The sequence below is a fragment of the Lactuca serriola genome, chromosome 1, assembly GCF_051521515.1.
Source record: "Lactuca serriola cultivar US96UC23 chromosome 1, Lser_US96UC23_V15, whole genome shotgun sequence".
Taxonomy (NCBI): Eukaryota; Viridiplantae; Streptophyta; class Magnoliopsida; order Asterales; family Asteraceae; genus Lactuca; species Lactuca serriola.
This window is the reverse complement of record NC_136408.1, coordinates 65,055,767-65,127,855: the sequence shown is the minus strand read 5'-3', so window position 1 is coordinate 65,127,855 and position 72,089 is coordinate 65,055,767. Positions and strand designations below refer to the sequence as shown.

General features: G+C 37.3%; 2 protein-coding genes across 3 annotated transcripts; one reads left to right on the top strand and one right to left on the bottom strand.

The window, feature by feature from the left end:
• Positions 1–276: 276 nt before the first annotated feature.
• Positions 277–2,406, bottom strand: LOC145090024 (protein NUCLEAR FUSION DEFECTIVE 4-like). The gene has a single exon (XM_079028382.1). The coding sequence runs from the start codon at positions 2,353–2,355 to the stop codon at positions 589–591; it is 1,767 nt and encodes a 588-aa protein (XP_078884508.1). The 5' UTR covers positions 2,356–2,406; the 3' UTR covers positions 277–588.
• Positions 2,407–56,182: 53,776 nt separating this feature from the next.
• On the top strand, positions 56,183–58,340 carry LOC145090012 (serine/threonine protein phosphatase 2A 57 kDa regulatory subunit B' beta isoform-like). 2 transcript variants are annotated; one of them, XM_079028376.1, is made up of 3 exons: positions 56,183–56,399; positions 56,509–57,760; positions 57,843–58,340. In XM_079028376.1, exons 2-3 carry the CDS (start codon positions 56,579–56,581, stop codon positions 58,155–58,157), a joined length of 1,497 nt encoding a protein of 498 aa, XP_078884502.1. In that variant the 5' UTR covers positions 56,183–56,399; positions 56,509–56,578; the 3' UTR covers positions 58,158–58,340. The 2 variants fall into 2 exon arrangements, with proteins under 2 accessions (XP_078884502.1, XP_078884499.1); XM_079028373.1 differs by having other exon boundaries at positions 56,183–57,760.
• The last annotated feature ends 13,749 nt before the right edge of the window (positions 58,341–72,089 follow it).

The window sequence follows — 72,089 nt, the reverse complement described above, 5'->3', positions numbered from 1 at the left end:
CGTGGGTGGCGTATTTCCTGAGGTTTGGGAGGGTGAAGATTAATTGGTGAAAGTGAGTCATTGGAAACAATAAATAGCATTGTAAGATCCAATGTCATCCCATGTGCATTTTTTCTATTTATATGTTTAATAATGACTGATTAAGTAAGTTATTATGGTTTACTTTCTTTATACTTTATGTTTTTATGCTATTTTTCTGACAATTTATGTACTACGTAAAACAATCTCTTCTTTAATATATTTAACAAACCATAATTTTTATTTTACTAGCGTAGCTAGTCTTCATTTACACGTTCTATGAACATATATATTATAGCCTTGCATGTATTTTTCATTTACTAATATTACATGGCATTGACCAACAATTGATTTGTCTATTCACAAGTCGAATCTAATGAATGTACTTTGGAAACATTAGAAACTTCACATGATCTTGTAAAGCGAGAGCTTTAATTTCTCTTTAACAAATTTAACATGTGGCCCATTTCCATATATTAATTATCTACCAAACGAAAACGTGACAAAAAGATTTAAGAGCTTTGTCTAGTACGTTACCTAATTAAACTATGATGATTGATGACATCTACCTCATTTATTATCTTCCTCCATCATGTTTCTTTCCGGTGGTGGTGGTGTGGTGGTTGAAGGCGGCACCACCATCTCCGACACTTCTGTGGCCTCACGAAACTTCTTGTAGATATCACTGCGGTAGAACTTTTTTGTACGAATCACTAAAACAAGTGAAATCAAACATCCAAACAGTGTTGTTGCAGTGATAATCAGAAAAGACATTTTATAACATTCGATGCCATTACAAACCAGATCTTCCCCGTGTTTTCTGATTATTCCTTTTGCTTTCAATTGACGTGTAGCTTCTTTGTCATAAAGACGACCGGCGACCACCACGTTGAGGATATATGATCCAACCGGACTTGCTCCGGCGCCTAGATTGTACAAAGTGGAGTAGTATTTTAATCCGAATAGTTCAGATATGATCGCAAAAATCAACGGCCATTGTGCTCCGAAGGAAAAACCCATTATGACTGAAGAAATGTAGAGGGAATTGGGTACACCGAAGGCGATTAAAAGATGGCCCACGCATGAGAGAAAAAGCACCAAAGTGAGCATCAATGGACGAGGGAATTTGTATCTGGTTAGCAAGATTTCTGAGAGAAAACCCGAACTGACCCGACCCAGATAGTTCCAGATACTCACGAGTGAAACGAAGGTGGTGATGCTGGTGGTTGGGTAGCCTAGTGACCTCCCAATTTGGCCAAGGTTGTCGATTGCGGTTAGGGTTCCGCCTATGCCAAAGGTGGTGGTGGTGAAGAGAATCAACATGTCAATGCTGAAAAGTGCTTGTAGTATGGTGAAGTCATCACCTCTCCTCGGAGGTGTAAACACAGTCCTCCAGCAAGAAACCTCCTTTTCCGACGGTGGTGGAAGGTGGTTTGTGTTCGGAGCCTCCGTGACTATTTTGACCGGAGAAATCTTGATGTTGTTAACCACTTCTTGGTTAGCTTTCCATAGGTTCAGCTCTTCTTTAAACACAATTAAAAATGGTGCAAAAAGCAGAATCACAACGACAGAAGCACTTCCGATAAACTCAGGCTTAGAAAACTTGAAACTATTTTGGATTATTATAATAACCATAAGAAACCCTGCAAGCCCAAGTGATATATAAAGAAACTTGTAAAACATTCTGAGTTCATTCGTTTGACGAACAATCTTCATAATCCGAACTGTTCGAAGAAACACCATGGAAACGGCAGCTGGAAGCCATCCTATGAACAAGATTAAAGACCTTGAATCAAGCCCATAAATCGCATGATACAACTGTGTAATAATCGCACCACTTAAACCCACATAACCCTTCAAAAGCCCCAATACAACGCCTCTACTTTCAGGAAAGTTTTTGACACAAGTAACCAATGCCCCGGTGTTAGCAAAAGTCTGCGAATTTGCACCGATGCAAATGTACAAACACATTTGCCAGAGGCTCGGTTTTTTAATTTTTCCGGTGACGGCGAGCCATATCATGAAGTAGCCGGAGAAGTTCATGGTGGCGCCAATGAGGAGCACCACCCATGGAGGGGAGATTTCGTTGATTAGACCTGATATGACCCCGACGTTGGTACCCAAGTCCTTGAAGGTGCTAAGCAGGTTGAGGGTGGTTTGGTCATATCCGAGGGAAGATTTTACGTCACCGGAGTATGAACCGAACATGTAGGTGGCTCCAGAGACAGACATGATGAGAAGAGAAGCGAACACCATGAACCACCGACCGGTGATGACTTGGCGACCTATGCTCCTAATTTCTTTCATATCAACTCCACTAAATTGAGTCTTTACCATGTGTCTGTATATTTATGGTGACAAGAAAGCTTCTTGAGTCTAATTAAGAGATCCTCTCTCTCTCTCTCTCTCTCTCTCTCTCTCTCTCTCTCTCTCTCTCTCTCTCTCTCTCTCTCTCTCTCTCTCTCTCTCTCTCTCTCTCTCTCTCTCTCTCTCTCTCTCTCTCTCTCTCTCTCACATATATATATATATATATATATATATATATATATATATATATGAGAGAGAGAGAGAGAGAGAGAGATATATGGAAAGAAAGAAAGAGTGTGTGTATTTGTTCATGACGTCTTGGATTTTGTATATAGTTTTGAAACAATTTCATGCATTTAGTTAGGAGTAAACAAGAATAAATCAAATATAAAGATTTGTGGTTTGATTATTGTGGCCTACCATTCACAACTAGGTGGGGAGCCCCCGCGTTGTGGGGGTCGGATGAGACAATTTTTTCCGTCGGTGTTCTTTGTAAATGTTATTTGATCAACTATTTGTTTATAGTTTGAGTATTGTTAATTGTTATGGGACAGTAATATTGTTTGGTTATGGATAATTTTTTTTTTGTTGTCGGATAAGCTATTTATCGAAATATATGTTTCATGGGTTTTCCCTCATTAAGTGTTGTTTAAGTATAACATTAGCTAGCTCAAAAAACATTTGATAAAATGACAACACACGTATCTGATAAAAGCAAAGTCACCACAAAAAAACAAGAATCAATTTGTTGATCAATGTGTGTTATAGTATGCTAATAAGTTCAATCATCGGCTTTGTTAGATTCCATAAGCCCTGAGAAAAGAAAAGAAAAAAAAAACATATCAGGACTTTGAAAAACTAATAAATACAGTCAAGACTTCTTAGTTATCTACAATCCTAAAGAAAACTTGATGGGCTCCAAAAAGTGAAAAAAATTAGCTACGGACTTACCGGTTTATGTACAGTTTAACAAAAGTTTGCAGGCGAAAGAGAGGCTAAAAGGCCTGAATAATCTGGTGTGATGAATGAGGTTTTGCATTTCAGTGTAGTTATATAGACAAAAGGAGCAATGCACTCTCAAAAAATGAAATTTGAAAAATGTCAACACATATAATCTATAATGAATACTTACCAACATTATCTTTCAAAAGCAAAATCAACATACCCTTCCATGATTCTTGATTAGCCTTTGAAACCTTTGCACCTCCTAAATAGCAATGCCCTAAAATCAATGAAAAAAAAGCACAACATAAAGATACTAATGCTTTTATTTTTTTCCTTTAACCCAAGAAGATAAATGAAACCCGAAAAAAAAACATGAACATAAAAAGAACGTAAATACACACTATTCTTATCCAAATTCACAACTTTAAGAATCAAATGACATATAATCAATAAACTCACCTGAGAAGTTGGAGTCTCTTTTGGTGAGTGTTTCGCCTCCTTTACAAGTTTATCTAATCACCCTATTTCTCATTACTTAGGTTTTAACCTGTAATGTTGCTATCACTATATTTCAAGATATCATCATATTGATAGGAAGTTAAAAATTGTACATAGAAACACATTGAGGGCTTACAGATCGAATAAGGAAATACTTGTTGCCATGAACTTTGGGGTTCACAGTTGGACTTGAAGCCCTATCAGTTCAAATTATAAAAAATGAGTTTTTTATACTATTTGAAATAATTTCGATGCAAATGTGTAATGTATTTGTTTAAAAGTAGCAAATATGAAAATCTTGAAACAAAAAAGCAAAGGATTGAGAACAAAGATTATTGAAAATCTTGAAATGAAAAAGCCAAGGGTTTGCATTTCCTTACCACATACCAGCATCATCTAACCCACGGTATACTTACAAAATATATGTAGCAACAACAAAGATGTCAAACTCCACCAAAGCACAACAGGGGCAAAATAGTCAAAAGTTGAATTGAAAGGAAGGAAGCCATGTCACAGTAAGACACTCCAAGCATAAATTGCCAAATCTAAAACAATAAAGCTTACAATAACTTACATTAATACAATAAAAGCTGTATAATTCTTTGAATTCGACCCATTTTCATTAAAAAGAAGATATAATTAAATAAAATTTTAATTCTTACCAATAAAAGCAATCTTGATAACCCAAACCAACAATAACAGTCATACAAATCTACCTTTAAGCATTTGGAAGATGACGAATATCAGCAAAAGTTTTCATTTGTTTTTTTTCAATATATATATATATATATATATATATATATATATATATATATATATATATATATATATATATACACACACACCTTATCATGTAACTCGGTTATTCTTTGTATAACTCTGGCCATTTTTTGAGCTGAATCTTCATCTTCTTCTTTTGCCTTAAATTTTTCATCACTTAATTGTTCCTGCCAACAATTTATAACATAAATTTTAAAAAGTTGTGACATCCATTTTGTATTTCGCACCACGCAACCCTACATATCTTCAACTGGCTCACAAAAAGTTCATATCCTTAGTTAGCGAAGATTGGAGGTCTTGACCATGTCTCCTTAAGTGGGAAAGCGAAAAAGCAATCATTTTAACAATATAATTAGTTGACTTTGACCGCAATTTTATCTGCCAAAAAATGTGAAATAAGGCATACATTTAGATGATGAAAAAAAACATGAATTAAGGGTTAATTTTATTGTCAGTTGTATTTAAGTTTAATTCCAGAAAAAAAAAGGGTAAAATGGTCATTAATTGTTTCGACATTCAAATGCTGCAATTAAGTATCTACTTTCAATTAATAATGAACAAAAAAACATCAACTTTTGAGTTATAAAACTGCAGAACCTGAAATGTTTGTTTAGCTGCTAATACAGGTACGGTCACCTTTCATAGGCTTTGAGTTTTCGGTTTAATTCCTGCACAACCCAACCAACAATAAATTAGATTAATTACCAGCTATAGAAATCATTTCCTCCTACTAACTACTAAAATCATAATACCTATAATTAGAAAAGTATATAAGAAATTCATAGAAGCCGATAATGAAAATATTTTCCTCAAAACCGGAGAAGCAGAAATCAGAGCCAAGAATAACAGTTACACTTCTGATTTGGGAGAGGCTTTAGTATCCGAGGGTAGTTTCGGGATTTGAGATTCTTCCGGTTGACTTTGCCAAATCAAATGAAATTTCATCAAGTGTTGACTCGAGTCTGTGTACACGAGACTCCAATGATCATATCCCATTCTGTGAGCTCCGAATATATTTCTGTAATTTAGGTTAGAGCAATAGAGATATGAGAAAGAGTTTATTGGTTGGGTTAATCTAAATTCTAAAGAAACAATGAAACTGAAATTACCTTGAGGAGATCGAATAAATTGGACTGTTGGGTTTTGATTTGAAGAAGCTGATTGCGGATCACATATAAGTCCTCGGATTCTTGTTGGATTAAGTTGATACTGTAGCTGTCAATGATCTCTGCAACTTTGGAGCTTGACCTTTCTTCATGATATAGTGATTCGTGCATTTTTTCAACTGAAATTTCATTGAAGATGACGTGTTTCGTCACTGGTTTAAGCTTGAGATGATCTTCATTGTTAGAGACAAGAATTGGAGGCAGAGAAACTGCAATGTTTAGTTTCTGATCATTTGGCTTCTTGCGATCCAGCTTACGAAACATTGCAGGATCATTTTTCCTGTTGCTGTTCTCGATTGAATTTCTACGAGTAGTACTGCTGGTGGAAGAACCAGTTGACTTATGAACAGTTTGAGGTGTTCTTAGTGGATATCGTACATAACTGACAGCTTCTTCTGTCGTATCACAGATCAGAAATTACATCATTTTGGGAATTCGGATAATTATTATCATCAACAAACAATCACATACATAAACACAAGTATATAGATTACAAGTGAGTAGGAACTAAGATTAAACAAAGTTTTTACTAACTGATCAGAGTTTTTTCAATTAATTTTATGCTAAGTTAAGAATTTATGTGGAAAAAACTGCGATTTGGAACGCAATTTTAATTTAACAAAATATATGACTGAGATGCGGTGATCTGATCTTATTGCTAAGTATTAGTTTTTCAGGAACCATGCATATATGTATTTCAAATTTTAGAGGAATAGTTCTTCATACCTTTAGAAGATTGTGATTAACGGGGTGGTGATACCTACTCAAGTACATCTGGAATTAAATTCCAAGCTTCCATCATCTGATTCATCGTCTCCCTTACAGCTTTCAGCTACAAAATAATATTATTACTCCACGAAAATCCACATAATTACCACTTAATTTTGATTCATAGATTAGTATTAAACCTTATCGAAAATCCACATAATTACCACTTAATATTATTACTCAAATGTTTTCAAGCACGAAGCCTTGAACTCCGGCAACTAATTTGTCTCCACTAAAGCCAACTTCACCACCGCCTCTGCTGCCGCCTTCCTCGCAGTCCAATCCTCAGTTTTGACCACGAAATGAATCATATTTTTAGGGGAAAAAACAATCGATCTATTTATGAGAATCTATTTTCAGGAAGAAAAAAAAAAGCTTACCTGCTGCAACCGGAGGTCGATGTCGTTGTCGGAGGCGGCGAAGTTTCTGATGGCATCGTCAATCGTGAAGATAGCAGGCGACTACAGATCGAAGAGGTGGAAGGAGAACAAATTTTATTTAAGGCTTCAATCAGTCTAGGGATAAAATTAGTAGTAGAAGATGGACCTTACCTGAAGTACATGACTTCTAACCACAGATTAAGACAGACTAATACACGGTGGAGGTTTCGACTCCAAATTCACAGATAAAAAGAATACATGGGCGATGTCTGTTGGAGCGCGTAATCTCATCTAAAGAAACGGGATGCAGGAGAAAGTGAGCATATGTTTTAAAGCTTCGTGTACATACCAGATTTCTTTCGTTCCTTTGGTTCCTGAAAGTCATGTATCGAGTTTGTGGTTGTGGCTGATGGCTGTTATAGAGTCCGAAAGAAGGTCAGGGCAGAGAGGCGTGGAACTGGAGAGTGATCGTCTCCAAAAGACTGAAACAAATACAAAGCGGGGGAAGCAAGCTTATGTGATTGGGCGAGGGAACGGGATAAGGGATAGAGCTGGAATCGGAAGAGATCGGATAAGGAGGCGGTGGGAAGGATCCGGAAATGGATAAACCAAACGATGATCAACACGTGCATACAAAAATGTAAATATTTCATAAAATACTCAGATACAAAAATAAAACGGAAACAACACATCCATGGGCTATTCTTGCCAAAAAACACACAGGTTCACTATTCATAAAAAGTGTCCACCTTTAATATATATATATATATAAGAATGCATGAGGAAATTTTCTGTGATCTAGAAAATAATAGTTTGATTGAAACCATAGCTGTTAGTCGTATTATATATAAGATAAAATACAAAATGTAACACTAACTAAAATAAGGTAGGCCCCAACTACTTAGACAAATTTATTCGTAACCTAGACTAGACTAGACTTAGACCGGACTGATTGAGCTTGAAGTGTTGATTTGGGGCCGAAAATAAATTATATATAAAAATTGAAGAATAAGGGGGCAAAGTCAAAATTTATAATTTTAGGCTTAATATGTAACAAATTTAATAGTTAAAGGTTAATTATGAAAAAAAAAAAAAAAAAAAAACAGGGGCCACAGCCCCTCCTGGCCGTACATAAGTTTCGTCCCTGCTACACACACCTTCTAATAATTACAAACCTACCGACATTTTATTACAGTATATTACAAATAATTACAATTCCTTCCATACGGAAAGGACACGCGTCTTCAATAATATATTTGTTCTTCATGATTTACGTCAATGGAAAGAATTGTAATTATTTGTAATGTAATAAAGTGTCGGTAGGTTTGTAATTATTAAAAAGTGTCGGTAGTTTACGAATTATATTCATAACAATGTGTTGTAACATAAAATTAATACAGTGTGTAAGACCTATTTTTGCTCTGATACCAAAATTGACAAAACATATAAAACTAATAAGATTTAGGATGGATACTCGCAACCACAAAGGAAGGATAAATGTTCGTCATGTACAATCTTGAATCTACTCTAAACACTTATATCGTCCCTATTGGATGTCAGGTTTCATTATCTTGATTGAACACATCAATATCTATTAAGATCGTTAATTCTCAAGTCACATTTAATAATTTTAATGTTTGTATTTTCTTTTAAGAAATGTCGAAAAGTATAGAACATAGGAAGGTCATTTAAGTATTATCTCTTCCAAATGATACGCTTTGTAACTTCATTTTTAGCATGCAAGAATAAATCATACTCAATGGGCCAATAATACTTTTGAAAATTTATAATCCAGAGTTCTAAGTTACGAGATGATGTGGTTCCTATTTTTTGATTTTGGTATTAAATATGCAAAAGGGTTCATGGAGTATTGATTTTGCTTCACTAGAAATTAGTAAGATCGTTAAGCGTTTAATTGTTATTTGTGTAATATCATTAGGGATTAACAAAAAATAGAAAATTATGATATACTTTCATCTTTTTATTAGTCGATTGGCTGTCTTAAAATTTGAATTTAGCTCTCCTTGCTAACGGTGGTAAAGATTAAAATTGGAGTCGAGTTGTTTATGGTCTTTTTGTATCAAAGTCATATTTAAATTTACACTTACTAAGAACATATGGTATGAGCAACAAGAAATGATATTATTGTTGATGTGACACCTCATAACCTAGTCATAACAAGATAAACACCCCCCTCCCCTCTTGTTGTATCTAGCTGTGTTGCTTCTTGTTGTGATCATGACTAGATGAAACAAGATCATCTATTGGCTGCACACATTATCTATCTCTATCTCTCTCCTCTTAACGGGTGTTATAATATCATGAACACTACCCCCTCTTCTTGTTGCTTCTTGTTATAACACAACTTCAAGTTGTCCCTATTATATGCTCTAATGAGAAGTCGCTTGCTAAAAAAGTACATTACAGGAGCTTGGCTTTGTGTCTCCCATATTGGAGTTGACTTTGAGGATTTTGGTATTTCTTTAAATTTATTTTTTGTGAGAATATTGGTCTGAAAACATTTTTTTTGGAAGGATAAGTGGTGTGCGGACGAACGTTTCAAATTCAGAATATCATTTTTAAAAAATATTATTGCGAAATTTGTTCCAAAAAACATGATAATAATATTATCAAAGCATTTCCGAATAAATTTATTTTATTTATATTAAAAGCATTGAGATGCCATTGTCAATACACTACGTAAGTATAAACGGAAATAATACAAGCCCTACAAACATCTATTATTCTATCGGCCTATAATCCATAAATCCCTCATCATTCATCACATATGTGCTCTCGTGTCACTACCTGTAATGCAAAAAGCTGAGTGAGTCATGCTTGGGAACCTGATGAGCAAATATGGTTTTCAACCCATAATAATTAAATTCATTTAATTATATACTTTTATCAAATCATTCTACTTGATTACCCATTCTCATTATCTCCACTCTTTGTCTCTAAAGCATCTTATCGAAGAACATATCCTAAGGATTATCTTCGGGATAGACAATAATGTTCAGGAGATTCCTTAGCACTATATATATATATATATATATATATATATATATATATATATATATATATATATATATATATATATATATATATATATATATAAGGCAATCGGGGGAGGGGGGAGTACACTTGGTGAACACTTAGTTCAAAAACACCTACAGGTTGCAAGCCTATTAGCGTTCTACTGGACTGTCTATAATAATTTGTAGTCGTCATCTATACTTCGTTAGACGACTATATCATCTTTAAGTCAAGGCCTCGCATCATCTATTTCATCTTTCATCTCTCATCATATATATCATCCTGTATCTACCCATCTCTACCCAATATATTTATAGGTATAACAATACATATACAGTTTAAATAAAATAAAACATGTATAAATCGTTCATCTAGCATAGATATCAGGAACACAGATAATAGCCACATATAACATGTATTTATTGTAAATATTCTATATCTATATGTAAGATAAAAGTAACTATGCACTCACAAACTAAAGTGATGACTCGAAAGTCGGACAACGCTTCGCTTCTAACAACTAACTTTTCCTTTGAGGTAACCTAGTATCATTACCATTACGTCTTAGTCTAATATTATACGTGATTGAAAATAGTCTAGAACTATCAATCATTCCAATGAATACCGATAGTTCTATCAGATAAGGATCGACCAGGAAGGACAGTTGGGAGGTAGGACCATTTGGCATAATAGCTTTTCTGAAATCCAACAACCAAGCCAACTTAACCATTCTAGTCACCTCTCCTGTAAGTAGGTCAATCAGTGTAACGACATGGAATTACTAATAAATTTATAAATTCATAACAACAACTATGAATTTAAATATAAATCACTCTAAGATAAGATAGAGTGTAATTTAACTTACAAAGGTTCCTTAGACAAAAGTCTGGAAATTGCATTGACCGAACATGGGATTGATAGCTACTGAAGGTCGGGCTCCTAAGGACCTCAAAAATTGCCAAAATACAATAAAATCTATGAAGAATTTGGACCAAAGAAGTAGAATTTGAGAGAGAGTCGTAGAGGAGATGTGGGGAATGGAAGGAGCACAAATGAGCTATTTATAGGCAAATTTGGGGTGCATAGCGTGAAAAAGGGGTGCATGTCGTGAATTTTATGGCTACGTATCCCTAGCCACTTTGTGCTACGTGTCGGCCTCTCCGTGGTTTGTGTTTTCACCTTTTAGAAGCGCGCGTCGCGCACCTGTACCGCACCAAGTGGGGCGCAAAACGCATATTTTGTAAATTCTGTAACTTCTTCATATAGACCCCGTTTTTGACGTTATTTTTTTCCACGCGTAGCTATTAACGAGTATTGCAATTTTACTTTAGACTCCATCGGCTAATTTTGACTTTATGTTTAGCCCTTATTTTTATATGATTTAATGATTTTGCAAAAATCATAACTCTTTCGTACGGACTCTGATTTTGGTGATCCGTTTACCAAAATGCCTATCTTAAAAAGTACTATGACTTTCATTTTGGTGACTTTTCCCAAAATTCAACCATTCTCTTTGTAGCTTTTTACGGCACACATTTCTTGTACGCGACTGACTTTTATATATTATAAAAATCATATATAATTCATACGGAGTCGGATTTCTACGAAATTTATATTTTCGGGATCGAAACAATGTGTACTTTCTAAATATTTAATATATATATATATATATATATATATATATATATATATATATGCGTGTGTGTGTGTTTTGGTGCACTTATTTCTACGATTTACAGACGATTCAGCCGATTTCCTATTTATTACATAAAATAGGTTACAACTGTTGACCTTAACTATTACATCACCTTATTAATGTTTGGCGGGAAACGCGAATGTTACCATCCAGTTTTGGGATGTTTCTTATTTCAGGATTTTGGACCGTAATTAGATCAAGTAAGGATCTTGGGCTTCAAGGGATGACGTTTGGACCTTATTAGATGTTGATAATATTGGTTAAGTAATTTAATCCCTTGAATCGTGCTTTTGAGCTAAAAGGGTAAAATAGAAAAAATGATATTTCAGACTCTTTGCATGTATTAATGAATTAAGTTCGGTATTTATTATGTCAAAAGTAATTGGATAGAATTATGAGGGTTGTTAATACCTTCGCATGCATATAAAGATCACTGAAAACGGATTTTAAATGAAAAAAGTTATTATTGTTTAAAGTTAGAATGAAATTAGTGAAACCCATCACCATGGTGTGGTGAGAAGACCACCACATCGTGGTGAGCTATACAATCCAAGTAGGGGTGATAATTGATGACACGACATGAAAAAAATGCATGACACGAAATGAAACGAAATTGGGACGAGATTGAAATTTGAATTCGTGTTTGTGTCAAGTGTAAAAAACACGATGTCGTGTCATGTTCGTGTTTAGAATTCGACACAAAATTGACACGATTTATCATTTGTTTGTTGTGTTATGTATGATTAATTATTAATTAAATAAACTAATTGTTATATTATGTTATCTTTGTTGTGTCATGCCGTGTTTGTCGTTTTTTAATTGGTTCGTTTTTGTGTTAGTAAAAAAAACACGAAATTGTGTCGTGTTACATAAAACCTTGTCATATTGTGTTGTTTCTTGTTAGAAAAAGATATGACATGATGTTCCGATTTTCCACCCTTAAGCCTAAGCTATAAAATTAGGGTTTCTCTCGTATTTAAATACCTTACCAACACTTTTTGCCATTTCGCAGTCTCCATCACATCATACGCTCCTTAGGAGATAACCTTAGCCTCCCTTTTCATAGATTGAGCTCATCACCTATCTTCTCATCCATTTTGGTGCTCATTTTTGGTGCTTTAAAGTGATGGTATCAAGAAAGTTTAATGTTTGAAGCCTTACAACCGAAGTATTTGTTAGGCGTGTCAAACCCAACAAATAAAGGGTACAAATGACTCCTTAAACATTACTACTATACACTAATAATGTAGTACAAGGTAAGTAGGGTCGATCCACAGAGACACGTGACAAGTGTTTATACCTTTTTGCGTAAGGTACAAAAATGGTCACAGAATGGGGGGAATTTATAAGCAATGATTTAAACTATAGAATAAAGAAACAAGTAAATGATTGATTTAATGAAGTAGATTCAAGATTTGTAAGGACTCCAACTCCATGCAAGACAAATTAGCAATGTGATTCCAAGGATGAAATGATATTTGTTCAATTAAATCTAAATTGGTACATGGAAATGCTAAAAAGATCTAGCACCTCCCATTCACCACATTGATTAACCAAAATATGCTCTTTGATTAATCCTAACCTTACCAATCTAATCTAAACAAGGTCTTAGAATTAGGTTGAAAGATTGCATTAAACTTTATGTGAATGTTCCCAATAACACTCAATACTCCTCATAAGCCCGGGAGCATAAGAATGTGTGAATAAGATTTACACTAAATTCATTCAACAGAAATCAGTTTGGTGCTTGTTACCTAGTCCAATTTACAAAAAAATTACGGATTTTGCAATTAGATAACTTGAATGATCTAACCCTAATTCAAATGGACAATAAGAATCACAATTAGAATCAAAACATTCGATTGAAACAAAATCAAATTCACTAGATAGAAAATTGAAAGAAAACATCAAGTCATATGATTGAAATCACAACTAGAAGTCAAGACATAAAGTTGGAGAATCTAGGGTTCTAGCCACTCATGACTAGAACAAGATCACAAATCTAGAAAATGAAATTAAAGTTCTTACAAAATGAAATCAAATGTTCCCAAGTGTTAATCAACTTCAAAATCCTCAAGAAAATCGCCTTCTCTACTCCAAAAGTAGACCCCTTAGTAAAAAGCCGGTTCCCCCCTTTAAGAAAGATGAAAAAATGCTTTAAAACTCACGTTTACGTTTACACGGCCCGCGTAAATTAACACTGTCATTTACACGGCCCGCGTAAACGCTAAAATATACTGCGCAGAAATCTACGTTTACACGGCCCGTGTAAACGCAAGGCTTGCCTTTACATGGCTGTGTGAATCTCTGTAAAGCCAAAATCTTCATTTCTTTGATATCTTGCTCCTCGGTGCCCCGCAAGTCCCGAAATTTTGTCCGCAAATCTTATTTACCGCCTCCAACAAGATCCTACCTCCAAAAGTCCCTGAAATATCACAAAAGTATGTGAATGAAATTGCCTCATGAAAAATCCTGAAAAACATGCAAAATGCATGAGTTTAAGCCTATATGCAATGTACTTTTATGAAATAAAGCTACAAAATGGGTACATGAAATGCACCCAACAAATCTCCCCAAACTTAAACCTTTCTTGTCCTCAAGAAAGAACAAGAAAATTTAAATCGGAGAATATAAAATAAAAGAGAAGAAAAGAAAATCAAAGTTAAAACTTTTTTGAAACTTGATGCAAGAAATCAAAACAAACATAAAAAAAATATATCCAACCCAATTAACCCTGTTTTGTACCATAATTGAGAATGTACTTGTCGTGCCTTGAGTCAACTTGGCTTTAGTCTCTAAATATTATATAACAATAGAAATAAGACCTTAGCCACTCCCTAATACAACTCAACAGAATCAAAGATCACCACACTTATTCCCTCTCAATATCAACAAGTCAATTAATGGAACAAATTATGGTCTTACTCTCGTGAAATTGTATGTGACAAAACATGCTCAATCATCTTTGTTTCACAAATTATAACAATGACCGACACCAGCTATTTGTTGATCAACAACAATCTTTTTCTGAAAAAAAATCTTTTCTAAAAATTCCCTAATATTTACCCAACTTGGTTACAAGTTTCAAACCACTTACTCCAGTCAAAGTAATTAACATTCAATCCCAATGTCATAAATTGAAATCCAAGTCCAAGGGAATCTTTTGGCAGCCAAATATTTTTCCTAAACATACTATACAATTAACTATAAACACAAATATGTACAAACTTCCTAATTACATTTTCCTACAAATAAAGCTCATGACTTTTTTTGAAATCTGTGTAACGGGTTTTCAACCAACACATCCAAATCAAATGACCTTAGTGTGTTAGATTTAAAAATATCCCACGGGTTTACTTGCCCGAACCTCAAATGCCACAAATTAGCTTTATTTGTTATTATGAAGTACATGACTTTCTATGGAACCCGTGTAGCGAACTTTCAACCCAATCAGTCCCAAACAATTTAGCTTTAGGCGATTAAGTGTAGAACACCCCTTAGAGTTTACTTGTTTGAGTCCCAAAGGTCACAGATTAACTTAATAAATATATATATTTTTTAATTATTTTTTTTATTATTTATTTATTTATTTATTTATATCTAACTAAGATAACACATCACACTCTTATTAATTTTTTATTTGGCTTATTTCTTTATATTTTTTGTCCTTGACTTTTCTAATGCGGGACATCTCACGGTCTATTACCGTGAGAGATTTCTAGACATTTTTTGGGGGATTGAAGTCAACATGCAAAGACCCGTAGGTCTAGTTGGAAACTATGTCCCCAAGCAGGGTATATAAAAGGGAATGAGTAGAAAGGACTTTTTAGAGTGCTGGAAGGCTCGGGACACTGAAATTTGTATTCTTTTTATGATTTTTTTTGAATTTGACATTTTAAGTTCAATTGAGCATTTACTACTTATAAGACCAATCATATCTCCCAAAGAATTGACTCATACCTACTATTTTGCTCAAATGTTGACAATCTTCTCACTTTCTGTTTTGCACAAGTAGCTTCGGGAGATGTGTTGTTCGTGTGCGATTAACTTGCTTTTAGATTTTTCAATAAAAAGAGCAAGCCAATCTCAAGGCACATGACTCACTTACCAGCTCAACTTTTTTGAAAATATTCGGTTGCTTGGGATTGGATCGTTTTTTTTTATTGTGCAATGAATGCAATGCAAAAATTTAGATGCAAAGAAAATAATAAAAATTAGAATAGAAAGAAAATCTTTTGGTTTTTGAATAATTTTCTATGCAGAAAAAAAGTGAAAAAGAAAATGAAATGAAAATTAATGCAATATGTACAAAACTACATGCAACGAGATTTATGCATGGATGGATGCCCCTCCCCAAGCTTAAAATAAGCATCGTCCTCGATGCTTGGAGAGAGGCATAGCCGACCTATTGAGAGTCGGATGGTGGAGGATGGTAGCTGAGTTGGGAATGGGTCCAAAACAGTCACAAATGCACACCAATTGAATTTTAAGTAAAATATGAACGATTAAAGATATGGAAAGAATTTATTGAATCGTTCTTGGAGCCTCGCAATTATGGTGTGAACCTCCTCTTCATTGTCCCCAAGCTATCTGTGAAGTATTTTTGGAGCCATAGATTCATTTTCTAGGCATAAAAAATAAGTTAAAACCATTTGGGACATAAAAAAAATTGAAATTTACCAAAGACTAAAAAGTTTTAAAAGAAAGGACAAAAATAACCCCGGGTTGCCTCCCGGTTAGCTGCCCTTGTTTTAAGTCGTTGGCTCTACTTGGCCCCTGAATGTGCTTTGTTCTAAGTAGGTGGGCCTTTACAACACATTAACCTTCTCTCCACTTCCTTCAATTGAAAACTTATCTTCTACTTGACTTTTTTTTAAAGCACCTTCTCACAAAATGCTTGGCATAAACAATTAGTAACACCGTGTCCCCGACAACGGCGCCAATTTGTTAGGCGTGTCAAACCTAACAAATAAAGGGTACAAATGACTCCTTAAACACTACTACTATGCACTAATAATGTATTACAAGGTAAGTAGGGTCGATCCACAGAGACACGGGACAAGTGTTTATACATTTTTGCATAAGGTACAAAAATGGTCACACAATGGGGGGAATTTACAAGCAATGATTTAAACTATAGAATAAAGAAACAAGTAAATGATTGATTTAATGAAGTAGATTCAAGATTTGTAAGGACTCCAACTCCATGCAAGACAAATTAGCAATGTGATTCCAAGGATGAAATGATATTTGTTCAATTCAATCTAAATTGGTACATGGAAACGCTAAAAATATCTAGCACCTCCCATTCACCACATTGATTAACCAAAATATGCTCTTTGATTAATCATAACCTTACCAATCTAATCTAAACAAGGTCTTAGAATTAGGTTGAAAGATTGCATTAAACTTTATGTGAATGTTCCCAACAACACTCAATACTCCTCATAAGCCTGGGAGCATAAGAATGTGTGAATAAGATTTACACTAAATTCATTCAATAGAAATCAGTTTAGTGCTTGTTACCTAGTCCAATTTACAAAACAATTACGGATTTTGCAATTAGATAACTTGAATGATCTAACCCTAATTCAAATGGACAATAAGAATCACAATTAGAATCAAAACATTCGATTGAAACAAAATCAAATTCACTAGATAGAAAATTGAAAGAAAACATCAAGTCATATGATTGAAATCACAACTAGAAGTCAAGACATAAAGTTGGAGAATCTAGGGTTCTAGCCACTCATGACTAGAACAAGATCACAAATTTAGAAAATGAAATTAAAGTTCTTACAAAATGAAATCAAATGTTCCCAAGTGTTAATCAACTTCAAAATCCTCAAGAAAATCGCCTTCTCTACTCCAAAAGTAGACCCCTTAGTAAAAAGTCGGTTCCCCCCTTTAAGAAAGATGAAAAAATGCTTTAAAACTCACGTTTACGTTTACACGGCCCGCGTAAATTAACACTGTCATTTACACGGCCCGCGTAAACGCTAAAATATACTGCGCAGAAATCTACGTTTACACGGACCGTGTAAACGCAAGGCTTGCCTTTACATGGCTGTGTGAATCTCTGTAAAGCCAAAATCTTCATTTCTTTGATATCTTGCTCCTCGGTGCCCCGCAAGTCCCGAAATTTTGTCCGCAAATCTTATTTACCGCCTCCAACAAGATCCTACCTCCAAAAGTCCCTGAAATATCACAAAAGTATGTGAATGAAATTGCCTCATGAAAAATCCCGAAAAACATGCAAAATGCATGAGTTTAAGCCTATATGCAATGTACTTTTATGAAATAAAGCTACAAAATGGGTACATGAAATGCACCCAACAGTATTCAATTCTCATTCTACTTCTGGTCCCTTATAAGTATTAAAGATTCAAGCTTTATGGTGTTTCATCATTACATCTATGAGTATTTGGTGTGTTGGTCCATTTTATCGAGCTTTGGTCCCTTTGAGGCTTGTTCCATAGAGTTTGAAAAACTCTTGAGTCTTGGATTGTTGTATGGGTTTGTATTTGGTCATTTGATGGAGTAAGGAGTGCGTGCAAGATCTCTCTTTACTCCATGATTGAAGAGAAGTGAGTTATGGGACATTTTATGGACTTATGGTTTTATATCTTGGCTTATTGTGGTGTCATAATGGATAAAGTTAGAAGCTTTATCCATTAAGACCTTTAAAAGAATCAAATATGAGCTCTTGAGCTCTTGAGGTTAAGAGTTAAGTGCTTAATCCATTAAGTTATTTTGGATGCTCACCACGCTGAGGTGAGTGGGTGGTCGTGGCATGGTGGCGAGGTTTAGCCACGTTTGTTTTGTCGTTTAGTTACCACAACGCGGCTATGGGGTTGGCCACGGCATGGTGGGTCTACCGTTGACTTTTTTTTTACCAATTTGACTTTTGGTTAAACTTGGGAGGCTATGAGCTAAAGTTTGAGGTTTAGCTTGTGATTGGTTTAGGCGGTTCATATAGCTGATTCTTTGGAATTTCTAGCGGTCGGATTCAACTCTTGATTCAGGTGAGTCTTCTCACTATACAATGTAAGATGTTAAACTGTCTTTGGGACACTTGCATGTTTGTTATGTATGTTAGCGAGGCCCATTGGGTAAGACCCGTTATGCATATTGGGCGAGGCCCATTGGGTGAGACCAGTTATATTATTAGGCGATGCCTATGGGTAAGGCTCATTATGCATGTATGTTAAGAGATACTTGTATTGGTATGTGGTATCTTGGGGAAATCATTAAACTTTGTGCTTACGATTTTAAGTTTAAATGTTGTAGGTCTTTTGACAGTATGAGGATGAGCACGACTTGATTGCATCGAATTCGTTTTATGATTTTGAACTGTTCCGCACTATTGATTTATAACGTCCCAAAAATTCAGAGTAAAATTTTTGAAAACAATAATCCATACAATTAAGTTGTTAAAAAGACCAATCAAGTGATTACATCATGTAAACATCATAGTAAAAATCATAAGTAGTGAATAAGGAAACTGTGGGCGATGCAGTGCACTCGTGTCGGGTTATTCCCTTTAGAATCGAAAGGACCTGAAACCGTAAGCACAAAGCTTAGTGAGTTCCCCAAAATATCACATACAACCTATATGTATATAACAGTACGTAGTCGTGCCGAGTCCGTATCAACCCCGTCCATAATGACTTTATATAACAACATGTAGCTTTGGCGGGTTTGTATCAACCTCGGGTCCATGATGTCTCTATATAACAACATGTAGCTTTGTCAGGTTTGAATCAACCCTACACACATAAAATGTATAGTCATATCAGCAATAGCCACAAAACAATCAAGCACATACAAACATATCAACAAGTGTGACATCCCCAAAATCACGGCCAGAAAAGACTGATTTAATTTATGCTTTTAAAATAATTTTCAGAGTAATCCTTTGATTAAAAGAGTTGCGGAATTTGTTCCCAAAACAAAATATGATAAATAAAAGGTTTATCAAAGCATTCCTTAAAGAAATTTATTTTTATATATAACAAAACTCGGGATGTCATGTTCCGATACAGACCAAAAGCATAAACGACACATTATAAGCCTTACAACTATTATATACAACTACGGACCTATAAACATAATATCTTCACAAGTTGTCCAACTTATGCTCTCGCGCCACTACCTGTAATACAAAGAACCTGAGTGGGTCAGGCTTGGAAGCCTGGTGAGCATATAGGGTTTTCAACCCACAATAAATAATTATATTTAATTTTCACCGTCCAACAATAACCCGATTACCCATTCCCGTTATCCTCACTTTACGTCCCTATGACAACAGCTATTACAAGGGACCTAATCTAGGATTTTAATCGGGACGGACATTACTGCAAAGGGGTTTCCTCGACAATAGATGTCCTAAAGGCAACCATGAGGGGGATAGAGTACACCGGTGAACACATCGTTCACAATACATACAGGTTATGAACCTGTCAGCGTTCCACTGGACTGTCTAGAAAGAGTCTGTGGTCGTCATCTATACTCTACTAGATGACTAGATCAATAACAACATCGAGGTCTTTCATCAATTTTATTTCATCACACATCAACTATCTACCCATGCTTTACCCAACATTTGTGTAGATAAAAAAAATATATATACATTCATACACAACTTAAAACCAGTATAATATATTCATTCAATACTCATTCCAAATAACAGAAAATATATAAAGAAATAGCACGTATTTTATAGAGAAATAATTCATATCTATGTGTTAGAAGAAAGCAACTACACACTCACTTGATAAGACAATGCTCGGACAACACTACGATTCTTAAAATGATAATCTTCGATGAAACCAGGATATCTTCCAAAAACCGGGCTTCTAGCGGGCAGAGTGTAGCACTCGGTTCCTGGTACGTAAATCTTATTTGAGTATTTCCCTTCTTTTAGCCTTGGACTCGGCGAGTCATAGGTCCGACTCGCCGAGTGGATGCGGGACCCGGGACACGTTTAAGTTGGCGACTCGGCGAGTCCATATCCTGGACTCGGTGAGTCACAGCTGTTGGATGAAACCCTAAGTTTCAGGGGTTTGCACCCTATTTAAGCGACTTATCCGCCCCAGGCCAGCCCCCATTCTCTCCCCAGAGCTCCCAACCCTCGTTTATGCTTGTTCTTTGAAGAATTGAAGCTTTGTTGTGTGCTTTTGAAGGTTTTGAAGGAGGAAGGAAGTAGATCCAGAAGAAGGGAAGCCATCCAGGCATTATTGTGTTCTTCCAACAGTTCCTTTGAGGTATAACCCGTTTTCCCCATGATTCCATGCTTAGTACTTCATTTAGGTCTTTCTTGGACAAATCCCCAAGCTTGTATGTACATTATATGTCGTATTAAGATGTTTGGCCTCTGGATCTAGGCAAGATTGAGCTCCAGGAGCTCAGATCTGTTAGCTTTATGGCCCCATGTTGCTTGTTCACCCTAGATCTACCCTTTTGAGACATTTTGAGCCCTAAAATCCATATTGGTGAATATCCACACGTAAAGTTGGAAACTTTACGTGTGATTCGTGTCCTAGAAGTCCAGATCTGTGAATGGCATGGACTGGAATCAAGCAAATCTGTGTATTTAGTGGGTGCATGGCAACGACTCGGCGAGTCGTTCATATGACTCGGCGAGTCTGTTCGCGAGTCTCCGAGTTTGTCCCCTTTTCGTAGTGTCGAGTGAGAAGTGAGTCACGGGGTGTGACTCGGTGAGTCGGAAGCTGAACTCATCTATGGAGGTACTCGGCGAGTCAATGCCCTGACTTGGCGAGTTCAAGGCAATCTCCTTAGATCAAGAACAGACTCGGCGAGTTGTTCATACAACTCGGCGAGTCGCAGCATAAGTGTTCTTCGGATGAAGATGGACTCGGCGAGTTGTTCATACAACTCGGCGAGTCTTAGCATAAGTGTCCGTCGGATGAAGATGAACTCGACGAGTTGTTCATACAACTCGTCGAGTAGGATGAAGGACTTGAATATCGGTTTAGAAGGTGAACTCGTCGAGTCGTCGCCTAACTCGACGAGTAGGATCGAGATTCAGGGCAATCGTTTGGGTAGGGACTCGGCGAGTTGGAAAGCCAACTCGGCGAGTCGGGTCAACTGAAAGTTGACTCTGACTTTGACTTAGGGCATGGTCAGGGGTAAAATGGTCATTTTACCCAAAGGTCGGCGAGCAGTGTTTGATTGAGTATGTTGTGGGAATTGCAGCCGGAGGATTTCCGGAGCAGCAGCAGCAGCAGTAGGCAGTCAGTTCCCGATCAGATCAGCAGCTACTTCGAGGTGAGTTACCTTCCAGTAGCGGTGGGTCTACGGCCACAATGCCGGCCCACCAGTAGGAGTTATTTGTAGATGTTTGTCTCTGTGATATTCATCTAGGTATTGCCTGTGTTATGTTATGTGCTAGTATGATATGATGCTATATGCTAGTGACAGTAGGGGGAGATAGTCCCCGAAGTATCCGGTCGGTAGGACCGAAGGGGAGGCCAGCACCCAGATATGCTAGGCAGTATCCGGTCGGTAGGACCGAAGGGGAGGCCAGCACCCAGATATGCTAGGCAGTATCCGGTCGAAAGGACCGAAGGGGAGGCCAGCACCCAGATATGCTAGGCACTGTCTGGTCGAGAGGGCCGAAGTGGTAGGTCGGGCACCCAGATATGCCTGACAATATATGTATGTTATGAGATTATTTGGTATGTGGTACGGTGGGGGAACTCACTAAGCTTTGTGCTTACAGTTTTCAGTTTTGGTTTCAGGTACCTCCTCAGCTAGGGGAAAGGAGTCGGCGCGGTAGCAGCATGTCACACACACACTCTCTGGTTTCCTTATTTACGAGATTCTCTGGGATTTATACTCTGATATTTTGATTGGTTGTATGATTTGACTTTTAGACACGGTTTACGTTGTATCATGGTTGGATCAAACAATGTTTTAATTATTAATGTCTTCTAAAGTAATGTTTTAAAACGAAATTTTTGGACGTGAAAATTGGGTCGTTACACAGAGTTTCGGCTCGACAACTCTATTTCTCGGGATCTTCGGGGCTTTGGGACTTGCTTTGGGTCTCGGGATGATACCGGGGCTTCGGGGGGTATTTCTTGCCAAGTAGAAGAAAGAAAAAGGGTGAATAAGTGGAAAATTAGCAAAAAGATCGGCAGCCCTCGAGTTCTATTTAAAGGGGCTGAACCCCGATTTACGTTGGGTGTACTCAAAGAGTAAACTGGGCGTACTCCACTGTCGACATGTACGCTGGGCGTACTGGGTGGATCAGACCGGATGCATCACGACTTCGGATAAGCTCCGAATTAATATTTTTATTTATTTATTTTATTTATTTAAAAACTTCAGAAATTCATAATTTCTGCATATGAGCTCCGTTTTTTACGGTCTTTATATCGACGCGTAGGTGAGACTATGCTCTACAACTTTCGTTTAGACTCCATCGGCTAATTTTGAATTTATTTTTATTATATTATTTTTAGTAGGTCGGGACAGGAAAACTCCGTTAGAAATTCATAACTTCTTTATCTGACGTCCGTTTTCGTCTGTCTTTCCTCCGTTGCACTACTATCGACGAGATCTTCGATTCTCGTTTAGATTGTTTCGGCTAGAAATCACTCGATCTCAAATCCGAACTTTGGGTTGCATACTGCTAAGTCGAAACTTAGAAAAATCATAACTTCCTCATATGAAGTCAGATTTAGACGTTCTTTATATGGACGCTCTCGGTTTAACGTATTCTACGACTTTCAATTAAATTACTAAGGCTAATTATTGCTCTATCGTAAATTCACTATTTATGTCACACGGTGTCGTATCGGTTATGTCGCGAAACTTCGACAGGTCATAACTTCTTCGTTATAACTCGGATTTCGGCGTTCTTTATAATTTCGGAATCCTCGTCACGACCACTACAACTTTCTTCATAGATATCGTACTTATCTAATATTTTATTATTACGCTTATTCTTGTTCTTAATTCATTTAAGTCACACAATCATGCATAAAACACATAATACTCAAACAATGCATTCTTATTATTTTGAAACGAGTTACAAAGGTTAACCTAGACTATTACATCAACATTAATGCCTAGCCTAGAAACACGGACGTTACAACAAGTGTCAAAAAGACAATCAAGCACATACAAAATATCAACAAGTGTCACAAAGACAATCAAGCAAATGCATACATATCAGCAAGTGTCACAAAGTCAATCAAGCATATATAGACATATCAGCAAGTGTCATAAAGACAATTAAGCACATACAGACATATCAGAAAGTGTCACAAAACAACACCAAAAATAGATTTAGGAGGTGTCATAAAGACAATCAAGCACATACAAACATATTAGAAAGTGTCACAAAACAACACCAAAAATGGATTTAGGAGAGAGAATGAGCTCCACCTACTTCAAGGGAGGCTAGGGTTTCATTAGAGATGTTCTTAGGGAGGTAGAAGTTGAATATGGCGAAACCCTAGAGTTAGTGCTTTTAAATAAGCCTAAATCTTGAGGCTTCTAGGGTTTGGCCTGTTAAGCCCTTCGCGATAAGAGCTTCACTAAAGGCCACAATGCGAACTCCTCGCAACATGACCTCTAAATCGGTCGCGTCGCTACCCAGAGAAAACCCACGAAAACTTAATAATTCTAATTTAATACTTTAAAAGCAATCCATAGAATTAGATGTTACAACAAATATGCATCCTTTTATTCTATTGAATCAATAAAAAATTGCATCATTTTTTATAGGGTTAATTCGAGAAACAATGTTGTTGTCTTGTTGAGATGATGTTTTGCTGGAACAAGGAAAGGGGACCAAGAAGTGGTACAAAATCACATGAATTGACTACTCTTATGACCTATATTACCCTCTTTAAGGTCTCTTATAACCTTAGACTCATGTAGATGGAACAATGATTTTTTAAGGAAGTTTTGGGTGCATTCTCTTAGAAAATTGTTGATCGAGTTGTTTTTATGACCACCTTATCCATTTCAGGTTGTTTAATTTGATTCGCTTAAAGGTAAATTGTTTTATGTGGTACCTTCTCTTAAACTACATCTCGTTAGTCTCTAACTTAGCCCATAAATGTATTAATATTTATTCCACCTTATGCCCCTTTTACGACGTAGGGATTGATGAAGTTGAACACATATATTTTGATTGTGATTTTGCCAAACACTTTTTGGAATTGAACTTACTCATGGAACAATATTTTACCGAAGGCCCCAATTACTAGGATGGAGAATTGGAGATCTCTCATATGCTTAAAGACTCTAATCATAGCAAAAGAGGCGTTAAGCATAAGAACACAATGGTTTACTCACTGCTTTGGGGTGATTTTGAAGCCTAGAAAAATTTTGGTGTTTAAAAAAGTTAGGTTCTCTCTATTTGATAAAAAAATAAAAATAAAAAGGTATTGATTATATTTGCTTGGCCGTGGAAGAATCTTTTTTTGAACTCGGAAGTCGGAACCATGTTGAATCAAGACGGTTCATATGAATACCAACATTTAGGCAGGTCGGTTTCTATTAACACCCACCCACGTCTCTCTCCCCACAAACCAAAAGAAACACCACACTGAAATAAGTAAGATTAACGCCTAATTAGAGAAAATAATTATCTAACTACCTATAATATGATCTTCTTTTTAATGTACAATACTCACTTAGATTTTATTTAAGAGGTTCCATATTCGAGTCATGTGTATTTAACGCTTATATAATTTTGTCTATTGATGGAAAGATCCAAAGTGTCTTATAATCTGAAATGAACACTTTACTTGTATGTGGTGCATAATAGTGCTAAATATGAAGAGTAAAAGAATTTCATTCCAACTTGTCTACGGATCCATGTGTGATGTTTATTTCATATGTTTCGGACAGTTTTTGGCATTTCATTTTTTTTTTTTTTGAACAACTACCAATATATTCATAATTCTAGCAAATTGCTAGAGTTAAAAAAAAAAAATTACAAAGGGTTCATTAGCCAAGCATTCCAAAGCACATCGGGTTTGGAAGTTAAATATTTTAACCGATAAGAAGACTTTAAAACAATACTATCATATAATGAACTTTTTTAATTTGAACCCCATCAAAGATTACTCAATTTCAAAATCTCCAAAGCATCAAGCCATCAACCACGAAATGACAACAATCTCTTCTAATAGTATTCTCTTAGCCGGAATCAAATTTTGATCACTCACCCAAGATAACCATTTTTTGATTGAAGATGAAAGCACGAGTGTCACCCCACACCACCCGCGAGGTTATGTATAAGAAAGGTGGGTCCTAGGATCCATCTAATTCTTTTAATTTATCTAAAATTTCTATAAAAAAATTTTAGGGATCAATTTTAAAAAAATTTATGACTTATCTTACCTATAAAAATCTTTGAATTTCTAAGAAACTAATATATATAAAAATTAGTGAACCATGTGGTTTTCTGTTTTCAACTCGCCACTTACTGCTAGGCAACTAATGACCACACTGTCATTGCCATTTTACACTTGAAAAAAAATATGATCAGTTGATTCACCCCATACACCATAAGTCAGACAAAAAATAGATTGCTAACTCTAAACTTTTTTTGAAAAAAAAAACATTAGTCTCCACACAAATATATTTAGCTGCTTAGCAAATACCTTAAATCCCTCGTTGAATACAAAGCCCATCAAAACTGATATGGTGACTCCCTTACCACCACGCCTTGTAGAACTTCAACCATTACCTTAATTACACATTTCAATTAGCGAAACATGGCTAAAAAATGTAACATCCCGAAATTCAGGTAAGCTATTTAACCTTTCCATTATGTCAAGTTGTCAAGAGTGGTCCCTTGAGAGAGAGTTCTTGAAGCAAATGAGTACGTTGCGCGTACTCATGCGCTTATTTTGGACGCGGACTCGCCTGGGTACGCTGGGCGTACCCAGGGTGTAGCACCTGGTTCCTGGTACGTAAATCTTATTTGAGTATTCTCTTTTCTTTTAGCCTTGGACTCGGCGAGTCATAGGTCCGACTCGCCGAGTAGAGTCGGGACCCGGGACATGTTTAAGTTGGCGACTCGGCGAGTCCATATTCTGGACTCTGCGAGTCACCGCTGTTGGATGAAACCCTAAGTTTCAGGGGTTTGCACCCTATTTAAGCCTCATGTCCGCCCCAAGCCAGCCCCCATTCACCCTCAGAGCTCCCAACCCTCGTTCAAAGCTTATTTCCTTGAGAGTTGAAGCATTTTTGTGTGTTCTTGAAGGATTTGAGAAGGAAGTGGAGTAGATCAAGAGGAAGGGAAGGAAGCCAAGCATCTTAGTGTTCTCTCAGTGATTCCTTTGAGGTATAACCCGTTTTCCCTCTGATTCTATGCTTATTACTCCATTAAGTCTTTCTTGAGCCCTTCCCCAAGCTTGTATGTGCAATATAATTCGTAATAAGTTGAATGACCTTTAGATCTAGGCATGATTGAGCTCCAGGAGCTCAGATCCGTTGCATTTATGGACCCATGTTGCTTGTTCACCCTAGATCTACCCCTTTTAAGGCATTTTGAGCCCTAAATCCCTCATTGGTGAGTATCTACACGTAAAGTTGGAAACTTTACGTGTCATTCATGCTCTAGGAATCCAGATCTGTGAATGGCATGGACTGGAATCGAGCAAAATCACGTATATAGTGACTGCATGGCGACGACTCGGCGAGTCGATTCATCTGACTCGGCAAGTCTGCTCGAGAGTCTCCGAGTTGTCCCCTTTTCGTTGTGTCGAGTGTGAGTAATGAGTCACGGGGTGTGACTCAGTGAGTTGGAAGCCAAACTCATCCATAGAGGAACTCGGCGAGTCAATGCCCTGACTCGGCGAGTTCAAGGCAATCTTCTTAGATCAAGAACAGACTCGGCGAGTTGTTCATACAACTCGGCGAGTCTTAGCATAAGTGTTCATCGGATGAAGACGAACTCGGCGAGTTGTTCATACAACTCAGCGAATAGGATGAAGGACTTGAATATCAGTTGAGAAGGAGAACTCGTCGAGTCATCGCCTAACTCGACGAGTAGAAACGGGATTCAGGATAATCGTTTGGGTAGGGACTCGGCGAGTTGGAGAGCCAACTCGGCGAGTCGGGTCAACTGAAAGTTGACTCTAACTTTGACTTAGGGCATGATTAGGGGTAAAATGGTCATTTTACCCAAAGGGCAGTTAGTAGTGTTTGATTGAGTATATTGTGGGAATTACAGCCGGGGGATTTCCGGAGCAGCGGCAGCAGCAGACAGTCAATTCCCACACAGCCCAACAGCTACTTCGAGGTGAGTTCTCCTCCCAGTAGGAACGGGTCTAAGGCACCAAGGCCGACCCATGTAGACGAAATGTTAGCACGAGAGTGTGGGCCGAGCCCGTATCTCTTGGTTTAGTCGATTATGATATACGTGCCAGTATGCTAGAGTTGTCCGTACTTGTTGTCTGTGTGATACTTGTATGTTATGGGTTAGCGGTTGAGTGTGGGCAAGGCCCGTATCTCTCCGAGGGTGGAGTGTGGGCTAGGCCTGTATCTCCCAGATAGTAGAGTGTGGGCGAGGCCCGTATCTCCCGACTAGCGAAGTGTGGGCAGGGCCCGTATCTTCATGAGTATGGGCGAGGCCCGTAACTCCTAGCTGAATGTGGTATGTTATATGCTTGGATGGTATGTGGTACTATGGGGGAACTCACTAAGCTTTGTGCTTACGTTTTTCAGTTGTTGTTTCAGGTACCTCTTCAGCCAAGGGGAAGGAGCAGGCGCGGTAACGGCTCATCACACACACTCCTTGTTTCCACATTTATGAGTTTATCCTGGGATTGATACTCTAACATTTTGATTGTTTAACTATTATGGATTTCAAGTTTGGTTTTCGTTGTGAATGGTTTAATTAAGCAATGTTTTAATTGTGATGTTTTCTAAAGTAATATTTTAAAAACGAAATTTTTGGACGTGAAAATTGGGTCGTTACAAGTTGGTATCAGAGCCCTGGTTTGAGGGATTCGGTTACACCTTCGGGGGTGTCTGGACTCAAATCGAGGGATTAAAAGATTTTCTAAAGAAAATGTTTTCTAAAAATTGAGAAAATAATTTTGAGAAAGAACGAAGTGTGTGATGTGCGCGACCGGCCGAGCTCAAGTAAGTATTCCCCAAAGTACCCATACAAGTTTATGTTATGTTTATCAACTTTTGTGGAACAGCATGCAAGAATAGGACTAAGGATCTAGGAGTGATGCCTTATGTGCCTGCTTTATGTGTTTCAGCCTTATGAGAATTGCATGCTAGTATTGAGTAGACAGCAAGTAGGATAGCATGATTAGGTTATGCCTGATGGTATGAGCTTAGCATTGTATGCTAGTACAGTTCCTGTAAGCAGATAGAGTTGATTGAGATTGTTCCCTTAGTTCGAATGCTGCTTGCTTTGTGCTTCGTGGGACTCTAAATGATGGGAGTTAGCCATTAGGTGAATACGTCACGTCACATGTGATCAGGGTTGAATAATATTAGAGTGCTGGATCTAGCCCTATTACGCAACTCTCGTTTGAATCTAACCGTTGTAGGGATGAGCCTGTTACTCGAAGGATTATCCGAGCCTCACCACATGTGATGGTATTCAGGTAATGGTTAATTGGCACTACTAAGAGGCCTTCAGCAGCTGAGGACCTGGTAGGGTGGAGCCTGAGATTTCCCTAGGGCAAGCCTAGGATAAGTATAGCAGTGATCAGCCGTAGTGGAAGGGATCTGGTGGAGTCGAGGCAGTCCTTGAAGAAGGTACGGATAGATGTGGAAGGTAGTATGGGCCCATACTACTGAAAGCAGAGGATCCGTACCCGAACCAAGGAAAGCCAAGATAAGACCAGGGAACTTGTAAGTAGTTGTGATCCCTCAGGAAGTATCAGTATCACTAATGATTGTTATTATGTATTACAGAATGGTGGTACTTTGATCGAGGCCGATAGATGGCGGTTCAGGAGAGGGGTCAGGTTCGGGATCAGGTTCCGAGCCGGTGGATGAGGGACTACGCGAGTTCATCGCGTCAGAGATTACCAGAGGCATCCTTGAGTCGACCCCCATCATCTTTGGGTCGATCAAGGAAGGGATCATCGAGTTGATGGAGGATCGCCTTTGGGAATTCAGGAGTGATATGGCATCTAGCCAGTCGGGATCTCGCACACTGTCCTTCAAGGACTTCAGGGGCAGTGGTGTGCCGGATTTTCACGGGGTGAAAGACCCCATTGCCGCCAGGCGATGGATTGCCGACATTGAGTCTGCACAGATGATTAGCTTCTGTCCTGAGGGGTCGAAGGTGAGGTTCGCAGCGGGGTGTTTACGAGACCGAGCTAGGGATTGGTGGGAGTCCGTGGGGGACACATTGGGAGCCTCGGCTATCGAGGCTATGACCTGGTCGGACTTTTCGACCAGGTTCAGGGCAGAGTTCGCGCCAGCTGTCGAGCTTCAGCAGTTGGCCAGGAAGTTCTTGAATATGAGGCAGACGACGGAGACTGTGGCGGAGATCACCGCCAAGTTCCGAGAGAGGGCTTTGTTGGTGCCCCAGTATGCGGGTGATGAGGATATGAGGAGGACCCGTTATCATGACATGCTACGGGCTGACATCCGGGAGCATGTTAGCTTTTCAGCTTGCCCTACCTTGGACTCCATGATTGCCAGGGCGAGGGAAAGGGAGATCGATTTAGAGCACATCCGGAAAAGGAAAGCAGAGGCGGGGCAGGCGGTTGGGGCTTCAAGGAAGAAGCCCAAGGGATCAGATGGGAGGCCGAAAGGCCAAGGGGGACCGGGCCGCTGCGGGAAATGCGGCAGGACACATGAGGGAGCATGTCGGATGGGATCAGCAGGCTGCTACAAGTGCGGCAAGGTCGGGCACTTTAGCAGGGATTGTACTACTCCTGTTGCGGCTATACAGACATCTGAGTTGCTGTGTTTCCATTGCAACCAGAGGGGCCACAAGAAGGCCAATTGCCCTCAGTTGACAGTTTCAGCGTCAGTGAAGGCGCCAGCTCCAGCGACCCTGCGGATCACGGATGACCGGCAGGGCAAGGCAGAGGCTCCAGTGGTGAGGAGCCGGGCATTCCAGCTGACTACCGAGGAGGCACGCGCCGCACCCGATGTGGTGACGGGATCGTTCCATGTGAACGGCATCCCAATTCAGGTGTTGTTTGACTCGGGTGCATCCCGATCATTTGTTTCACTTGCGCTTAGCAAGAAGTTTCCTGAGTCGTCGGGCAAGTTAGATTGCCCTTTAAAGGTGGAGATTGCTGATGATCGATCGGTGCGAGCATCGATGGTATTTCGAGATTGCGTATTGCGTTTGTTTGAGGGGCGCTACTTGGTAGACTTGGTTCTCATTCCGTTGTGTGGGAACAAGGTGATTATAGGCATGGATTGGTTGAGCCCTAATGGGGCGGTGATAAATTGTGCACAACAGCTGGTGCGAGTCAGGACCCCAGGAGGGGGAGAGTTAGTGATTCATGGCGAGAGGCCACAAGGCAGACCCACTGTATGTTCAGCAGCGAGGGCTAGGCGCTATCTTCAGCAGGGATGCGCAGGGTATGTCGCGTATGTGATGGATACCCGGGAGGCGGGTAAGGCGACAGTGAGCGAGGTTCTGGTGGTTCGAGATTTTGCAGATGTTTTCCCAGAGGAGCTTCATGGGATACCTCCGGAGCGACAGGTGGAGTTCAGGATTGACCTCAATCCTGGTGCGGCTCCGATAGCTAAGGCGCCGTATCGGTTGGCTCCTCCCGAGATGCAGGAGTTGTCTACGCAAATACAGGAGCTGCTAGACAAAGGGATTTATTCGTCCGAGCAGTTCACCCTGGGGAGCCCCGATTCTGTTCATGAAAAAGAAGGACGGGTCGCATCAGATGTGTATAGATTACCAGGAGCTGAACAAGGTAACGGTGAAGAACCGCTATCCACTCCCGAGGATTGATGATCTTTTTGACCAGCTTCAGGGAGCATCTTGGTTCTCCAAGATCGACTTGCATTCGGGTTATCATCAGATAAGGGTCAGAGAGGAGGATACGCAGAAGACCAGGTTTCGGACGCGCTATGGCCATTATGAGTTCGTGGTGATGCTGTTTGGGCTCACCAATGCTCCTGCCGCGTTCATGGACCTCATGTACCGCGTATGCAGACCGATGCTGGATCGGTCTGTGATAGTCTTTATTGATGACATCTTTGTTTATTCCAACACACAGGAAGAGCATGATGAGCATCTGTGAGAGGTATTGGAGACCCTGAGGAGGGAGAGCTTGTATGCCAAGTTCTCCAAGTGTGAGTTTTGGTTGCGCGAGGTGCAATTTCTCGGACACCTTGTCAACCAGAACGAGATTCTGGTCGATCTGGCCAAGGTCGAAGCCATAATGAGATGGGAGGTTCCGAAGTCTCCATCTGAGATTCGGAGTTTCCTAGGATTGGCCGGCTATTACCGGAGATTCATTCAGGACTTCTCCAAGATAGCCGTACCCCTGACACGGTTGACGAAGAAAGCCGTAGTCTTTCGGTGGGGACCCGAGCAGCAGGCTGCGTTTGAGATGCTGAGACAGAGATTGTGCAAGGCGCCGATCTTATCCCTGCCAGAGGGCGTAGAGGATTTTGTGGTTTATTGTGACGCATCCATTTCAGGGATGGGCACGGTACTGATGCAGAGGGGGCATGTCATTGCCTACGCTTCGAGGCAGCTCAAGCCTCACCAGGCGAACTACCCGACGCATGATTTGGAGTTGGGGGCGGTGGTTTTTGCCCTCAAGATTTGGCAACATTACCTTTACGGGGTTCGGTGTACCATTTACACGGACCACAAGAGTTTGAGGTACCTCATGGATCAGCCGAATCTGAACATGAGGCAGCGTCGGTGGTTCGATGTGGTGAAGGATTATGATTGCGAGATCCTTTACCACCCGGGGAAGGCCAATGTGGTGGCCGATGCGCTTAGCCGCAAGGCGGCGCCGATCAGGGATATTTGTATGAGGATGACCGTAGTGACTCCCCTGTTGAAGCGGATTCGGGAGGCTCAACAGGAGGCTATCAAGGAGGAACATCGGAAGAGCGAGCGTGTGGTGGGTCAGGTTTCCTCCTTCGATTATGATAGTCGAGGACTATTGACACTACACCGTAGGGTGTGGGTGCCGTATCACGGAGGTGTGCGCCAGATCTTGATGGAGGAGGCGCACAAGTCCCGATTCTCTATTCTTCCCGGGGCGACGAAGATGTATAGGGACCTTCGTCCAGATTATTGGTGGCCCTGCATGAAGCGGGATGTGGCATGGTACGTCGAGCGGTGCTTGACCTGCAGGACGGTCAAGGCCGAACATCAGAGACCGCATGGCAAGATGCAGCCGTTGGATATTCCACTATGGAAATGGGAAGATATCACGATGGATTTTATCACAAAGCTTCCCAGGACCGCGCGTGGGGTGGATTCGATTTGGGTCATCGTGGATCGATTGACCAAGAGTGCTCACTTTATCCCAATTCAGGAGAGCATATCTGCCGAGAAATTGGCCGACATCTATATCAGGGAGATCGTGGCGCGGCACGGGGTGCCAGTATCAGTTATCTCGGACAGGGATGTGCGTTTTACTTCCAGGTTTTGGAAGAGGTTTCATGACGAGTTAGGCACTCGCTTGCATTTTAGCACCGCCTTTCACCCGTAGACGGATGGCCAGAGCGAGCGGACCATCCAGACTTTGGAGGACATGTTGCGGGCATGCGTGTTGGATTTCGGTGGTAGCTGGGATACCTACCTTCCCTTGGCCGAGTTCTCCTACAACAACAGCTACCACACGAGTATTGACCGTCCTCCATTTGAGATGTTGTACGGACGGAGGTGCAGGACCCCGATATGCTGGGGTGAAGTTGGCCAGAGAGTCATGGGGAGCACCGAAGTGGTGCTCAAGACAACCGAGAGGATCCAGCAGGTTCGGAGCAGGCTTCAGACTGCTCAGAGTCGGCAGAAAAGCTATGCCGACAAACGCCGATCTGACCTGGAGTTCCAGGTCGGGGATATGGTTCTCCTGAAGGTGTCGTCGTGCAAGGGCGTCATTCGATTCAGGAAGCAGGGCAAGTTGGGCCCAAGGTTTATTGGGCCGTTCAAGGTTGTAGCCCGGGTGGGCAAGGTGGCGTATAGGCTGGATCTGCCAGTCGAGCTCACCCAGATCCACAACACTTTCCATGTTTCTCAGTTGCGGAAGTGCCTAGTGGACGATTCAGCAATAGTGCCGTTAGAGGATATACAGGTTGATGACAGCCTGAATTACATTGAGCGCCCAGTCGCAATCCTCGACAGGAAGTCGAAGGATTTGAGGAACAAGAGGGTAGAGCTAGTGAAGGTGCAATGAAAGCACCGCAAGGGTTCAGAATGAACTTGGGAGCCGGTGGACGAGATGATGGAGCATTACCCCGAGCTGTTTCAGGATCGAGCAGCAGACTTCGAGGACGTAGTCTAAAATAAGTAGGGGAGATTTGTAGCACCTGGTTCCTGGTACGTAAATCTTATTTGAGTATTCTCTTTTCTTTTAGCCTTGGACTCGGCGAGTCATAGGTCCGACTCGTCGAGTAGAGTCGGGACCCGGGACATGTTTAATTTGGCGACTCGGCGAGTCCATATTCCGGACTCGGCGAGTCACCGCTGTTGGATGAAACCCTAAGTTTCATGGGTTTGCACCCTATTTAAGCCTCATGTCCGCCCCAAGCCAGCCCCCATTCACCCTCAGAGCTCCCAACCCTCGTTCAAAGCTTATTTCCTTGAGAGTTGAAGCATTTTTGTGTGTTCTTGTAGGATTTGAGAAGGAAGTGGAGTAGATCAAGAGGAAGGGAAGGAAGCCAAGCATCTTAGTGTTCTCTCAGTGATTCCTTTGAGGTATAACCCGTTTTCCCTCTGATTCTATGCTTATTACTCCATTAAGTCTTTCTTGAGCCCTTCCCCAAGCTTGTATGTGCAATATAATTCGTAATAAGTTGAATGGCCTTTAGATCTAGGCATGATTGAGCTCCAGGAGCTCAAATCCGTTGCATTTATGGACCCATGTTGCTTGTTCACCCTAGATCTACCCCTTTTAAGGCATTTTGAGCCCTAAATCCCTCATTGGTGAGTATCTACACGTAAAGTTGGAAACTTTACGTGTCATTCATGCTCTAGGAACCCAGATCTATGAATGGCATGGACTGGAATCGAGCAAAATCGCGTATATAGTGACTGCATGGCGACGACTCGGCGAGTCGATTCATCTGACTCGGCAAGTCTGCTCGAGAGTCTCCGAGTTGTCCCCTTTTCGTTGTGTCGAGTGTGAGTAATGAGTCACGGGGTGTGACTCAGTGAGTTGGAAGCCAAACTCATCCATAGAGGAACTCGGCGAGTCAATGCCCTGACTCGGCGAGTTCAAGGCAATCTTCTTAGATCAAGAACAGACTCGGCGAGTTGTTCATACAACTCGGCGAGTCTTAGCATAAGTGTTCATCGGATGAAGATGAACTCTGCGAGTTTTTCATACAACTCGGCGAGTAGGATGAAGGACTTGAATATCATTTGAGAAGGAGAACTCGTCGAGTCATTGCCTAACTCGATGAGTAGAAACGGGATTCGGGACAATCGTTTGGGTAGGGACTCAACGAGTTGGAGAGCCAACTCAGCGAGTCGGGTCAACTGAAAGTTGACTCTGACTTTGACTTAGGGCATGATTAGGGGTAAAATGGTCATTTTACCCAAAGGGCAGTTAGTAGTGTTTGATTGAGTATGTTGTGGGAATTACAACTGGGGGATTTCCGGAGCAGCGGTAGCAGCAGACAGTCAATTCCCACACAACCCAGCAGATACTTCGAGGTGAGTTCTCCTCCCAGTAGGAACAGGTCTAAGGCACCAAGGCCTACCCGTGTAGACGAAATGTTAGCACGAGAGTGTGGGCCGAGCCCGTATCTCTTGGTTTAGTCGATTATGATATATGTGCTAGTATGCTAGAGTTTTCCGTACTTGTTTTCTGTGTGATACTTGTATGTTATGGGTTAGCGGTTGAGTGTGGGCAAGGCTCGTATCTCTCCGAGGGTGGAGTGTGGTCTAGGCCCGTATCTCCCAGATAGTAGAGTGTGGGCGAGGCCCGTATCTCCCGGCTAGCGAAGTGTGGGCAGGGCCCGTATCTTCATGAGTATGGGCGAGGCCCGTAACTCCTAGCTGAATGTGGTATGTTATATGCTTGGATGGTATGTGGTACTATGGGGGAACTCACTAAGCTTTGTGCTTATGTTTTTCAGTTGTTGTTTCAGGTACCTCTTCAGCCAAGGGGAAGGAGCAGGCGTGGTAGCGGCTCATCACACACACTCCTTGTTTCCACATTTATGAGTTTATCCTGGGATTGATACTCTGACATTTTGATTGTTTAACTATTATGTATTTCAAGTTTGGTTTTCGTTGTGAATGGTTTAATTAAGCAATGTTTTAATTGTGATGTGTTCTAAAGTAATATTTTAAAAACGAAATTTTTGGACGTGAAAATTAGGTCGTTACACAGGGTTACGCTGGGCGTAACGGGTCCAGATGCAAACCCTAAATGATTGGCTTGTGTACTAGTTAAAGGATACTAAGGCTCATTTCTCAGCCTCCATATCAGAGAGTGAAACCCTAAGAGAGAGCCTTCCATCATCCTTAGCTTGAGTGTGTGTGTTTTGGAGCTAAAAGTGTCTTGGTGTGTTAGTGAAGAAGAAGGGGAAGAGCTTGTGGAGGCTAGGGCTTAAAGTGCAAGTTTGGATCTGAGATCTATATAGAAATGAGTTTCATCTAGAGGTATAAAGCTCAAAACTTTCCTCTTTATTTGGTTTGATGCTGCATGGACCATTTCTAGGGTTAAAAATCCCAAAGGTGGAGACTTTATGAGTGTAATGTACTCCATGGACCTAGATCTGTCCCATTTTAGTGATATTTGTGTTATAAATCTATAAAGTTTCCATCTTGGTCGTTGTTATGAGGTCATGCTTGAGTTATGAGCTTTCTAGAGTTGGGAAATGGAATGTTATGGGTGTTAGTGGCTTGTCCAGCCATGCAAAGGCTTAAAGTCACCAACTTTATGGATTAAGAGGTTTAGAAATGGTCAGATCTAGAAGTTGGACGTGGGTCTTAACTGTTTAAGACCTTAAGAGCTTAGAGTCTGAAACTGGGAGTTACGCGGGGCGTAATCCCAGTACGCGCGGCGTAAGGGGTCGTGGGAAGGCGCTGGCTTGATCAGTACACACATGAGGAGCTTTTGCATTTTTTTATGATCTTGGGATGTGATGTTATGAACTGATTATGTGATACAATGATATTTTTATAACAATTACGAATGAAAGTGTGTTTTTAAATGTGAAAATTTATTTGAAAATTTGGGTGTTACAAAAAAATTGATAGCATCTACCATATATCAAACTATCATATACCAATCATTATATCACATTCACAAAATGGCCAAAGAGTTTTGCCATTTTTAGTGAAATTAAATTTAAAAAAATAATAAGAAAACAATCATTCATCTCTAATAATTCTTCACTAATAAATGAAGATTTTTTTAACATTTGTCATACTCTCATTCAATTTGTCAAATGTCATTTTATGGTTATTTTGAATTAATTTTTTTCCACATGTCATTTTATGAGTTTTTCTATTTTATTAAATTCCACATAATATTTTATATAATAATTACAATAAATATAGTAATAAATGAATATTAATTTCACTAATAAACTTACTTTTTAATTTCAAAATTCTCAAAATTAAAAAATATTAGTTTCTTTTCTTATTTAAATTATTTGTTGATAAAAAAACATTTCCATTATAATAAATCTTTATTTTTCTTATTTTCTTATAAATTCAAAATTCTCAAATATTTTAATTTATATTTAACTTTTTTTTTTAAATTAATCCATGTAATACATGGGTCTCACAACTAGTATAAAATAAGTAACTAAAAATTATATATAAAATGTATGATAAATATGATGATAGAAATAAACTGAAAGTTGTGTAGCTATAGGATACCGTCAAAATGAGGGTACCTACTCACCTATTATAAGTTCAACATTAATACGAACTTCGATAATGATATTAGCCATTTATAATTTGAAAATACACCAAATGGATGTGAAAACTGTATTCTTGAATATAGGCCTGTCAATTCAATTCAGGCAGTCGTTTCGTGTATATGCATAACACGACATGACATAAATTGTTTTTGCATAACCCGCACATAACACGACACTATGTTGTGTTTTTTCCTAACACAAACACAATCAAATTAGAAAACCGATAAAATGACTTACACGACAATATGACAAAAGTAACATAAATTTATTTTGTTTAGTTAATTCATGCTTAAAAAACAACAAACACAACAAAATAACAAAAAATCTCAATGTCCTCAAACTAATTCATGCTTACAAACGACAAACACAACGAAAAAGATCATAAAATAGTACTAAATGTACTCAAATTTATAAGAAAAAATGGAAATGCATTCATCTACTTGTGTATATGGTTGCTATCCATTTCCATGATATCATTGGTAAACTTTTCTAAAGATCACTCTTTATCACCTACAAAACAAAAAACATAATGTAAACTTAATAAAAAATTTAATGCATCAAATTCAAATTTTATACAAATAAAAAAACAAATACCTTTAATTCCAAACAACCAATCTTTAGTACAAATTATATCCTAAACAATCTCGTGCTTCAAAGAACTTCGATATTGATTAAGAACACGACCACCATTACTAAAGGTAGATTCGGATGCTACAGTGGAGACCAGTATGCTTAAAATATCTCGAGCCATAGAACCAAGCTTCGGATAACGATATTGATGTGCTTTCTAAAAAGAAAGAACATCTAAATCCTCATCTATGTCACTTCTTGGTTCATCTAAGTATATCTTCAACTGTGACTTTTGAGACAAAACAAACTTTATACTCTCATAAGCCATGAAATCTTATGAAAAAGAAAAATAGTTATTAAGAGTAAAAAAATTATACATTAAGTTAAGAATCGCGATAACATATGTAAATAATAAACAAATGAAATCGAGATAACAAATGGAGTAATGGTTGATATCGATTTCCATCTAATGATTTGTTTTTGCACCTTCACGATTTCCATTTGATACCGACAAAACAGATGGAATCATGGTTGATGCCTTGTACTAATGATTTAAGATAATAATAGGAGGTGAACTAGGATTTGATACTTGTGTGATGGCAATCAAAGTCAAGCACTAAATCAGAAATTATAGCTATATGGTCGATTATCCAAAAAAAAAAGAACATATAGCATGGAATTTTGAAATCATACATAATCTTATGTGTATCAAATGTGAAAAAAAAAATCATATACAAAATCTTATAATCATACATGATACATACACAATACATACTGCAATAAGAAATTTTATTTCAAGTCAAAAGAAACACATAGCAGGGACTTTTGAAAAATATACAGAATCTTATGTGTGTGTAGCGTGAGAAAATCTTACAAAATATTACTTGACCCTAGTGATTAATGAAGAATTGAAGAAATCGTCAGCATAGTTATGATGAAGAATAGAATAAATGGCAAGTCGTTGAATTCTTAAGAGCCACGTCGATGTGTTCTTACTCGATGTCGATTTTAATTGATGATACGGAAGATTGAAATATGAAGAGATGAGACTAGAGAAAAACCATAATCTGCACATAATTTACTCAACTATAAATAACCGAGATGGAGATTGGGGAGACGATACAATGCGAACTGAAGAGCAAAGAGGCAGGAATGGTTTAATTAATTTGCCAGTGGTGAGGTTTCTTGGAATTTTACATAGTTATTAAAGCAAAGAGACTATATATATATATATATATATATATATATATATATATATATATATATATATATTGTAACACCCGGATCTTGAGGTACCCTTCTTTTATACATTTCAATTGTGGCATCTTCGGGTTGCCACGGCGTGGTGTGGCAATGATGGATTCTTTCGCGTGCTTCATTAAAGCTGCCACAACGTGACAACATATTGCCATGACGTGGCAGCTGGCAGATGGAAACACCTAACTTTCTAGGTATTTAAAGGAAAACGGGAGGCTAGGGTTGCTCATCCTTAGCCTCAATCACTCTCAAACCCCATAAACCTAACCCTAATCCTCCTTGGTGCTCTTGTGCTCATTTTAGCAATCATGTAGTGGTTTTGAAGGGAGAAGAATAAGAGCTAGCATCTTGATTCAACAAGCAATCATTTCCTCTATTTGTGTGCATCTTTTAGACTCTTTGTTAGTCCTCATCAACCTTTTTGTGTTCTTTATCATGGATCTAGGTTTTGGAGCATGTTTTGATCCTTTTGAATGAGTTTGTGTGGTAAGAAGAGATAAAGGTTGCAACTTTTTGGTTTCTTAGTGTCCTTTGAATATCATATCTTATAGATCTGGATTTTGTTATAAAATGGGAGCCATGCGTGGACTTTGGATCATATTTTCCCCTTTTGACCTAGTTTGAAGAAGTACATGCATGGTTCATGCATGTCCATAAAGTTTGTATTTTTATATATCATTAAGGGTCCTAGAAGCAATCTGGAGAAATGGGACTAAGGATCTTCTGGATTAACTGCTTAATGGTTGAGTCTTTGCCATTTTAAGCCTTATGGAACCTACGGTTTGAGATTTTGTCCTTTTGGGTGGTCTTAATGGATAAAGTTGGAAATGTTATCCTTCTAGACCATATTTTAGACCATATCTAAGCTCTGGAGCTCTTGGGGTTGAAGAAAATTGTAACGTCCCAAAAATAATGACATAAAAAATTTCGTTTTTAGGTTAATAAATCGTTAATACATGTATTTTCCATAACACCAAGGTAATTTAGATTTAGCAAGACATCATTAAATTAGAGTGAATCACATAGTGTGGAAACATGTGGTGTGTGCTCTATAATCATCCCGGGCTTTTCATTCGAAAATCGAAGTACATCAAACATAAACTGAAAATCGTAAGCACAAGCTTAGTGAGTTCCCTAAAATACCACATGCCAATCATACAAGTTAGCCCAGTTTTGGGGTTCATTCCAACCCAAAATAAACAAGTATAAGCCCTGCCCTGGGGTATATTTCAACCTGAATATATCATAGTGGGCCCCGCCCTAGGGTATATTTCAACTTGTCATGCTATATTGGGCCCCGCCTTGGGCTGTATTTCAACCCAATCACAACATGCATCACACAACTAGTTTACTACATAACCAGATAATGGGTCGGACTTGGTGCCTTCAACCCATGGACGTAGTGAGAAACTCACCTTGCACTGCTGAATCGTATAGAGAATCTCAAACCGCTGGCTGGCAGATCCTTAAACTATCAACATCAAAACCACACCAATATCCAACACTTGGGTCCCAATCCATATTCATAGATCCATACTCGGGGTAAAAATATCATTTTACCCCTAACCTAGTTTGGTCCAAGACTAAGGCCCAAACTCACCATCTAAAAGGCCCAAAAGCCAATTAATCAACTAAGGCCTAATTATGGCCTAATTTTCCAAATTAGGCCCAAAACCCTTACATGGGCCTTACCCTAAAGCCCAACCATTCTTCCTAGTCCAAAGCACTTGTACTCAGATGGCCCATTAATAACTCAAACACCTAAGCCCAAATTGAAGCCCAACATACAAAGTCTCATCTAACTAAGTACACCTCGCGTACTCAGTGGGTACACTAAGCGTACACACAAGAGACTCAGTACGCCCCACGTACGAGGATGCACGCCCCACGTACTGACCCAACCCATAACCAACCTATAAAAAGTCTTAATCCCTTAAGCCAAGACGTCCAATGCTCAAATCTAGGCCTAAAACACGCCTTAAACCATAAAGTTGTTAACTTTGAGCTTTTGCATGGGTCAATGGTTCCCAAATCTAATTTCTTACTTTCCAACTTCATAACAAAGGCTAAACCACATGCATGAGTTGATATCAACTATCATGGTCACATTTTTATGCATTTGGGACACCTAGAACATCCAGATCTAGTGTCCAACTCTTGGGGCAAGCTTAAACTCATAAATACAAACCAAAGGTTCCAAAACCACCCCAAAAAAGATCTAACCAAAGAGATGCTAAGATGGGAGCTTTTTACCTTCAATAGATGGCAAAGGATGAGAAACTTCTGGATCTACAAGCCCCACTCCAAAAGATGATCCTTCAACAATCTTCAACCTCCTCAAATGCTCAAGAATACTCCAAAATCACACACAAAAGCCTGAGAACTCCAAAATGGTGGATAAAGGTTGAATATTAGGGTTTAGGAGGCTTGGAGACTGATAAGGGTCAAGACTTAAGAATATAAGATGCTTAAATAGGGGTAAAACCTTAAAAATGAGGGTGTGCTGCTGAGGGAGTATGCCCTGTTACCCATTAGTAAGCTCGACATTCTCAAAGACCACCAGCGATCATTTAAACCATTACACCCCGTGTACTTGGTGAGTACGCCCCGCATACTCGACCAAGCTCCAATTCTTGTGATCTTCAATTGGCCATAACTCCTTCATCTTAAGTCGTTTCCAACGAACTTTATATCTACGGAAAGGGGACGAGAAGCCCTACACTTTTATCAACTCGCCTTCACTTAAGAACATTCCGAACAAAAACCTGAAATTCATAAAGGACCAAGTTATCAAATTACGATTATACCCTTGGGATTTGAAACACACACGAACACTCGGATCACTTAGACTATAACACCCACATCCAAAAAGGGACAAATCCTTTCTTCCGCAAGGTCCTAAGACTTATGATAACTGATGAATGGGCCATGGTCCTAAATAATGAAGTGATTCAAAACCGAGCGTTACATAAATAGCTTAACTCATTAAGCTATTTTGAACCAGTACCCACGATGTGGCATCAGGTCGCCACACCGTGGCGACTAGGGTTGGATCGATTGTTTGGTCTCGATCTGATGCCACAATGTGGCCAAGGATGACCACGACATGGCGAGTCGCTGTAGCTAAATGTTTGACTGTTGACTTGAACCTTTGATTGTTGACCTTGAGGGTTGAATTTTGACTTGTTGACATTGGTTGTGCATGGGTCGGTTTGGGTCGGTTTTGGACCTAAACCCAGGCCAACCCAACCCATAAATGGTCGGTTTCTGGTTTTAAAAACCCAATAGGATCGGTTTGTGGTCGGTTCGGTTTCTCGGGTTTTGAGGTCAGTTTGGTCGGTTTCTTGGGTTCAACCCATATACTCACGGGTTCTGGGTTTAAACCCATGGGTTTTGGGTTTTAACCCATTTTCTATAAGCGAAACAACAAGCTAAATGCTTTAAAAAACACCAAATTGAAGTTAAATACTTTAAAAAACATGAGTCTTACAACAAATAGTCTATTACAAGTTACAACCAAAGCCCGGAATAGTCTATTACAACCAAAACACAATCAAGTATATGTGGTTTCTTGGGTTGGATGGGTCGGTTTCTTGGGGCGGTTTGTCGGTTTTAAGTATGGGTCGGTATCCCGGGTTGGATGGGTCGGTTTCTAGGTAAAAACCGAAACCAAACCTGATTTTTTAGTTTTTAAAAATATCAAACCCTAACCGTCGGTTTTGCTTCGGTTTCGGTTTTTTCGGTTCCGATTTCGTCGGTTTTAATCGGTTTCTCGGTTTTTTGGTTTGGGTTTGCTCACCCCTAGGCAAATGTATAGTTTTTGAAAGGTGGACTAAGGGTCTTCCTTATATATATATATATATATATATATATATATATATATATATATATATATATATATATATCTAGGTGGCGTTTAGCATAATTTTGGGATTTGGTGAGATTGTTGAGGTAGAGTTGCGTTTCAAGGTAAGTATCTTCACTGTACTTGCGGGTCAAAGGCACCCATGCAGGGCCATGGAATATGTTTGTAGGATGCTAGTAATTTGTGTGATACTTACATGTTTTGTATGTTGGGTGGGGCCCATTATGTAAGTTAGGCGAGGCCCATTATACTCATTTTGTGGGGCCCGTTATGTGAGTTAGGGCGAAGCCCGTTTATATTCATTAGGTGGGGATGGTTATGCGAGTTAAGGCGAGGCCCGTTACACTCATTAGGCAAGTCCCATTGCTTGTATGTTATGTGGTATTTTGGGGAACTCACTATGTTTAGTGCTTACGGTTTATGCTTGTAATGTTTTTAGGTACTTCAAGTTCGAAGGGAAAGGGACCGACATGATCGCACAATATCCATCCACATTCTGCATTTTATGATTTTGGGATTGTACTTGATAACTATTTTTACATTGTCATACTTTGATGGATTGAAAAGAATGATTGATGGTTTTGGTTGACTTACAAATACAATTTTTTCCTTAGTATTTTTGAGGTTGTTACAAGTTGGTATCAGAGCCTTGGTTTAAGGGATTTGGGAGCACTCTCGGATGTGTCTGGACTTAAACAGAGGAATGGGTAAAAAGAGAAATAGATTTCCAAAAGTTTTTATAAAGAAGTGGTGTGATGTGTGCAATCAGCCGAGCTCAAGTAAGTATTCCCAAAATACCCATACATGTGTATTTGATTAAGTATGTATGTATGTATGTAAATTTCATGTTAGATTAGGGCTAAGGATCTGCTCGAGATTGTATATTAGGAGAGATGCATTTGTATGCCTACTGTATGAGCCTCTAAAACTATGTGCTAGTATGGATTACAAATAATATGATAGGATAGCCTGTTAGGCCGAGCTCTGGTCATAACTCGATGCTTGAATGTTTCTTGCTTTGTGCTTTTTGGAACCACTGTTAATACTAGTTAACTATGAAGCAAATATGCTAGGTTACATGTTACATACATTAGATAATTTTAGAAGGTTATGTTTAACTCTATTGCGTAATTATTGTTTGATTCCAACTGTTGTAGTGTTAGACCTTGCAGTCAAAGAATTATCTAGTGTCTGTTGCATGTAATTATATTCATAAGATAGTTAGCAGGTATTAATGGGGGTTTCTTCTGCAACTGATGGCAGAGAATGGTAAAAGGGAATCCTAGGAGAAACTAGGAAGCATGTTAGCTTATCAGATGTGTTGTTTAGCATGAATATAAGGGATCCACTTAGGGGAATCAAGACGACTCTTGAGGATAGTACGAGTAGGTGTGGATGGTAGTATTGGGTCTGTACTACTGGAAGCACATGATATCTACTTGAGTCAAAGGGAGACATGAGGATACTAAGGTATTCTTAGGTTGTGGGAATCTTCGAGTGTTTATGATGGTTTGCATTGTTTATTTTTCAGTATGGTGGTAACTCAAGGTGGTTCAGGTCCTGGTGAATGATCAGGTTTGGGCTCTAGAGTCGGACCCTTGGATGATTAGATGCGAGAGTTCATTTCTTCGGTGATCACCTACAACATTCTGAAGCAGACTCCTGTGATCTTTGGTACGATCAAGGAGGGCATTATGTAGATTTTGGATGAGTATTTGGGAGCATTCCGTACAGAGATGGTGGCAATAGTGGGTGCACGCTCTCTGACTTTTTGTGAGTTTCGTGCATGTGGGGCTCCTGAGTTCTTCGGGAAGCATGAACCTATTGCTAGTAGGTGATTGTTTTCAGACATCGCGAATGGTTTCTGGACTAGAACATGTCCTGAGAAAGCGAAGGCCAAATTTGCATTCTGTCTTTTGAAAGAAAGAGCCCGTGATTGGTGGGAGGAGGTAGGCCATGCCGTGTGAGAAACGGCTGTTGAGGCGATGACTTGGGATGATTCTGTGATAAGATTCAGGGTTGAGTTTGCACCAGTGATTGAGGTACAACAACTGGCGAGAGAGTTTCAGGACCTCCGTCAGACTACAAAGTCAATGGCGGAGATTGTTGCCATGTTTCGAGACAGGGATTTGTTGGTTCCATAGTATGTAGCAAGCGAGGATATGAAGAAGGCCAGGTACCATGATATGTTGAAAGGTGAGATACAAGAGTTTCTATGCATGTCCAACTACAAGACATTGGAGGATATGATATATCGAGCTCGCAAGCGGGAGATTGATTTGGAGACAGTGAGGAAGAGAAAGCCAGTTTAGGCACAGGTATCGGAGGGCTCGGGTAAGAAGCCTAAGGTTGTTGACTCACATTCAATGGGCCAATAGGGTCGGGGCCAATTTGGAATGTGCTGCTAGACGTACGAGGAGGCTTGTAGGGTTGGTGGTTCCGGCTGTTACAAGTGTTACAAGACTGATCATTACATCATAGATTACACTGTCACTACCACCACCCAAGGATCAGGTCTGATTTGCTTCCATTGCAATCAAAGAGACCACAAGAAGATCGATTGTTCGATTCTGGCAGCCAGGGGAGCAGATGCAACACCTGCTCTGGTGACATTGAGGATCATCAACATCCGCTAGGGCAAGGCGAAGGCGCCAGTCGTGAGGAGTCGAGCTTTCCAGCTGATATCCGAGGAGGCTCGTTCAGCACCAAATGTGGTTACTGGTTTGTATTTTCTCCCTATTTCATTTATTGCTTTGATGTTTATGCTTATTATATTTATGATGTTATTTAGGGACGTTCTATTGAATGGTGTCCTAGCTTTGGTTCTATTTGATTTGGGTGCCACTTGATCATTTGTATCTCTTGTGTTTAGCAAGAGGTTCGGTGACACTCCTAGGAAGCTCGATTATCTGTTAGAGGTAGAGATCACCGACGATCGTCCAATACGAGTATCGAGGATTCATTGGGGTTATGTTATGAAGTTATTCAGCGAGCGGTATCGAATTGATTTGGTTCGTATTCCTTTGCGTGAAGGCAATGTTATCGTAGGGATGGATTGGTTGAGCCCTAATGGGGCGATAATTGATTATGGGGACCTGTTAGTTCGGGTTCAAACCCCAAGTGGGGAGAACTAGTTATTCATGGTGATGGTGCACAATGTGGACCAACTCTCTGTTCAGCCACGAGAACTAGGAGATATTTGCATCAACGTTGTTCTGGCTTTATGCCTTATGTATTGGATACCAAAGAGAAATGGAAGAAGACTGTTGATGATGTGCCTATCATTCGAGATTACCCAAATGTGTTCTTTCTAAATTTTCCTAGAGTGGCTCCAGAGAGGGAGGGTGAGTTTCTATTGATTTGATTGCAGGTGCGACTCCAATAGCCAAGTCTCCTTATTGGTTGGCACCGCTGGAGATGCATGAGTTGTCTACACAGCTGTAGGAGCTATTAGACAAAGGGTTTTGTTAGGCCGAGTCATTCACCCTAGGGAGCGGCGATACTGTTTGTGAAGAAGAAATATGGCTCCCACAGGATGTTCATCGACTACCTGGAGTTGAACAAATTAACGGTGAAGAACCGTTATCCGCTTCCGAGGATTGATGATTTGTTCGACTAGTTGCATGGTGTGCCTTGGTTCTCCAAGATTGATCTATGTTCAGGCTATTATCATATGAGGTTTCGAGATGAGGATGTTCAGAAGACGGCCTTCAGGACTCGTTATGGGCATACGAGTTCGTGGTGATGCCTTTTAGGCTCACCAATGCACCAGAAATGTTCATGGATCTCATGAACAAGGTTTGCAAACTGATGCTGGATCGGTCGGTCATTGTCTTTATTGATGATATTTTGGTCTATTCTAAGACTAAGGAGTAGCGTGAGGATCATCTGCGAGAGGTCATGGAGACTCTGAGGAGGGAGAGGCTTTATGCCAAATTCTCCAAGTGTGAGTCTTGTTTGCGTGAGGTGCAGTTCTTTGGCCAAATTGCCAATCATAAGGGTGTATTGGTTGATCTGGACAAGATCGAGGCCATGATGCAGTGGGAGGTTCTGAAGTCTCCATATGAGATTAAGACTTTCCTTGGTTTAGCCGGGTATTATCGTGGTTTATAGAGAATTTCTCCAGGATCACAATTCCATTGACCAGGCTGACAAAGAATTCGGTTACTTTTTGTTGAGGGCCTGAGAAACATGAAACATTTGAGACTTTGAGGTAGAAGTTATGTGAGGCTCCGATTTTGACACTACCAGAGGGCATGGATGATTTCGTGGTATATTGCGATGCATTGATTTCAAGATTAGGCGTGGTTTTGATGCAGAGGGGTTATCTGATAGCTTATGCTTCGAGGAATATGAAGCTTCATGAGGCGAATTATCCATTGACCTTGAGGTTTGACTTTTGACTTGCTTACTTTGTTCAAATATATAGTTTTAGAAAGGTAGACTAAGGGTATTCCTTGCGTGTATATCTGGGTGGAATTTAGCACCGTTTTGGATGTTGTGAGCTTGCTGATTTAGAGTTGCATATTAAGGTGAGTCTCTTCATTGTACTGTTAGGTCGAAGGCACCAATACCGGCCCACTGTATTATGTTTGTAAGATGCTAGTTGTCTGTGTGATACTTGTATGTTTTCTATCGTGGGCGGGGCCCGTTATACGAGTTAGGGCGAATCCCATTATACTCATTGGGCGGTGCTCATTATGTGAGTTAGGGTGATGCCCGTCATACTTATTGGGCGAGGACCGTTATGAGTGTTAGGGTGAGGCATGTTATACTCATTGGGCGGGGTTCGTTATGTGAGTTTGGGCGAGGCCCATTATACTTATTGGGCCATACCGGTTTCTTGTATGTTATGTGATATTTTAGGAAACTCACTAAGCTGTGTGCTTACTGTTTATGTTTGAAATGTTTTCAGCTACTTCAGGTTCGAAGGGGAAGGGCCCGACATGATCGCGCAACATCCACCCGCATTCCGCATTTTATGATTTTGGGATTATACGCTGATAACTATTTATACATTGTCATACTTTGATGGTTTGAAAGGAATGATTGATGGTTTTGGTTGACTTAAAAATAAAATTTTGTACTTGGTATTTTTGAGGTTGTTACACACACACACACACACACACACACATATATATATATATATATATATATATATATATATAATTACAATTACGAAAATATTATTTAATAAAAGAGTTTGTTGGGTATATATCGTGTCAAACTCATTTTATTGTCGTGTTATATGTCTTTTTTAAATCGTGTTTTAGTCGTGTTGTTTTCGTGTCAATTTCGTGCCAATTTTCCAACCCGGACACGACACGACGCGATGTCGTATTTTTTCTAAACATGCCATGAACAAGAATTTGAATTTCTATTTCGTCCAAATTTTGTTTTGTCGTGTCGTGACATGTTTTGACAGGCATACTTAAATGTTGCATTAGATAAAGAGACATATATGAATCGGTCTGAAGGGTTTGTGATGAAATGTCAAGAAAATAAAGTCTATAAATTAGTCAAGTCACTTTATGGACTAAAACAAGCTCCAAAACAATGACATGAAAAGTCTGACAATACTCTACTATCTACTAAATTTAGAATAGATGAGTATGATAAATATGTTATGTCAAACAATACAAAAATGCCTATGCCATCATATGCTTGTGAACAGATGATATGATTTAAATGGGTATTAGTTTAGATATTTTAAATCGAACCAAGAAAAATGCTATTGTCATGAAGGACATAGGACTATCTAATGAATTTCTTTGTGTAAGAATTCAAAAAAGTCCAGAAGGGTATGCTCTTACATAGTCCAATTATATTGAAAGCATATTTAAGAAGTTTGGACACTATGATGACAAACCGATTGTTATCCGATTTGATCATTCTAGTCATCCTAAGAAGAATGTAAGTGACAATGTTGCTCAACTATAAAATACTCATGTTTTTGGAAGCTTGATGTATATTACGAATTGTACTAGATCGAAATTCGCATGTAGTAAGTAGATTGAGCAGTCACTTTCATAATTTTGGGAAATATACTTAGAGTGCTTAAATATTTTAAACATAAAATAAATTATGAGTTGCATTAAACGAGATATCCTCTTTTTTTTAAAGGATATTATGATGCAAATTAGATTACCAATGCCTCTGAAGGTAAATCCATAAATGGTTATGTATTTACACTTGGTGGAGCTGCTATATCTTGTAAATTGTCTAAAAAAACCTATACATACACATTCTATAGTGGAAATCATCTAAGAAAACTCTAATATATATTATAAAATGGAAACATAATTTTTACCTTTAGATAAAACCTTTAAATAAGTTGAGTAGGTTAAAAGCTTCTTAAAATGTATTCCTTTGTGGCCTACACATGTTACTGATATTGTATACATTGTGATAGCATGACTGTTTTTACTATAACATAAAATCAGATATACAATGGCAAGTCGAGACATATTACAATAAGTGACTTGATGAGAATGAGATCATTTTCGTTAGTTACATAAAGTCAATATATATATAATCCTTAAAAAATGCCTTAGTACAAAGCAAGTTCTCTTCACATCAATGAGTGGACTTAAAGTCAACACAATGAGTCACCAACTGTTAGAAACCTAACCTAGAAACATTGGAGATCCAATGGTTTAGGTTGAATAAGAAAACTTGTTGGTGAATAATTAACAAAAAACAAACACAAAGGTATTCTCACTCCTATATTTATTTTGTGTTTTCCATTGATGATTTAGGGGATGATTTATTCTTAATAATGCTAATAGCTTTTTTATTGGAATATTAAGGATTATTCCATATTAGCGTTACCTATGTAAGATAGATTTGAGGTCGCATCTTTTGGAGCTGATACGACTAAGATCTCTAAAAGTCTCATGAAGAAAGGATTGTGATCGACCAAAATAAACACCAAATAAGAATCAAGCTATGTTTAGATATGATACGTATGATGCTTCTTGTTTGTTCTACTACAAAAGTGTTCAAGACTTTAGTTTCTACTCATTTTTAGCCTTCCCGATTTAAATATCAAACTTATCTTATTTTCTACTTAAAATGTGGGGTATCATTGGTGTTTGAATATAAAATATAGGTATTGTTGGAACTTTGTTTTGGTAAAATAACTTGTGAGGCTCATCCTATATGGATAGAAGATGAAACCTTATCAAGCCTTCAATACTTTTGTCTTTTCAGTTAACTAAACTAAACGGATCAAGTGAGAAATAACAAAATTTGGGCTTGGAAAATGACATTTGGCTAGTCAAATTGGGCTTGTAATAGACTGGTGGCAGATCCAACGGATCTTAAAAAAATTTCAACTGGAGTCCAATATTTTAAATGAAATTAATATGTAGTTGTATTTAGACTTTGTAACAATCATTTTAATAATGAAATGGTTTTAGATACTTAATTTATAATAGTTAAAACTTTGATTGGTTTGAGGTAGGATCTTTTTTTCAATGAGGTGCAAAGGTAAAATATATGTTTTTTTTCATTATATAAATTATGAGAAAAATGTCTAAGTTAAGTGGGGTCATGCACCCCACTTGGTACATGGTAGATCCGTCATGTACTAACTAAAATGTAGCTTGGATTTAATACATTTAACGGTGAAAGATAAATATTTAAGCCTTAGGGTCCTTCTTGACTAATTAATAAAATTTTATAATTAAATCCAAAAATGGTTTTGTTAATCAAACTAATTAATTAAAATTTGGTAATTATATATACATACTAATTTACAATGACCACTTGAACAGTACATTTCTGTCATTGGATGAAATTTTTTTTTTCTATTTTTCGTTGACTCTCTTTTTATGGATTATTTTTTTATTTGGGAACGTGTTGTGTTACGTGTTTTTTTTTTCTGTATATACCGCTTCAACACGTGTTCCTCATCGGCTCAACCATCGACTTAGTTTAATCCCTCCACTCCTTGATATTTCCTCCACCGCCTCACACCACCTGCTCTACTTTCCACCGATTATGGTGACGGGAACAAAAAAGGAGGGTATCCGCCAATGGTGACGGTCTTGAGGTCACCATTTACAGATCTAAAGGCGCCCTGGTATGTTTACAACATTCATCGATTGTAAATAGAGGGTACATCCCGAAAGTAGGTATGCATCAGTTGTATGCATCTTTAGCATAACAAAGAAACCATATCAGATCCCGTTTCAATTACCGTTGATTTTCGTCTCTCACTGCCTTCGAGCATCCACTGCCGACTTTGTAAGCAACACCTTCTTGCCCTTAGCATCACCATTGCTTTCAGTTTCAAGCCTTAAACCGTACTCTCTGCGCTTCTGGTAGGAGAAAGAGGGTCGGAGTCCGAAGAAGGTGCATGTCGTGAAGCAGGAAACATAACTTACGTGGATGATCCACTGAATCAAACAGGTAAATCCCACCGACCTGATTGCATCATCTTTTCGTTTGTAGACCCCTCATACTTCAGATGGTTCGTCATGTTAGTGTTCTCGATTTTTGGTGGCCATATGAACTTAATTTGTATTTAGGGTTTATGCATTAATTTTTCTAGGCGTTTTCAGTCACTTGTGCAGTTGTGCCTGTTAATCTATATTTGTATAGAACTGCACTTCCAGGCTGAATTTGAAAACTCACAAAAAAATTATAACTTTAGATGCATATCACGTGTTTGATGAAATGTCTAAATGAAAAAAAAAATTAATTGGATGCAGATACAACCACTTCAAGACATATTAGATGAAATTGTAGAAAACTTATTTGGACTGAAGACTAAAAATTAATGTTTGATTTTCAGCTTAAAGGTTGTGAGGCAGTGAACATGATGGAGGAATGGCCGCCGAAGTTCCCAAGAAAGTAACATCTTCTGTTTTCCTATCAGGTAAGGGGTATTGAGTTTTTCATTTGCATCTTTGATTTTTTTCTTCAATATCCTCCACTTTTCTTGGTTGCCTTTAAAACACAATATGACCTTAATTTTTAGAAATACATACAATTGGATATTGATACACATTTTACTCTTCATGTTCAAGCAGTTGCATGTTAGATGTTTCCTGAAATGGCTGACTGAAGCTATCTTTCATGTTTTACCACTACTCATGACAACAAGTATTATTTTGTCTGAAATTCCATTTCTTTTAACATCACCCTTATCTATTTTTTCTTATAAAATTGTTTTAATATTATTTAGGCAAAAGATTTTGAATTTGTTTTACAGTGATATATTTGGTTTCTCACAGTAAATCATGGTGCTTCAGCCCAAGTAATTGACAATAGACGGCTTCAGGTATTCCTTATATTGGGTAAGTTACTTCTATTCATAGGTAACGATATATATACATTCTAATTGTGCGTTGAAAGTGTTTGTTGAAATGCCATGTTTACAAGGAACATATTAACCAACTAAATGGGGTTCCTGTATTACTAAATATCTCATGAAATTAGCAGAATTGTTACAAACTGATTTGGGTTTTTAAGTGAAAATACTTGGAAACTGATTTCAGATTATAAGTTGCAATGTTGAAGCTGTGCAGCTTCATAAAATGAGGTCACTGGAAAAAATGATATTATTGTATCTGAACATTGAAGTAAGTATCTATACCTTCTTTCTTAAAATTTCTATAGTTGGTCTCTAGGTTTTTATTAATTTAGTCCATCTTCATCTAGCCATTAATTATGTTTCATTTGGTAAATTTGATCTTTTCTTTGTATTACTGTCACGCTCATTCTTGACGTTACAAGTAAACTCATCGTATAATTAATTATTTGTTTTGATTTTTAATTGTATCAAAATCAAATTATGTGATTTATTTTTTGTATTTACTTTTAAATATTGCAAGCAATTCGTTCTCTTAAAGCTCAAGTTCCAGTGAGTACCACAAGCCCAGGAAGGTACATTCACAAACTTATTATAAGCTATTTTAAATCATATTTCAAGAAATAACAAATTTATTTATTTATCATATAAGATAAGAATCGAAAAAAAATAAACTTGGTATATGATGTGGCAGGCAATCGGTGGGAGGACTTTACTACCTTTCATATCTAGACCACGAACATTCTTGTGGGTCGAGATGTGGGAGGTGGTGGTCTATTTGTATTTACTCTAGCTCAAAACTTCGCGTAATTTACCCATTTTGCCCATTGTAATTTGTATCACATAACTTATTCTTATTATGATTGTACCGTCATATTTCATTTTGCAAATACAAAATGGAAATTAGATTTTTTGATGTTTACGTTAAATATAACATAATATAGTTATGCCCTCAAGGATTCGATGTTACTGGAAAACCTATTGTAAGCCCTATTTCCTTTTTTCCTTGAATTCCAAAACTACCATTTTTATCTGGAATTTCAATCACATACATTTTACGATTTTGCCAATTCCGACGGAATCGTAATATGAGATCTCATTCCATGATTGCCAAATGGACAAAATTTAGTTCCATTCTTCCATAAAGACCAAAATACCCTCGACATATGTATATTGAAATAAGTTCGGTTTATATTCCATTATTTCCGCACATAAATATAAATTACCTTTTGATCCCCAAGGTTTTGATCATGAAACCAAAGTGAAAAATCTTCGCAAATTCCTTCAAATTTCAACGTCGATTAAATATAATATCTAGATCAAATCAATTGCGTAACCAACCCCGCAATGCGGGATTCTTCCCTAGTTATTGGTATAATTGTAATGATAGTTTTTAGCAGTTAATTTTGTTTGAAAGTTACAACTACTATAGGAAGCTTATAATTTAAAAGAGAATTGACAAATTTTGTGGCCAAAGAAGAAACATTTCATTTTCTTTAGTTTTGTTTTCTATGGAAATCATGGAAGCATAAGGAAATCTGTTAAAATCAAGATTGAATCTTGATTGATTGTTTTATTGTTAGAAATAATGTCTATTTCCTTATAATCTTAATCACCTAACAAGTATGTATATTACTGACTTAATCTGGTTAGTGCAGGTTTGTCGGGGACTAAAGTTGATCATTTTTGGAACTTGACACTAAAGGTTGAGGGGCTGCTGGGTATTATTGTCCAAGTAGAGATGTAACTTTATAAGGATTATATATGGGAACTTGGATGCTTGTATATGTGGAGCTTTAAATGGATGCTTGTATATGTGGAGCTTTATATGTGGAACTTGGATGCTTGTATATGCGGAGCTTTAAATGGATGTACTAAAGGTTTTGGAACTTGTATTATGATAATTGTATCCTCTTAAATGATACGGTTGTACTCATACATGTATAGTGAGGAGTATTGCATTCTTATACGCTATACATAGATGGAAAGAGTTAGGTTTTCATTTTTTAATCTCACAATATACTTTCCAGAGTATCTATCTGAGACTCTTTCTATTAGAACTCTTAGTTAGAGTTTCGTGTTCTTGATATTTGTTAGGATATAATAATATTGAGGGAAGAGTGTAGTATAGGATCTGTGTAGTGAGGTTTATCTTGTAAGTAGACTCGTTTTTAATGAGATGTTGATAGTTTTATATTTTTGACATTTATCTTCTAGATAAATTCGTACCAATGCAATTTCTGTCTTAGGAAGCTGTAATTCACAAGCCTCTAACATGTTTGATTTTGTGTTTGTAATATGCTATATACATCTACAATCAAATACATTTTTCATATTTATGACTAGTATTTAGATATAAATTTCGATTTAGTGTATTTATATTTGATATTTACTATTGTCATACAAATATATAACATTAAACCACAAAAAAATTCAATGAACATTTTCTTTGAAAGTGACCATCATTGCGGAGCTATTCACATGAACAAGTTTCACAAGGCCTAATCTTGAAATCGTTCATGTGAATAATTTCACAATGATATGATTTTTCTGAAACAAGAATCATTAATTATAATTTAAAACACTATCGCCTTGTTCCCGAGTTCTACTTAAGGAGAGAAATGAGAGGTACGAAGGGAAAGTGAGGGGCGTCGAAGGAAAATCGTGTTTCCGAGTTTCATTAATGGAAGGAAAGTGAGGGGAGAGAAAGATTTTGGAGCCATATTTTCCTTTCAAATTTTCCTCAAAAATTGGATGGATTTGGGAAGAAAGTGAGGGGAAGGAAAATTTTAAGTTTTATTTTTTTTCCTTCTAATCCGGGAACACAAAAACTTAAAATTTTCCTTTCAATTCCTGTCATTTCCTTCGAACTCGTGAATACGAAATAATGAATATTTTTATTCACCTCCCTTTCTTTCTGTCAAATTTTCCTTACCCTTTCCTATGATGAATTTACAAAAAAAAACTCGGAAACAAGACGTATATGTTTTCAATATTATTCCTATGATTTACCAAAAAACAAAAAACAAAGCTAAAAAGGAAATGTAAAGCAAAACCCCACCATTTCACACCAGAACATGAACAGTCAAAAACTAAAAATGTGATATAGAAAAACATTTCAAATGAACTATAGTATCCTGGAAGTTTCAAGATCCTTATTTGTTGTTATGGTTGAAAGAGATTTCAAACTGTTTTTCTTATATATGAAATGATATTTACAACCACTTAAATAGCGACATTTCTCATTGGACCACAATACAAAATTGATTGCCTTTATGTACAAAATTCATCAAAACATCATTTTGTTAAAAATCTTTTTTCTATTTTCATATTCTTCTGATTTCCTCTTTTTCTTTTAATATCAAAGGAAATTGAAGTAGGAATTATGATGCTTATTGAGTTGTTACAATAACCATAGTTGGAAAGTTGGAAATAGATAAAAATAAATGGCCATGAAATGATTTAATATGATTAAAGGAGTCAACTTTATTAGGAAAGTGTGAGCCTTCAATATGTGTGTCCCTTTCAAGTTCCAATCGCCCCCTTCACCACATTTCAAATTATATCAACTTTGGTCTCTCTCACTCTCACTCTAATCTATCTTTTCTCTCTCCATTCTTTAATTTGATCGCCACAAATCACCTCCGCCTGCCGCCGATCGCCACCATCACACCACCGCTGCATTTCCCCCACCACCACCAATCAACTCCGGGTTCAGATAATGGTATAACAGACCCCTTCTACTTCGTGTTCGTTTTTTAATTGCTAAAAGACTGATTTAGGGTTTTTATTTGTTTTGACTGAATAACAATTTTTCTGTTCGGAACTGGAAGAAATTAGGATTAGTGATTTGCTGCTGAATTGATTTTGTTGGATTATAGTTTATACATACACCATAGAAATATGTTGAACAAATTTATGAAACGAGGGCAACGGAAGCCCTCGAAATCTGATACTGATACTTACGGGTTTACTCCTCCTGGAAACCGGAATTCCGAGTCTGTTTCTACTTCCAATGTTGTCGTAAATCACGCCTCTCGTGGTGGTGCTCCTCCTGTCGCGAACAGTATAGGTCAACAACAACAGACACCAAGTGGAACATCGATTCCTCCTCCTCCAACTGGAACTATTGAATCCTTGCCGATGTTTAGAGATGTTCCAGTATCGGAACGACAACACTTGTTTCTCAGAAAGTGTCAGGTTTGCCGTTTCCAATTTGATTTCACAGACACGTTAAAAATGGTTCGGGAGAAGGAGATTAAAAGGCTAAACCTTGTCGAGCTTGTGGATTATGTCCAATCCGGTTCTGGTAAAGTCACCGAGAGCAATCAAGACGAGATGATTCAAATGATTTCAGTAAACATCTTCAGGTGTTTACCACCGAGTTCCCATGAACATACAGGAACTGAAAACATTGAAACAGAAGAAGAAGAACCTTATCTCGATCCATCATGGTCACATCTCCAACTCGTTTACGAGCTTCTCTTAAGGTATGTTGTATCATCAGACACCGATGCCAAAGTCGCAAAGCGTTACATCAATCATTCATTTGTTTTAAAGCTACTAGACATGTTTGATTCTGAAGATCCACGTGAACGTGAGTATCTGAAAACAATTCTACACCGAATCTATGGCAAGTTTATGGTTCATCGCCCGTTTATCAGGAAAGCAATCAATAACATCTTTTACAGATTCATCTATGAAACACAAAGGCATAATGGAATTGGTGAGTTATTGGAAATACTTGGGAGTATAATCAATGGATTTGCATTACCAATGAAAGAGGAGCACAAGTTGTTTCTTGTTAGGGCTCTTATTCCACTCCATAAGCCTAAGTCAATTGCTATGTATCATCAACAACTTTCCTACTGTATTACTCAGTTTGTAGAAAAGGATAATAAGTTAGCAGATACTGTTATAAGGGGTTTGCTTAAATATTGGCCTATTACTAATTGTCAAAAAGAGACTCTTTTTCTTGGAGAACTTGAAGAGGTTTTAGAAGCTACACAAGCTGCTGAGTTTCAGAGATGTATGATTCCTCTTTTTAGACAAATAGCTCGGTGTCTTAATAGCCCTCATTTTCAGGTTTGAGAATTCTCCATTATCTTTTTTAATGTGTCATAAATGTGTACATGTGTATTAATTTATGATTTTTATATTTTTTTAGACAGCAGAGAGAGCTTTGTTTTTGTGGAACAATGAGCATATTGTGAGCTTAATTGCTCAAAACAGAAACATAATCTTACCAATTGTGTTTGAAGCTTTGGAAAACAATATTCAATCTCATTGGAATCAAGCTGTTCATGGATTAACAGTGAATGTGCGTAAAATGTTTCAAGAAATGGATTTCAAATTGTTTGAAGAATGCCAAAAACAGTTTGCTGAAAAACAGGCGAATTCTCAACAAGCAGAAGAACAGCGTCAATTGACATGGCAAAAGATAGTGGATGCTGCTGGTGGTGGGACCCACCAAATACACTAACAAGTAAAACAAGTAAACAAGTAACAAGTAACAAGTAACAGATCTTTGTTTGTTGATGATGTGTTTGTTTGTTTGTTTGTTCTACGGATTATGTGGTTAAACATGAAAAGATTATTTTGCAAAAGGAATGGTGTAATTCTAGACAGCATATTATTAATATATACTTTTTTTTTCTTTGAACAATCTCATAAGGATGTATCTGTTTGATTATTAGTTCTTGATTTCTTCATCAAGGAAGAAATCAAATCGTTTAATTTTATTTGGTATTCGTGAATTTGTATTCGCCAATTGTACATTTTATCATATGATTCATTAAGGTTTAAGATCAACGAGTTGTGGGCTTATGGACTCTTATGGCCCATGATTATAGTTCGGATGTGATTCCAAAAGAAAATGGAATCATTGTTTGAGAGAATTAATTAATATTTTTGGATGTAAGTAATATAGTTATTCGAAAAAAAAGTATTTGAGCCTTGGAGTTATTAAAGTAGATATTTATACAGTATGGTCTAGTTGTATTTTTTTGAGGATTTTATAATAATCATGTGGTATTAAAATTAATAATTTGATATGATTGATATAACTTTTATGGGTTGTCATTTTTTTTTTTGTCGAGGATTAATTTGAGTTACGAAAAGTTTTAAAAAAGATATGATTCTAAATACACGTATTCTTAATTATTCAACTTTTATTTCATGGTATTACATCGAATCTTTTGAAAAGTTTTAGGTTATCGAGTAAAAGTAAATTTTGATTTGATATAGTTGAGTCGAAACGGATAAAAGCGTAAAGTGATATAAATAATTAAATAGGATACACAGTAGGATCTTGTTTAAGATAATGTGTTCTAATCTACCATAATAAATAAGAATGATTTTGTCACATGTCCTTCTTTCATTCAATTTGCCACATGTCATTTTATCATAATTTAGAGATATATTTATTTCCACTTGTCATTTATTTCATTTTGCATTTCTAATATATTATTAATTAGTTTCCATAAATTAAACCTACCATAATGATATGAATTTCAAATTTTAAATTTTAAATTTCAATTTCAATTTCAAATAAATTTACAATTTAAACTTTTGTATTTAACATTTTGTTATAATTAACCTGTTTAGTATACGGGTCTAATAACTAAACAATAATTTTAATTTATTTTATTTTTTGCATGTTTTTTTTCTCATAATTTTTATTTATTTCAAATTTCAAATTCAAATAAATTTCTCATTTAATCGTTTCTATTTAACATTTTGTTTTTATCAACCCGTATAATATACGGGTTTCACAACTAGTAAATAAACAAACTAATAATTTTTTAAATAAAAAATTGAAAATATAATTAGGTTTTTTTTTTTTTTTTTTTTTTTTTTTTTTTTTTTTTTTTTTTTTTTTTTAATGAAATTAACCATTTTATATATGTTTTTTTTTCTTTAAACTTCTTAGATAAATAGCATGAAACATGATTCTAGAAATATTTCTAGTCGTCTACCTTCTTATTCAACCTTCAAACTTTCTCAGCATTACTAATTCGACCAAATAATACTAAAATATAACATACATTGATTGATTTTTGAATAGCTAGGTACAAGTTGGCGTTATATATTTAATAATATTAATAATACAATAATAATTCTATAAAGTGAAAGTTGAATAAAACACGACTATGAGTTGAAAACAATCACAATAAATAAAAGTTGATAAGTGTATGTATCCCTAAAAAGTAAAAATCCATTAAGATTACGTATCGACAACTACAGTTTTATTGACATTTTGATATGAATTGATAAGTTATATTATTGAACATTTAATTGATATGAATTAATAAGTTGTTTATATTCTTAATTTAGCGTTGAATTTAAGTTCATTATGAAAGTTGACCTTGGGTGAGGCTGCGTGCGAAGAGCCTTTTCGTTCCTAGCTTTTTCGTAATTGTCTTCTAGAACAAGTGAACAACATCAACAAATTAACAGAGGAATGGCCGATTTTTTTTTAATATTAATAATATTTTTCTTATCATTAAATATTTAGTTTTAGTTACCGAATTATCTGTTAGAATTTTGGGTTTCAAGAAAATCAATTTGTTAGAAAGTTGACCCTTTCACGAAATACCATTTAGTATAATCCAAGAAGATCGATTTGAAATTACAAACCTATCCGAAATCATAAAACACATAATTAGCTTGCTTTTGATTGTGTTCGTGAGAGACAATATAGCAAGAGAATAAACAATTACCTTGCGTTGTTTGCACCTTGTAAGGGTGAGCCTCTTGACCCACCCCATGAACGGGAAATAGGATCCCCGTTAGGGGATCTGTCTATCTCAGAATATAACTAAATGGAATTCAATTTATCTCAAATAAAATCATGACTACACTAAATATATTCACAAAACCAAAATTATTAACAATTTACCGACTAATTCATCACCATTTAAATACTAACTTATCCTAATTTTATGGTCAATACTAAACATATGCTTTAAAAGTTTTGTTAAATAACATTTATTAGGGTTTTAAGCATCATATAACCATGTCTATGTCTAAAATAAATTTAACGAAATTTATAAAATTCAACATTATTCTTATATATTTATATTTTGATGTACTTCAGTATTACTAAGGTTATGTTTGGTAGACTACTTGAAAAACTAGTTGATAACTGAAATGTAAGTGCAATAAAAACAATAAACAAATTGCTTGTTGTGAGTTGAAACCGTGAACTCCAACAAGGACAAAAAAAGAAAAAAAAAAGAGGAAGATACTTGATCACAAAGTTACTGGAAGTTCATTTAAAAAAACAAAAGAACGACACATGCTCCTAGCTATTTATACTAAAGAAATTGAAAACTACTCAAACTTCTAAAATGATAAAATAAAACACTTTGACTCCTAATCTAAAACTGAGAATTAATAAAAGGCAACTTCCCTAAAACTTGACTTGAATCCGATTAACCCAACATGAAAAACTAGCTACTAGCTTATAAGCTAGCTTACAAAAAAATGATGTTTGGTAAAAACTAATGGATAAACTAGCTGACAGATATAAAGTGACATAAAAGCACATTTAAAAAAATATGATTTCTATAACTAATTAAGGGTATATTCGGAATATTTAAAAAACCGTTTCTGAAAAACTAGTTTGAATAGACTTTTAAAAAAGCTAGTTTATCAATTATTTTTTAGCTTGCCAAACATATTAATTTAAAAAACTCTGAAATAAAAAACTAACTTATCATGTATATGTGATTTGACAAATACAACTTTAATTTATTGCACATTTCCATATATTGTATATATTTATTTCAAACTTGAAGTTTTCTTTAAGAAAATTGACTTAATATATTGGGTCCGTCCAACTACAATTCACATTTATACAACCATTGCCACACTATACTATTTGTTTTGGGCCTAGTCGTTTTCTTAATGTTTATTATTTTATTTTAAACATGGTTAAGGTTTCTTAATCGTATGTACGAATGGTGATAAAAGATACGCATTTTATGGTTAAGGTTTCTTATATTGCGAAAGCCTCTTTCAGTAGTGGGCGCAGACTGTTTTAGTAGGGGTGTTCCTCGTACTTCAAACGAGTGCACCTAATAGAAAAAACCCAAAAAAACAAAAAACAAAAAAACATTTACACTGCATGCCGGAAATTTAGCAGAGGTCCGGAACCCCAAATGCCCCACTAAGGTCCGCCACTGGCCTCACTAGGCAGTGCCTGGTGTAATATTGCTAATGCAATAAAAATCTCTTCTCGAATTTGACGTCACTCATCAGGATATCTTCACTCTAATATCCGGTTCAAATATCAATATTTTGTTTTGGAAGGATCGATGGTGTGGCTCTCTAACTCTGCATAAGCGATTCCCTAGATTATAAGCTACGGAGTCGAAAAAATTATGTATGATATCAGATAAAATCGATCAAACATGTTTTAAATGGAGGTGGAAATCGGCGACTATGGATGGGGAGGTTTTAGATGATTTTATGGAATTATGTTCTATCATTCAAGGTGTTAATACGAATCCTACACGAATCGGACTCCGCTTAAGCTTAAATCCAAATGGAAACTTCACGGTCAATACCCTGCGAAAAAAGATAGACTCCTCCTCAAACCGTTACATTGGCATATCAACCAACTGGGCGAAAGCAATTCCTTTGAAAGTGAAATGCTTTGTCTGGAGAACATCAATGGATAGGCTGTCGGTGGCAATAAACTTGGCAAATCGACACACTAGTATGACAAACACAAATTGCCCTTTGTGCAATGGCGAACAGGAAACGAGCAATCATCTATTCGTTAAATGTCCAATAGCAATCGAGGCGAGATCTTGGATCTTTAAATGGTGTAAAATTCCAACAACCAACTTTGACACAATTATTGAATTCCTCAATTTCACAGCTACATGGGGGAATTGTCCAAGAAAAAGGGAGAGACTAAAGGTGGTGTTTTATGGGATGCTTTGGTTTATGTGGTTGGTCAGAAAAAACTCCATCTTTAAGGAGTTGATACCGATGCCAACTAGGATTGTGGAGGATGTGATATCTCAAACGTATGCTTGGTTCAAATGTAGAACTTCTTAGTTGAAATGTAGACAGTTAGACCGGAGTATTTCACCATTTTGTTAAAACATTGTATTCTCTTTTCTAACTGCCCACAAATAGTCACTTGCTATTTGTATTGACCTTATATATATATATATATATATATATATATATATATATATATATATATATATATATATATATATATATATATATGGCTAGATTATTTTGTTTCTTACATTTATTGTATTTTATAATGCACCAATATGATTTTAGTAAATTAAATAATTATTTAATTAAATAAATATATATATTAAATGATTTACATAATTATAATTCTCTTTTTATTGAAATTAATTAAATCTGTCATCAATGTCAGTAATAACATTCTTTCAGAATGAATTCGCATCTAGGTTTTTATATATGAGTTCGTATTTTCTTTCAGGACTCATTCACTTAAAATACAATAAAGTTGCATGAAATATGAAGAACGTGAGTGTATTCTACTAGAATACACTGTTATTCTGCTGGATTACACTCGTATTCTTCTAGATATAAATTCATTCTGAAAGAATATTATTGTTGATATTAATGACAAATTTAATAGGTTTCCATAAAAATGAGTTATAAGTATGGATAACATTTAATATACATATAATTAATATTAAATTGTTATCGGTGCATTCTAACACACAACAAATATAAGAAACATTTGAATATATATATATATATATATATATATATATATATATATTATTCGCCGTTTCCAAAAAAATAAAAAAAAAATTAAATTAAAACCAGAGTAAATTACATTAATGGTTAATGTGTTTTGGGTAACTTAGGTGTTTGATTCATAATATTTTTTTCTTTATAACTTTGACCCCTCCCTATAATTTATTGTCTTTGTTTCTTTAGTCTTTGACCTTACATTAAATGACCTTTCTATCTTTAACTATTTATTTAAACTTTTTTTTATCATTAATTTATAATTACATTATTATTACTAATAAATAAAAAATAAATTAACCTAAAGCGCTAAAAGACCCAACACACACCTTTATCCTAATCTCGGTCTCTTTCCTCTCACCCTATTATGGTCTATGCATGTCGCTTGATCTCATATAATGTTGCTTCAATTCACCAAAATTTACATGACCCTCGTTGTAGTCTCCCAAAAGATCACCACCTCTCCTTTAACTATATTTCTCCTTGCAAACTCCAAACCTTAGACATCCACTTTTTCTAAGTTCATTTTCAGGTGAATCCAAATTGATTTTTCAAAACCCCAAAATAAGATAAATCAAACTTAACAAACCACCATCTCTTGTGAATTGACCCAATCATTATCAAATGATTTGCAAATTGGTATGGAAGAATGATGAGGTTGTTTTAAGTTTTGGCTGCCTCAAGTGGTTAATAAGAGAGAAACAAAGAAACAGTGGAATCGAAGCCGTAAAGTTCGAATCCTTTGAAATCGAACCCACACCCTCTACCCTAATTCCAGATATATCGTTAAGAACCTTCTGAAATCAAAGAACTCACAACTTGTGTTCAATGACAAAACTTTGGTAACCAAAGCAACCATCCGGTTTCCCTTCAATAAATCTGGTGTCTTTGCTACGATCTTTTGGAAAAGGGATTCTTGTTGAAACTTCATGTGCCAATGTTGGGGTTTTTATGAATAGATTGAATATTAGTGTCTATGAATAGATTGTAAATGGATTTTTGTGGCAACAATTGTATCTTGCTTTAAATGATTATGAGTCAATTGTTATGTTTTTTTTTTTTTTTTTTGTGAAGGACATAACGACGATCTTGCCGGAGAAGACAGAGGAGGAGGTGGTGGTTTTTCGGAAGGGAAAGACTCGGTGAAAAGGGTGATTTGGTTGGGCGAGGGATGGGGTGGTGAGACTTGATGGTTTTTTTTTTTTTTTTAATTTTTTTTAATGTGTATTTAACTAATTAAAATATTTTCAAAAAAAACTTGACAAGAGCGGTATAACCATTTTAGGTATGACGGGGACAAAACACAAAACAAAACAAAACTATAATGACGGTCCAAATTAAAATAAAGTAAAATTATAGACGAAATGCGTAAGCTACCCAAACTACATGGACCATTTGTGTAGTTTGCTCTAAAACCCGCGTGTAGTATGTCGAACACCAAATGAATAAATATGATAAAATAAAAATCAAAGTAACCTAAACCTGTTCTGACCTTTGCTTTGTTTTAATTTGAAAACTATAAATTTAAAAAAAATCACTTCAAAAGAAACCAGTAATCGATTTTGAAAAATATAGAAAGCAGCCAACGATTTTGACGCTCACTTGAGACAAGAGACTTTGATGCACAACTGGTTGGCTCTTCAAAATATTAATTTTGTTCAACAACCTTCAACTACTTTAATGGAGGTTTGGAATGAGAGTTGTAGCAACAAACCAAAAGAAATATGGTTGGTGAAATGAGTAACAATTCTGCAAATAAGTCGAGCACAAGTTTAATTCAATAACGTTATGTTAATCTCAAACTCGGTTTGATTTTTCAATGATTCTTTATGATGCAGACTCGAGTTCGGCTTGAGAAACGTTTTAGAAATCAAACTCGGTTTGATTTCTCAATGATTCTTCAGGAGAAAAATATCTATAGAACTATGGTCGATATAACAAACTTGAATTATAAGCTGGAAGAGCTTCAATTCTTAATTATGTTCGATAAAACAAGTTCAGTTCGATGTTGAACAAAAAATATAAAACCATTAAAACGTGGTGTAACCATAAGTGAATATATCTTATGAACACACACAATGTTTGAACAATTTGATTCTAAACTACTGGGCATAGGTGATCCAAACATATATTGGGCGTGTTTGGCAAAACTAGCTGGTAGCGGGTAGCTTATAGTAGGTAGCGGGTAGCTTGCAGCTTGTAGTGTTTTGTTAAACGCTACATGAAGTAACATTTGGATTTGGAGCGTTTTGATTAAACTAAACGCTGGAAGCTTGTAGTGTCAAACAAGACTTTTTGTTTTAAACGTAACGTTTTGTCAAACGCTAGAAGTTAGAAGCTCCCAAACGCTCCGTGCCGAACACGCCCATTATGTCCAAGGCAAAAAAATGTTTTCGAAGAAGACATAGAAATTCAATTATAGAAAGATTTTTAATAATAAAATTTATTAATAGAAATTGAACACTAGACCTTTATGTAAGACACACATATTGTCAATGGACCAATCCAAAATTAACTTTAGATTTCCAGATTATTGCTTTGTTATGAGAGAGAGAGAGAGAGAGAGAGAGAGAGAGAGCTGTCACATATACTTTTGAATTACAGTTACAAAGGTATAAATATTTCTATTTACAATAGCAAGTTGATCTAAAAACTACTTATATGCCAAACCCAAAACATCATTATGGTCCAAATGTATGAACACTACATACCTGCTTATTGAGGACCACAAACTTTGTTAATGAACACCATAGAGCTTGCGTCGAGCACTGTAGATGTTAGATTGAGCACCAAAAGCACCGCCACTAACATCGAGGAAGGAAAAATTCTTCCTAGGACGTAGTGTTGGGTTTTCTATACATCAATACACTATCTAAAGGTAGCAGAAATAATCAAAGATTTACCTAAGTATACATGCACATAGGATCTAGGTTTTAATAGTTTTATCAACGTACTTTAAAATCTAATAAAGAAAGGATAGAACACTTACCTCTTGATCCTTAGATCATGTGAATTACATCTCTTTCAAAGGATGAATGACCCAAAGTATAATTTCTCTAATGTAGTCAGACACAAGACTCCAAGAAGTCAACAAGGAAAACCCTTGTGAGGGTTAAATCAAAATTTCTATATCCCAAGACAGGTGATATAAATTTTGACTTATAGAGAAGAAAGAGAAAGGGGAGAACGAAATCAAAGTCTTATATCGCTCTTATCATTCTTTCTAGAGGGTTCTAGAATATTCTGATAGGTTTTGAGCATTCTAACACTCCTAAGTGTACATGCAACCCTAAATACCTTGGATATATGTTTTCTCTATTATACATGCAAATATGAACTTTCCAAGGTATTCATCCTAACTCGCATAATAACATTGATTCAAATGAATATATCAAGTTAGAATTATATACCTCTTTGATGTAGATTGTCTTCATGAAACTTGAGTGCCTAGTGTGTAACACTCTAAAAATTTAAGCCAATTTAAACTTTTCAAAAACAACCCATTTTCGTTAAGTCACTACAAAAAGGTTTTCAATACAATTATTATCAGAGTCTTCCCAAAACCATATCGTAAAACAATAACATGAGGAGCGGTACGATCATGCCTTCGCCTTGCCACGGTCTCCTGAAGTACCTGAAAAACGTTAAACCACAAATGTAAGCCCGAAAGCTTAGTGAGATACCCCCAAAATACCAACCACATATACCACGCATAACATATCACAATCGCACAGAACAGCCATGCACTTTGGGTCTACTGTGTGACTGGTCCGCCCTACCGGGCCTACAGTCCACCTGGTCCACCCTCCGAGTCTAGCCATATCCATCAAGTCTGCAGTGTGGTTGGTCCGCCCGCACCGGGCCTTCAACCCACCTGGTCCACTCTATGAGTCTACAGTATGACTGGTCCGCCCTACCGGGCCTTTAGTCGGTCTGGTCCACTCTCCGAGCCTCGGCACGTCTGGTCCGCCCTCGCAGGGCCTACAGCCTATCCGGACCACTCGCTGGGCCTTCGGGATAACCGGTCCGCCCTGGGTATGTTGGCCTACAGCACAAAGCAGGACCCGCTCAACCCAACCCCAGTCCAACAACCATGTGCACATAAACATACAATCATATAACAAGTCACATCCAATCAAACCGATCTAGCATATCACATAACATGACATACTCTAAACAGGATACCGACCTAACCGGTCACTAGCATAGCATCATCCTATATACCAGGATGCCGACCTTAACCAGGTCTCTAACATGTACCATCCTATATACCCGGATGCAAACATAGCAAAGAAACAATCATAACAACGATACCCGGATTACAATCTGATAAAGGGTCGGCCTTGGTGCCTTAGACCCGGTTGATATAGTGAGGATAACTCACCTCGCAGTTGCTGACTGAAAAAGATAAGATCATGCAGCTCCAACCTCTGACACGAACTCCACCACTGACAATAACAAAAGACCGAATACCAATAATTACCAAATTACCCCTGGAAGTCAACTCTGGGTCAAAGTCAAAGTCCTCAGTCAAAGTCAAACTTACTGACTGACCCTACTCGCCGAGTCAGCCCGCTGACTCGTCGAGTCCCTCAACTCTGAAACTCCCCTATCGCGGCCCAACTCGCCGAGTCGCCCCAAGACTCGCCGAGTCCCACGAACTCTGAGTCACTTCCTGCTCAACTCACCGAGTCGTCCCTTGACTCGCCGATTCATAGCTCAACCAGGAAAGGTTAGGACCTCACGACCAGACTCGCCGAGTCCAAGGCTATCTTCAACTAACTCGCCGAGTTGTTCTTCCAACTCGTCAAGTTTCTGCCTATCTTCAAGCAACTCACCGAGTACACCCATGTGACTCGCCGAGTACCACTAGCTCTTAACCCATACAGAGGCTTTCCAAGCCATGCAGGGTCTCAAATCCATAGATCTACTCTTCTACAAGCCATCCATCACGTAAAGTGGCAAACTTTACGTGAATCCAAAGAGATCTAAGCATAATATACTCTAGGGCTAGGGTTTGGGACAAAAGAACTTCACCCACAACTCTTGTGCATAAACTTTATGGCTTTTTGGATTATTAACAACCTAGATCTGAGGTAGCAACCTCAGATCTTACAACAAACTTGAGATGGACCTCATTTATGCCCCAAAACCCCACAAATGATAGATGTAGATGCACAAAAGCTCAAACAACAGATTATTACCTCAAATGAAAGCTCCAACTGAAGAATAAGCTAACTCTCTGCAAAGCCCCTTGCTCTAACCTTCTTGCTCTTCAATTTCTCCCTAAGATTCCCTCCATAAAGGCTCCAATCTCTCACAAGGAAAGCTCACACAAATCTAGGGTTTCTGGAACTCAAGGGGAAGGTAAAGAGGTTGGGGAGAGGATATCATGTTCTCTATATAGGGCTCAACCCCCAAAATTAGAGTTTTCTCCACACAACACCAACTCGTCGAGTCCACCAATGTGACTCGTCGAGTTGGTCACTTAACATATGACCCGAACACGACTCGACTCGCCGAGTCTATCCATCGACTCGCCGAGTCGACCTTCTTATTTACACCTTTAGTCCTTCCATTTTACTTCTGAATTTCCGGGATGTTACATAGTGCCCCAAGTGTGACACCTCAAATGGTTCACACAACACCAAATACACATGGAATGACTTGACAGAAATTGGAACACTTCATAAAATCGGTTTGCCCTATCACTCACTCATAGTGGCCGATTTTCCAAATGATATGATCTTTATATAGTGTCACAACTAGGGTAAACCCTAATGGTCATGGCCTTCCATTTCCATGGATCCATGGGTTCAAATACACCATGGAGCATCCTATGGGTTTTAGCCCAACTTGATAATCCATAGAGCATTAGCCCACTATACAAGTATGAATGATTTACACAATCAACCCATATATTTAATTAGTCTTCTTTTGATCACTTAATTAATTCTAAATTAATTCTTGATCAATACTAATTAAATAACCCTATTAATATATTAGACCTTATAATATATTAATAATCCTTAAGTGTTATTTCTCTCATTATTGTCTATCCAAATGCATGATGCTATGCAACCCAAATGGACCATGTTGGGTCGGGTCAAGTCTTACCAATTATAGTTATGGACTTAGACATTAATCCAACAGTCTCCCACTTGGATAAGTCTAAAACTATTATTGCGTATGACTTCAGGAACTGATCAACAATCGTAGCTCTCAAAAGCTTCTGTCCATTCTAGATATCATATGGACTGAGACATGGATTATAATCATTCTCTTTGTCCATTTGTTGTTTCCCGATTTCCGATTTATGACAACGGACTAATTGAACAAATCAAATCAGTCCTGGCTCGGCCGAGCACTTCCATTTGTCATCATCAAATCATTGAGGGGCACACATATATCACTTTTATCTCGAAGGTAAAAGGAATGGATAAACTTTCACTCATATGGTTTGTTCTACTACTTGTTGAATCATACACAAAGGCACGTTTTATAGCACCGAGTTACCGAATGCGTTTTTGTGCAATCAATGTACGACCAACTCATATCTCTAGGTTTGAAGAATATAAGATATTATCGTCTCATGATCACTCATGATAAAATCCATGAAGTGATTCCAATGAGTGCGGGTTGAATCCAATACTCAGAACTTATGAGCACTCATGAGTGTTGTAGCCCTTTGTCCAACATCTTAGACCTCTACAAGCCAACCCATGACAGTCTTAATTCATATCTACTTCCAACATATGACCGACTGTGGATGGTTTGAATAACTTAGTCATCCATAACAATGACCTAGTTATTCTGGAAGTTAAAACATGCAAAGTGAAACACAATAATAATTGAATCCAATATGGTATCAAAACCTATGAACATAAATAAAACACATTTTATTTATCACCATATGATTACACATTATTCATTGTATACTGTTTCAACTATCAACTTTATTCTTGAATTTAAAAACAATAGTTGTCCCATGCTCCAAGCATATACACTATGTTTTCTAAGCACTATTCATGCCATACATCAAGTATGCATACTATGTTTGTCTATGATCTTTACTTTGTGAAATAGATCAATTGAACATAACTCCAATGATCCTCTTTTGACAGTCCCAAATCCTTACTGCAAATGCAAGAATTCCAAATTCATGCCATTTACTGAAATCTGTTAGATTCTAAACTTATATGCATTGATCCTCTTGTAATGATTATGCACAAAGTCAGAAAGACTTGACAACAACCATTACAGAGCACTCCAAAGGAGATCAGCTCCTTGGAAACATCCTTCTTGCATTAAGTTTCCTAATCTTACACATATTGAATAATTTCTAACTTTGAAACATTTCCAGATTACATTTTGACTATCACTTCTGAACAAGAGTTGCTTCCTTACAGATTATATATGGTCCTTCCAGAATTATCACTATACTTCTAATTGTCCTTGAGCAACCAATCGTTAGTAAACCTTAGTTTGTCCTCGACAATTGTTTAATCCTTTTAGTCATATCCAATTCTAGACCTTTTCCCTTCTTAATTCCCCAGGCATTTGGAAAAGTTTAGAAAGGATGAATATAGCACATGTAATCGATCCTATATCCGAAGCATATGGGACACGATTCATGATGTCTCACATAAAGACTAAACCCGTCTTTTGCTATAACATTTCCATTTTTATTTGCCAAGTTCTCATAATTCAGATTATGAAAAGGGATGTCGTAATCATAATAGAATTTTAGAATGCAAATAATGGACCCATATATAGAATTTCCTTATGTTGAGCAATGCCAACATGAAATTCATATATATATATATATATATATATATATATATATATATATATATATATCCTTGACTAAATACGATTAAAACCTCAATCTAAGCTTTTAGATTTGAGATGAAGTATAATTTCCTCTCCTTTAATTATAGCAAAATAACTTTTTCCCAATTGAAACCTTTTGTTTTTCTATAATTAACATTGCTAACTTGCAACCTTTATCATAATTATCATGCTCCCACTAACATGATGATTATTAGCATAACACTTATGCTCCCACTAGCTTTGACATGTACTCAGAAATCAGTTGAACTTCTAGAAAAATAATACTTTATTGACTTTCTTACCAAAGTTCAGATTTCTGATACTAGATTGCTTTGATAAAACTTTATCAATATCATACACCTTATCTTAGATAGCTTATAGGTGTGTCTAAACAATTTTAAGAACTATGAAAAGGGATGCCGTAATCATAGTCTCGATTGTTTAGACCTTTGCCACTTCTCACAAGTCCATGTTAGTATGCCAGTTAACCACACACGCTCCACTAACGACTTTGAGAATGCAAATATCACAATTGCTATCTAGCTAAAATCTACTTAGTGAAAGTGTTTCCTCACCATCATTTTCATGAATCGGAGATAAACCTTATGACACTTAGATTTAATAGTATATGTGTTCTTATCCATGTAAATTGTCAAAACCATAGTCACAAGACAAGGATAATGACAAATCCAAACTCATATGGACTGAACTCAATCTTAATTTCTTGCCACCTGGCAGCTCAAGGTCCTACCATTGCTTCCAAGTTGTTGTGCAACCAATTGAGAACTCTAAGAACTCATATGCAAAGCTAACTTTAACTGGA

Bases quoted from the DNA above. Each gene is read 5' to 3' on its own strand.
- LOC145090024 (XM_079028382.1), bottom strand. From the start codon at position 2,355: ATGGTAAAGACTCAATTTAGTGGAGTTGATATGAAAGAAATTAGGAGC.
- LOC145090012 (XM_079028376.1), top strand. From the start codon at position 56,579: ATGTTGAACAAATTTATGAAACGAGGGCAACGGAAGCCCTCGAAATCT. The intron at 57,761-57,842 runs GTTTGAGAATTC...ATATTTTTTTAG, and splicing joins TTAATAGCCCTCATTTTCAG to ACAGCAGAGAGAGCTTTGTT.